This window comes from Emydura macquarii, unplaced genomic scaffold, assembly GCF_026122565.2.
Source record: "Emydura macquarii macquarii isolate MOO-44397 ecotype Brisbane River unplaced genomic scaffold, CSIRO-AGI_Emac_v2 contig_1790, whole genome shotgun sequence".
NCBI lineage: Eukaryota > Metazoa > Chordata > Testudines > Chelidae > Emydura > Emydura macquarii.
In genome coordinates this window covers 6,797,800-6,869,888 of record NW_027131927.1, presented here as the reverse complement: position 1 = coordinate 6,869,888, position 72,089 = coordinate 6,797,800, and the positions used below count along the sequence as shown (strand labels likewise).

The window sequence follows — 72,089 nt, the reverse complement described above, 5'->3', positions numbered from 1 at the left end:
AGCAGAACATTCAAAGACCTACATGCCAGAAGGGCTGCAAACACTCTGTTATGACTCCAACAGCAATTACAATTCAGCCCCCTTTACTTTCTCTTGCCCTTCCCAGACTGTGGTGAGAAAATTCCACCAGCTGCCTGTCACCCACTATTAATTCTCATGCCGCCAAAACAATTTTGGTAACAGGAAAACTGAAGTTTGCTGTCCACACGGCAATAAATGAAAAGCCAATTTTAAGCAATACTGTAGATCATACCTGTAATGTTTGGCCTTGAGCCAACAGGCTCCCCCAGGAGCTTGCGGGGAGGAGGAAAGAGGAGGGTTACAGACACCATTACTTCTCACAAGCCTGCTTTTTTCACTGATGGCACAGAAATTAACTGCAAGTAGCTCATGAAAAACATTCATAAAAGATGTACTGCAGGGAGACTGAAATTTAAGCAAGCAAGCACTATGGCATTAATGTCCCATGGGCCCATTCCTAATTCCCTAAGAAGTCACTTGACAGTAATCTGCACTTACAAGGGGAACAAGCATGCTGTTTATGGTGTGCTAAATGACAGTGATAACATGGTTTCTGGTACTGTAGAAGGGGGGAACCTGCTACTGCCTTTCTTCCAACAACCCCTTTTCTTCCCAGACATGGTTCTCCATCATTGGATTTGACAAGTCTTAGGTAGTACTTCCCCCTCCCGCCCCCCGCCTGTTCATATGGCTATCAAAGATTTATTGCCTTGTTTAAAGAGAGAAGGGATGCACTGGAAGTAGGCATTAATAGTTTCTTCAGTTTTCATCTTTGTGGCAATGATGTGTAGTCCTGTTTATTTACCTAAGGTCCTGCTCCCACTGAAATGGCAACACTCCCCACTGACCTCAGTGGCAGCAGGACTGGACCCTTAATCAGGGTTAGATTTTCAGCTGGTGCCAACTGTCATAGTTCCGTTATAGTCAACTGGGCTACATCAAATTACACCAACTGAGAATCTGGTTCATGCTCTGCATAGTTCCACCTTCTGGGTCCTCAATAAGATTAAGCTCAGCAAACCAAATAGTATGCTTTAGAAAGTTTTTTAAAAGTCAAGTTTAGAGGGTCCTACAGTAAAGTTCTTTTCATACAATCTGACAAACCATCATGACAAGGCGGGATTGCCTCTAAATTTAGTACAAGTCAATTGGCCTGATTCTTCTCCTCAATCACACTAGTGAGTATCAGGAGTAATTCCACTCAGGTTAATAGAGCTACACTGTTGTGACACATGCTGAAGTCTTTGAATCTTCTTCCATTGATTCTAGGGGGTTTGGATCCAGCCCTAAGTGAGAGGAGAATCAGGTCCAAATATTCAATACAAATAAATATCATTGTCTTTGTCTGCACAGATTGCAAGATATCAAAGACTACATTTCAAAAACCTATGTACACTTGTTTATATTGATAAAACAGCCAACGTTTTCACTTGAACACAACAGGCCAATAGTAATTCACAGAGCAAAGTCTATGTTTGATTAATCCAAACATATGTAGAACAATATACAGTTAAAATAATGCCCTTAGAACCATGGGTTCTACTGCGGCTATATATGAGCAATATAACAGATTCATAGACAGAACTAACTTGGTGCCAAATGATGCCCAATCCAGTGCACTAGTGTAAAGGGAGGTAGGGACACCCTTTCTCCCAACATAGATAAGATAAGGCTGCCAATGCTGCAAGTTGTATTACTGCCTCAAATGGGGCATAAATGGATGGAGTGCTATAGTGTCATGGCCCACACCCTGGCAGCACTGGAGGTCTATACTTGGACAATGGGAGTTGCTATGCCTGTGCAGTATGATTACACAGACACCATTACTTACACAGAAACAAGTTCCATTTACCGAAATCAGAGTCTTCTTTAGTAGAATTTAATATTTCAGTACGATAGATATACAGCATGTGTGCTCTTTCCCAGAATTTCACCCGTAGTTCAAATTAGAATTTCCCAATAAAACTCCAGTAATGTTTTTCTTTTACTAGTGACACTTAACTAAATAATTAGGCAATTAATTACTAACTCCACAAGGAGCAGCAATAATTTTTTTTTTCTTAAAAAAAGAGTAAAAAGCAATCACATTTATTGATAAAAAGTTGAATAATATTCCATGGCAGAACAGCCCCTTTGAGAAGCTACTCTATATGCTGGGAATGCATTTTGAGAATAATAACTCAAACACAGCTAAATCTTAAATGGGCTCGTTCCTGCATTTAAACAAATGATATTCATTATTTATATAATGCAAGTGATGTTCATGACACAGTACAGGCAAGTAATAACGACATGGTGCCTGCCCCAAGGATGATGCAAAGCCCCTGATTTGCCAATGTGTAAGCACCTGAGTAACTTTAGTCACGTGAGCCTTGATTAGACCAAGCAAATGATCATGCACCTAACTTTAAGAATGTGAGCAGTCTCACTGAAGTTATAACTTCATGTTAGGCACGTGCTGAATCAGGGCCCTAAGCAGTGCCTACACCCCAACCCCGCAAGTACTCTTTCAAACACAGAGGGGACAATCCTCCTAAAGACACCATTAGGAATCATGTTTCTGGCTGAGATTTTCAGAGGCGTCTAAAGGAGGGAGGTGCCTAACTCTCAATACTCAAAGGCCATTGAAATCAGTGGGAGTTAGGTGCCTAACTACCTCTGAGGATCTGGGTCTAGATGGCCAACTCCTATATGGCTCCCTAGAAAATCCCAGGATGCCCTTATTTGTTTCTGCTAGCCTCATCTGTTGCCTTGTCAGATGTTCTGCCACCCTTTAACCTAGCCTTGAAATAGCAGCGAAGACGTGAACTCACCCCTTCCCCCACTCTCATCACCTCAGTTGTGACTATTCCCTGGCACCCCATTCATCTAATGAGATGGAAGCATCATTTCTTGCCTAGGCCAAGCACAGAATTTCTTTTTCTCCTTTAAAAAAGTTAGGACAGATAAATGCAAAAACCCAGGTATGCAGTGTTACCATTACTGTCTGAAACTCACCAAATCCAGGGAATGGGTAGATTACGCTTATTTTAGTAACATTTGTTTGCCAAGTTGCATGTTGTATATTTAATTGCTAGTTTGGCTGGTACGAGTATCCCCATCCCACCCCCCAGCCTCTCTGACACAGCAGTCTGCCCCTTACGGCCAGTACTTGCCTGCTGGTTAGTCCTCTCTGTCATGTGATGTGGTCATTAAGAGTTTGGGGTGGTCTTTCCCACAAGGCCTGAGAAGACAGGGGCAGAGAGGAAAAAGGACCAGGGAAGAACCAGCAGTTAAAATGAATCCTGTCAGAGGCGACGCATGGGAGGGGCATCCCCCACCCCCAGATTTCTGCCAGAGTGGGAGTTGGGCTGAGCACGGCTGAGGGAGAACATGCCTGGGAAATGCATCAGCACCCAGCACTCCCACTGAACCCCACCTGGAGCAGGGAAGAGACGGCAACACAGCCCTGCCAGAGGGGGCATGGGGGGAAGCCCGCTGAGTCCAGTCCCTTCCTCACCTGCAGCCAGCTACCACTACTCTGCAGTAGGTGTCTGGAGCTCACTCCGGCCCGTGCCACACCTGCAGCAGGGAGGTGATGGGAAGTAGTAAGCAGGAAAGGAGTTGAGGGAATGGGAGCAATGGGGTGCTGGCCTGGAGCAAGGGAGGGAGGCACAGGGGGAGAGGGAAAGGGGCCAGAGACAACATATAGGGTGGTAACATGCCCCCCCATCAACAGTTACAGATCCTCTCTGAAGCCTGTTAGTGTATCTTTAAGGGTCTGGGACCTAGAGCCTTGTGGAGAGGGTGGAGCAGACGCTCCTCACCCAGTCCATAAGGAACGAGCTGGGAGCCAGGGCCGGCATAAAAGCTGCTGCTTTCTCCTCCTCCATAGCAAAGCAGATACCTGTAGATACTCCCTGCACTAAGAAGGTTCCTGCAGTACCCTGAATTATCAGGGGGACGAAAGCAGTGAGGCGAGGTCTGCTCACTAGCCCTCCCAGCCTGAGGGCAGAAAGACTGATTGGTAACAAGGCCTAGCTGGAGGAGAAGCTGGCTAAAGCCCCGCAGCTGGCCTGAACCACAGTCCCAGCTCCACAGAGCAAAGCCATGGGAAACTCCCACCTGAAAAAAGCCTGTAAGGACCGCCGCTGAGGATGGTGTGGAAGATTGCCTGGTATGTGCTGGAGAAGCTAAGGGAAAGGCCTATTTGTGTAACGTCCTGCCTTTGGGGTTGAAGGAACCAGACCTCTGAAGGAATGCTGTTCAATAGACAAGCCTTGTTGGCCTTAAAACCCTCACTCAGGGAAAATGAGGCAGAGATGCAAGGTCAGTGTGGCATTGGGATGCCAGGGAGCATCCTGGGGAGGGGGCCCCTGCTACAGTCACAGATTTGGTTGGTGTTTTGTCTTCTCTTTATAAAAGCTCCTATCTTTAGGCACTTAGAAGCCTAAGTCCCATTAACAAGGAGGGGATTTAGGCTCCTAAATCACTTGTGAAAATGACATTTAGGCTCCTAAATCAGCTAGGTGTTGATGCTGAGCACACCACCACTTAAATGCCTTTAAAAATCTGTAGCTGAGGACCTAAAAGATAATACAATACAAAAACACTTATTTCATATTTGTCTATAATACCACAGGTGTGCAGGGAACTTTACATGGCGAGTAAATATACTGCCCTGGTGCCAAGCGGTTTACAACCTGGCAAACTGATTCTGCAAAGGGCTCTGTACTGTTGGACCCTTGATCCCATGCAGATTCCCATTAAAATCAATTAAACGCCATACAGGGCGTGAGGTTCCACTCACGTGGATGGCTCCCTTTGCAGAATTAGGGTTCAAGTTTACTGACGAATACAGCACATTTGGAGACGTCGTCTCAAGAAGGAGACCAAGGAAGACAGAGCACTGACAGCAGATTACAGAGCTGCTAAGGTGACACTCTGTGCCTCATGCGAGTTCTGAGCGTTGTTTTAATTCTAGCTACAGGGGATATAAAATCTCAAACTCCTGGCTAATACACAATCTAAAAACACACCAATGAATACGCTAGCTCTACCTAGCAGGACTGCTGGGAGAAGCATCCATGGACCCCTGTTCCATCAGAATACGCAGTATTGTCCAGATGCTGGAAGTAAGGCTGCTCCTGCACCCCCTGGCGTGAAGTGATTTCCATCCTATGCAAGGTTTACAGTTTAGTTCAATGGCTTTCAGTGCCCGCCCCCAATCAAAATTGTTCTAGAACCGCTGGTTTTGTCAAATCAAAATGCTGCATGAAATCCAGTCAGCTTTACCACAGCGTCATTTCAGAAGAAAACTGGGGGGGAGGGAGTTCCAACAATGACAAAACATATCATTGACATTTTTGGAACAAAACATTTGGATTTTTCATTTTGAAATCACTTTTTGGTCTGATTCTTTATACAAAAAAAATTGATCCTTAATGTTATTTTACCAAAACAAACCATTTCAATCAGCTCAACCCAAAATGGAAAAAAAAAATAGGGATTTTCCTTCAGGAAGAATTTCAAAATTTTGTTTCTGTTGGGATCAAAGCTAAATTCCAAAATCCTTCAGGAACTGGAACTTCTGCCCTCTACACAGCTCTAATAGATATTCCTTTTCTTTTCCATGGACCCTGGGCATAAAAGTGTTTTATTTTAAGTGTTGGTTTTTAAATGCCTGAGAAAATGGGGCAGTCACAGACCCATGGCTTTAAACAAACTTTATTTGGGCGCTTGACTGACTGGCAATTGTGGGCAATCATTTTAGCTGTCATAAGGCCCGGAGAAATGTGTGAGAGCTCTTCCATGAAATGTTTATATTTCATAAACAAAATGATGTGCTTAACAGTCAGAGCGATGGGAGGGTTCCGGCTAATGCATTTTCCAATGTGTGAGGCAGATTATTAATGCGCTCCAGTAGCTGTTAATTTCAGTTTGCTGGAATGATTTATGGGGAGGTAAAGGAGAGAGACATAATCTAATTGAGATCAGAATCACTGTTCTAGTAGAGGAGCACCAGCATGGACCTCCGCCACAGCAGAATGATTAATATCTAATAAGCAAGTAATCCATTAAATTATTATAAACATCACTTTTGACAATTCTTTTGTTGGCAAAGGGAAAAAAGCAAACAAACAAACCTGTGTGAAATTCAGATTTTTCTAATGCATTATATCAGGATAAATGTTTGCTTGAGAGGAGCAAGAGGATATCCTATTAAAATTGATCAGGGCACATGATTCCTCCGGAGTAAGCAGTGGAAGCATTTATGCTATAATATGAATAATTGAACAATCAGAACCAAATCAATCTAGAGAGAAATAATCCCTCCTCTCTGGAAGCTGCATGGCTCAGTTCTCGGTCTGCAGTTCACTGCTCATTACTGCTCTAGTTAGTAAGTCATTCCTATATCTCTTATGCAGTGCTCTTTGTCTGAACTAGAGGGATGGGGATGTTAGTTTCTCTTTATTGCAGACCCTGGTAAACAGTTGGTGGCTGTGCCTAGTCTCACTTCTCTTCAATATGCTGCCATAAATGACTGTGCACGTATTCCTGCAAACAAACAGTTCAGATCCTGTTAAAAAATAATTAATTAGATCCCACTGTAGCTAAGGAAATGCAATCGTGCTTTGGACCAAATCCTTTTTGCCTTATCCTCTGGAATGTCAGGATTATTCACATTAATAAAGATTGCAGGACTGCCCCCTTCTTCAGGAACTCCAAACATATTATGTCCACTTCGGTCTCTTCACTGGGGTTCACCTCCTTTCTATACTAAGTCTGGGCCTGATCCTCCCTTGGCATAACTCAGCATAGCTCCAATTAAGTCAATGAAGCTAAACCAGTTTACTCCAGCTGAAGATCTGGCCCTCCGTCCCCCCACCCCTCACTAACAGATAGTTGGGTTACAGTGACACAGAAGGCTCTATCATAGAGAAAGTCCATGTGTGTCCCTGATTTTATTTCCCCATCTCTCTATACAGTTCCCTTGTGACTCCTATAGCTGACAATTCAGCTACAAAGTTTGACACTGCTCAGTAAGGGCCTGATCCAAAGCCAATTGACGTCAATGGGAATCTATATTTCCTACTCCACCTGTTCTGCTTTCCCATGGCCTGAGCGAGGACCTCAACAACTTGCTCTGTGTTGTTAGTCTATTTAAAGGGAGCACTTTCATAGTTGTGTTTTTGTTTTTCATTCTTTGACCACTAGGTAAAAAGGTGAGTGTCTATATCCTACTACAAAAAACAAAACAAAACAGCTCGAGAGAAGAAAGGGGACAGAATAAGCAGACAATTTATTGTGTGAAATTCAGTTCCCTCAATGTCTCACTAGTCACTTTTGAAAATTCAGACTTCTAGGTTAATAGACTAGTTTCTATAGAACCCTGCTCAGTTACTATAGAACTCAATTAATTGCATCCAGATAAAAGGATCTAGGACTTTTCCAAAAGTGGAAGCAGGCCCAATGGAGAAGAACATGATGCTGGTGACTAATACATTTGGGAAAAACTGCTTAAGAACAGTTTGTGTGAAAACATGATCCTTGTAATGCTGCCAAGATCAGGGAGTCCTAGGGGGTGATCACTCAGTTGCTTAAGTATTGGTCATGAAATTAAAAAATTTTTCACATCCACTTTTTATAAGAGAACCAATACTGAAGGGGGGGGGGGTAACTTGCTGTTTTCCCTCTCTTATATCCCCTTGCCTTACACCCTAACTATGTGTATCTGATGAATTTCTAGGGGCAGAGACTCAGCGGATATAAATAGTCATAGCTCCAATGTTACAGTTTATGCCAACTGAGGAACTATCCCACAAAACCACATACACTGTGTTAGAAAGGAGACTATCAACACTAGTCAACTTGAACAAGAGAGCTGACTCATACCAAGTTTTTCTTTTAAATCATGCATAAACCCAAAAGATGTAGGGTAGAAATAAGATCAGTAAAGAGCCTAAGACAATCAACCAGAGATAGGTAGCCTAATTCCAAACACAAAAGTGTCCTAGTCCCCAGATATAGCATAACAAGATGGACCAATAAACAGCAAAATTTTGGCTAAGTGTCTGGTCTGCTTTATACTAGCTGGATGAAGACAGTGAAAGAATGAGACAGGCTTTGGACTAGGGATCAGGAATTCTTGTTTCAAGCCGATATAATTTCATTTGCAAGAAACTTCCTTTCCCTTGCTCCTCACTAAAAAAGTAGGTAGTAATAAAATTCACACACCTCCTTTCCACCTTTGAAGATAGAACTCTTCTGCCACCTTATCTTGTGTTCAAAGAGATCAGTCTTTGAGAGGAATGGACGGTAAGGCCTGATTTAAAATTCATTGGAGTCAATGGAATGCCTCCCATTAACTTCAGTGGACTTTGGACCAAGTCTAGAGTCACCTTGTAGAGCAAGCACCTTCTTCAAAGAGCAGAAGTGGAAGGAGAAGGAAGGGAGGCTTTTTTATGTTCTACTTACTATCTTAGAGCAGGCCAAGGATTATGTTTTTCAGGGCCATACATGAAGAAAGAAATATGGGGGCCATCAAAGGCAATTTGTGATCCTGAAGGAGGTGTTCGTACTAGCACACATGTTTCATAGCCCAAGTGGAATGATAGCAGGGCAGCTGTCTGCTTTAAAATACAGCTAGATGTATAAAGAAGGTAGGAAAGTTCTGAAATAGCTTCCATTTAGAGCGCCAATGAAAACTGGTTGTAAACGTTCCATAATAGTGAAGTTTCCTAAAAAGGGAGACTATGCACATAGAGTAGCTAGGTTAGGACCAATCGGTGATACCCTGACTCCACAAATAATCCCATTGAAGTCAATGGGAGCTGCTGGGTGCTCAAGTACTTGGAAAAAGGTTACTAAGTAAGGTGCCTAAGGAGAGGTTACTTACCTTTCAGTAACTTGAGTTACTCAGGATATTTTGTCCCTATGGGTGCACCAACGTATGATCTGCACCTGCCCGCACACCCTCAGAGATTTGAATTAGCAGTATCTTCAGGTCTGCATCTGTGCACCATGCAGCCTCGTGCCGTAAAGTGAGGGCACAGAGGGAGGAGTGGACCCACCATCACTCCAGTTACTTCCCCACTACAGAGCCTCAGACTCCACAGCCGAGGGGAAGGAGAGCAGGAGGTGGAGCACCCCTAGGGACAAAACATCTCAAGGAACTCAAATTATTGAAAGATAAGTAATCTTTCCTTCATCAAGTATACATCCCTATGGGTAGGGCCCTACCAAATTCATGGTCCATTTTGATCAATTTCACAGTCATAGATTTTTTAAAATAGTCAATTTCACAGATATTTACATCTGAAATTTCACAGTATTATAAGGGGGGATCCTGACCCAGAAGTGGGGCATGGGCAGGGGTCACAAGGTTGTTGTAGAGGTGTCACAGTATTGCCAAACTTCCTTCAATTAGCAGCAGCACAGAAGTGCTGCCTTCAGAGCTGGGCAGCCAGAGGAGCAGTGGCTGCTGGCTGGTCACCCAGCTCTGAAAGCAGCATTGCAGAAGTAAAAGTGGCAAGGCATGGTATTGCCACCCTTACTTCTGCGCTGCTACTGCTGGAGGTGGTGCAGCCTTCAGAGCTGGGTTCCCAGCCAGCAGCTGCAGAGCTTTCTGCAGCTAGGGGAGGTTCCTGGAGGTGGGTCTGACCCAGCCCTGGGACCAGCCTATGCAGGGGAAGAGGAAGTCCCACCTTATCCCTCCCCAGTCTTGCTGAGACTAGCAGATAGAGCCCAATACACACAGAAGCCTTCAGCCAAAGCACCCCCAGCCCTGCCCCACCCCGCTCCACCCCTCCTCTCCAATAGCCAGATTTCACAGCAATGAATTTTTTAGGGCCCTACCTATGGGCTCTCCACTGTAGGAGACTCCCAAGTAGCAACTCAATGTGGAGATGGTTGTTGAGGAAGCAGATCCTGGGCTACTTCCTAACTTGTCTTCTCAATGGCCACCCATACATCCTCAGGGTTCTGGGCTCCCTCAGATGGGGTGACTCCCACTGGGTCCATCCAGTCCCAAGCATCCCACATGGTCCTGAGGTCCACCAGGGTCTTGGGGCTTCCACAGCCTGGAGGTTTGGTGGCTGGAGCAGACAACCTGCTTTCTCCCCCTTCAGCAGTCAGCCCAGGTGAGCTGTGTCACTCCCTCTTATAACTGGTCTCCAGCTGGAGCATGCCCAGTAGAGTTGAGGGGGCCTGGCTGCCTCAGCCCACAAAGTAGAGTTAACCCTTGGTGAACCAGTGCAGGGCAAGCAGACCCTGCCACAGTCTCCATGGAGATGAGAGGAGATGAGGGAACAAATTAGATAAACCCTTAAGTAATCTGTGCATGGTGGAGTGGGTAAAAACTGAAAGTCCCTCAATAGGCAAATGAAAGACCAGAATAACTGCTAGGTGTACTTTGACTGAACTCATCGATAATCCACTTGTTTTGAATTCCAGCAGGTAATAGAGGATTCTAAAGCGAGAAGCTTCCGGAGTGGCTATAGAGTGATGTGAACACAAGAAAAGAAAGTGCATCTACTTCTGCAGGTAAGTTTTAGGTGTGGAGGGCTTCCTACTATTGAGAAGTGAAGACTGGACATCTATGAAGCAGTCCAACTATAAAGTCGGGAGGAGCCAGGCCTTGAGGTTCAGGGATGGGAATCAGGGGGGTTCATGAATCTGAATTCTGTGTCTGGAGATCTGATAGGAGGGGGAGTCTCCAGATCTCCACAGAGAGGTGAAGTAGCTCCTAATACCACACCTGTCTGATCCAAGGAGATACTCTCAGGATGCCCCGCACCTTCTCTTGTTGTAATTTGATCAGAGTCTTGAGAATTAATGGAATTGGAGGGAAGGCAGAGAGGAGGGTGTGGGGCCAGGAGACTAGAAGGGCATCCCCTAAGGAGCTGTGGTTAAGTCCCGCAAGAAGCAGAAGATTTACCATTTTGTACTATCCAGGATTGCAAAGAAATCTGCTATGGGGCTGCCCCAAACTTTGCAGATGTTGTGAAAAACGAGGTTGTTGAGCTCTGACTCATGCTCCTGATGGAAATGTCTGCTACTGTGTTCTGGAGGCCTGGTAAACCACGAAGATCTCTATGCAATAGGTAATACATTAATCAATGAAGGATTTGCACTGCTGTGGGTAGGGAAAAGGTGAGATATTTTATTTATTCGTCTAAATGATCATTTCTTGATTCAGTCTGATGTATGAATTTCCAGAGAGAGATTCTGCCATTTCTTGACCAGTTTTTGTGATAAGAGATGGATTCAAAAGGGAAGGAAAGTTTGTATCTGAAGCTTGTGTCTATCTGTATAAGGATTTTAAACAAGAATCCTGAATCCAGTCACTCCTGAAACTTGAAAAAACCTGAGATCAAGATCTGAACCGCATGACTCAGGTCTGTCTGTCATATAAAAGGTGGAAATAGAAAGACAGTGGCCTGTCACTGTAAGAATTCTGAGTGCTTGGAAACTCTGAAAGTCAGGCAACTTACTTGGAGCCTAACTTTAGATACTTAAATCTGAAAATTTGGCAATACAGTAACACATGAGGTTTTAGGAGGAATGATCCTTATTGTCTGGAAAAGGGTTACTTCTCTGTCTCTGCAGTCAGTTCATGTGTTGCATAGCCAACAGAATGGAATTTTGAAAATAAATGAAGAAGGAGAATGGGCTTGTTGTACTAGATCTCCAATGTCAGCGTACGGACGATTGTTCTCTCTTGACATACAGGGCATTATTTAGGTGTACGAAGTGTATTTTGATGTGCGTGGAGCATTGTTTGGCAAACATGTTAATTCTTCCATTTTCTGTTTCAGTATTTGAAGCATCCTGTTGTTTGAAGCTCCTGAATGATGAGACATGGGGTGTGAGCAGCACAGGGCTTCTTCTCCCGCCCGAAACACCTGACGGACTCCTTCCCATTAGTCAAGATGTTTATTAGCATGTTGGTTTTACAATCTTTGCTGTTAGAGATGTGTAAATTGGGCCTGTCTAAACTTGGAAAAAAGCTGAATAGATTTAGGAATTGTTTTTGTTTTGGGATAAGAATTCAAACATCCATCCATAGCTTCGAGGTGTATGAAAGAGTGCAGAGCCTGTAGGAAGGCACTTATCCTGGAGATGGGTCCTCTTCCAAGTTATTCAGAATTAAACTAAATTAACCACTCCATCAAGTAATTACAATAGCTCTCGTGGAACTGCCCCGGTATGCTCCTCAGCTCCATTGTTTGCCACCTTCTAGCTGCTTTTTAATCAAGGCTCCTCTACCACTTTCTGGAATCCACAATTTGGTCAAGAGGAAGCACCAACCACGCTGCAAGCGATAGCACATAACTGGAGTGAGATACTCAGAGACTTCCACTGAAACAAATGTCTTCTCAGATTACACCTTTATCAGGTGAAGAGAGCAATGCCTTTGTTAGCATGGGTTTCCCATTAAACCTGTGTTGACCTTCTGTTAATGTAACATTTCATTAAATGTATGAAACTAGTTTTCTAATCGCTTTTTGCTTTGCCTATCCTCTAGTGATCTCGCCTGCAAACTTTGTGTAAATGTATCAGGATCAAAAGTAAAGTTAATTCAATCTTTTCCCCTCCTTAACAGGTGGCAAGGGCATGAATATTAATTACCACAATAAGATAAATTCTCACATAAGCATATTGATCAGTGGGCTGCTGTCTGCTCTCCCCTCATCTTATCAGCCCACTGACAACCCCTGATCTAGAAAAGTAGACAGGATTTACTGAGAGGATTTACTGACAGCTTGCTTCTGTCAAGGTGTACTGACCCGACTGTAGGCTGACAATCTGCTCAGCAGCGCCACATCGTCTTGCCGGTTGACATAATGCTACTGTTCTCTCTCAGAATATGGAGTTCTACATCTAGTCTCTGGTTTCAGGTGTAACCTCCTCCCTGCCCCCCAACCTCTGTGACCTAATCTGTCCTTCCTGTATAGATTATACCCAGGTCTGATGAGATCCATTGATCAGTGTGATCCCACCATATTTCAGCAATGCATGTTTATAAAGCCATAGTCATAGAAATGGAGGGTTGGAAGGGACCTCCGTAGGTCATCTAGTCCAGCCCTCTGAGCCAAGACAGGTTGTCAGGGTGGGGGGCAGGCCCTTTGCTCTCCAGCCAGGGGGCTGAGCATCTCCAGTGACCCTTTTCCCCACTTAGCCTCCCAAGAAGCGAGCCATGGTGGGGTTGAAAGCTGCTCGGCTCTGGCCCTTTTCTGTCATGCGACAGTGGACTCTGTCTGAGACCCTGGGGAATTATCTCTGGTGGTTGAGCACTTGCTTTATGTGTGAGTGGCAGCAAGCTCAAGGCAGTCTCCAGCCTGCTCTGTTGCAATGGGGGCAGCCAGCCCTTTCTGGTTCCTCTGTTCTGCTTTGCTCAAGACCCCAGAGCACTCTCTCTATCATCCTGGCACAGAGCACTCAAGGAGGAGCAGGGGGGGCAGGAATTAGCTCATGCAGTGAAGTACAAGTGCTTTACAGGTGAGAAATAGATGGATTGATGCCTGTGCTGTCCAGATAGTGGGGCAAGGACTTTCCCCCAGTCCCTGCAAGGGGACCAGTGCACAGCCTTCCCTGCTTTTTGCCCCTACTCCCTGTAGCTGTCGGGCAAAAGAGCAAAAGCCACCCTCCCAAGGCCTGTAGTCACCAGGTGATCACCCTCAGGGATCAAACCCACAATGCTGGCATTATTAGCACCACGTTCCAAGCAGCCCCCAGGAAGCATGCCACCCATGGACGTTTGGGAAAGGAGCAACAGGCTGACCAGGGAACTGTGTGGTCTATGGCATGGCATGGGGGGAAGGGTAGAGTAGGCGGGACAGTCTCTGGTCAGGAGTATGAGCCCAAATGATAGAGCCATTGCTTCTCATGCAAAAAGTAGTGCGAGTGATGCCAGCGTTCTTCAGTCACTGCTACAAGGGCTTACAGGTCTCCCTGTGTCCTGCCTCCTTTTTTGCCCCTCCCCCCCCCGGCTATGACAGTCAGGCAAAAGATCAAGTCCTTTACAAAGCCTGCACAAAGGAAATCAAATGTGCCTGCTCAGAAGCTGCAGCAGGCACTAATCATTGGGTTGCCTCACTCCCCTGTTTTTGGTGAGGACGCATGGGTAACGAGGGCCGGTCTGGAGCAATGCAGTTATGTAGGAGTAAGGGCAGATGAATCTGGAGGCAATGGGGGCCATAGACGAGTCAGTGCGGGTGAGTCTGGAGTTAGTTGTATCATGCAGGGGACATTCGGAGACTGTGAGGGTCACACACCAGTCAATGAGGTCACATTTGGAGAGCAAGGCTGGAGGTTGAGGGCTGACGCAGAGGATGATCACGATGAATTTGGATGCAATCACTGTTAGGAAGGGGTAAATGAGGGCACGTATCAAGGCAGCAGGGTCATGGAGGGGGACACAGAGACGCTACAGGTAGTGAGGGTAATGGGGAGGTCGAGGATAAATTGGGAGACACTGCGCTCATACTGGGTCACAGCAAGGATGGAGGAAGGGGGGTCATGCAGGGGGGGGGTCAAACAGCATCTAGTTGGAGTCAGACAGGGTCAGGATGTGAATGCTGGAGGTAGTGGGGGGTCACAGAGAGCAATGAGAATAAATGTAAAGGCAGTGGGGGGTCACACGGCTCATGGGGGGGGGTCAATCAGAGATCAATAAAAATCAGTTTGGAAGCAGAGAGCGCAGTGAACACGGATGGGGTAGTTGTGGCTTAGGCAGAGGATAAATGTACCTGCAGTGAAGTCACACGGTATCACAGATAGCAGGACTAGCTGGGGACAGTCATGCAGAGCTCAAAGAGGATAAATTTGAAGGCAGAGGGATCACACAAGGTCACAGAGCCAAGGGCTGTTGGTGGTAAGGCAGGTCATGCAGGGGTCAAAAAGGAGCAATTTGGAGGCAGTGGGGGTCATACGAGGTCACAGCGATCAAGTCTTCAGACTGTGGTGGGTCATGACGAAGTCAATGAGGCTCACTTTGGAGGCAGTGGGTGGGACACAGCAGGGGGCATCATTCTGGGAGGTCACATAGAGGAGGGCTACTGGTTGTATGGGGTTATGCAGCAGTCATGAGTACCAATTTGGAGGCAGTGAGGTCACAGAGATCAAGTCTTCTGGCTGTTGGGGGTCATGACGCGGAGACTGAGGCTCAACTAGGAGGATGTGGGGGGCGTACAGGGACACAGACAGCAGGGCACATGGTTCTGGAGGTCACATAAGGTCACTCAATATCAATTTGGAGGCAGTGGGGTCATACTAGGTCACAGAGCTCAATTCTTTAGGCTGTGGGGGGGGGGGTTCATGTGATGCCAATGCTGATCACTTTGGAGATGGGGGGGTCACATCACAGAAGGTCACAGAGATCAATTCTTCAGGCTGTTGGGGGACATGTGAGGTCAATGAGGCTCAATGGGGGGGGGGGGAGGTCAATGATGATCACTTTGGAGATCACCCAGAGGTCACAGAAAGGAGGACTACTGGTTGTATGGGGTCATGCAGTGGTCAATAAGGAGCAATTTGGAGGCAGTGGGGAATCATACAAGGTCACAGAAATCAGTTATTCAGGCTGTATCAGGTCATGACGAGGAGACTGAGGATCAACTTGGAGGCAGTGGGGTCATACTAGGTCACAGAGCTCAATTCTTTAGGCTGTGGGGGGGTCATGTGAGGTCAATGATGATCACTTTGGAGATGGGGGGGTCACATAAGGTCACAGAGAGGAGGGATTGTGGTATGGCGGGGTCATGTGAGGTCACTGAGTATCCAGTTGGAGGCAGTTGGGGGGTCACATAAGGTCACAGAGATCAATTCTTTAGGCTGTTGGGGGGGGGGTCATGTGAGGTCAATGATGATCACTTTGGAGATGTGGGGGGTCACATAAGGTCACAGAGAGGAGGGATTGTGGTATGGCGGGGTCATGTGAGGTCACTGAGTATCCAGTTGGGGGTCACAGAGATCAATTCTTTAGGCTGTGGGGGGGGGGGGGGTCATGTGAGGTCAATGATGATCACTTTGGAGATTGGGGGGGGGGGGGTCACATAAGGTCACAGAGAGGAGGGATTGTGGTATGGCGGGGTCATGTGAGGTCACTGAGTATCCAGTTGGAGGCAGTTGGGGGTCACGTGAGGTCACAGAGATCAATTCTTCAGGCTGTAGGGGGGGGGGGGGGTTCATGTGATGTAAATACTGATCACTTTGGAGATGGGGGCGGGTCACATAAGGTCACAGAGATCAATTCTTCAGGCTGTTGGGGGACATGTGAGGTCAATGAGGATCAATTGGGGGGGGGGGCAGACGGGTCACCCGAGGTCACAGAAAGGAGGACTACTGGTTGTATGGGGTCATGCAGTGGTCAATAAGGAGCAATTTGGAGGCAGTGGGGAATCATACAAGGTCACAGAAATCAGTTATTCAGGCTGTATCAGGTCATGACGAGGAGACTGAGGATCAACTTGGAGGAAGTGGGGGTCGTACGGGGACACAGACAGCAGGGCACATGGTTCCGGAGGTCACTGAATATCAATTTGGAGGCAGTGGGGTCATACTAGATCACAGAGCTCAATTCCTTAGGCTGTGGGGGGGGGGTCATGTGAGGTCAATGATGATCACTTTGGAGATGGGGGGGGTCACATAAGGTCACAGAGAGGAGGGATTGTGGTATGGCGGGGTCATGTGAGGTCACTGAGTATCCAGTTGGAGGCAGTTGGGGTCACATGAGGTCACAGAGATCAATTCTTCAGGCTGTAGGGGGTCATGTGAGGTCAATGAGGATCAATTAGGGGGCAGAAAGGTCACCCAAGGTCACAGAGAGGAGGGCTACTGGTTGTATCGGGTCATGCAGAGGTCAATAAGGAGCAATTTGGAGGAAGTGGGGGTCATATGAGGGCACAGAGATCAGGTCTTCAGGCTCTGGCAGGTCATGGCGCGGTCCATGAGGAGCACTTTGGAGGCATAGGGGTCATATGGGGACACAGCAAGCAGGGATTGTGGTACAGGGAGGTCACGCGAGGTCACTGAATATCAATTAGTAGGAAATGGGGGTCGTATGGGGACACATACAGCAGGTCGCGTGGTTCTGGGGGGGTCACGTGAGGTCACTGAGTACCAATTTGGAGGCAGTGGGGTCATACGAGGTCACAGAGATCAATTTTTTAGGCTGTGGGGGGGTCAAGTGAGGTCAATGAGGATCACTTTGGCGGCATATGGGGACACAGAGAGCAGGGATTGTGGTATGGAGGGGCCATGTGAGGTCACTGAGTATCAATTTGGAGACAGTGGGGGGGGGGGTCACACGAGGTCACAGAGAGGAGGGCTTCTAGTTGTATGGGTTCATGTGGAGGTCAATTAATAGCAATTTGAAGATTGAGGGGTCATATGAGGTCACAAAGTGCAGGGCTCAATGTAGTGGGGGGGTCATTGAGATGTCAATAAGCATCAGTGTGTAGACAGCATGATCAAACAAGGGCCATAAGAAGCAATTTGGAGGCAGTGAGGGCATATGGAGGTCACAGAGATCAATTTTTCGGGCTATGGGGGGGTCCCGCAGAGATCAAATAATATCAAGTTGAAGACAGAGGGGGTCATATGAGGTCACAGAGAGCAGGGCTGCAGTTACTGGGTGTTCATAGCAAGGTCACTGAGTATCAATGTGGAGGCAGCGGGGGCGGGTCATACAAGGTCACAGAGAGCAAGGCTCTTGGTCCTATTCGGGTTCTGCTAAAGGCCCCTCCCACAGCCTATGGGGAGGAGTCACTGGTCCCGGAACTCAACTGATTTTGGGGGAGAACAAATGAGAAAACAGGAATGGGCGTGGGGGGTCAAAGGGTCATACGGAAAGACCCAGAAGAGGACACTGAGCAGAGAACCCCAGACAGCGTCCACTGCTCCTGAAAGGTGTCTAGGGAGCCAGCAGACGCTGCCCAAAGTAACTCTGCCCGGATACATGAACGGATGGAGGAACGGAAATGGGCCCCATAGTCGCAGAGCACCCCCTCAGCCAACCACCTCTCCCTGGTGTTGTAGATAGCCACTTTGGCCAGGGCTAGGAGGAGGTCCTACAAATTTGTGGAGCCCCGGATGGGGTGTGCGTAGAGGAACAGGTGCAGGGAAAAGTGCAGCCAGAACCTCAGCAAGAAGTTCTGAAAGAGCGGGAACAGGAGCTGCAGCCTGGTACACGCTAGATAAACGTGCGCCAGGGTCTCCCTCACACCACAGAAGGGACAGGTCCTATTTGTAACCTAGGAACGCCCACCCACTACTAATGGCCCCTCCCTCAGCCTAAGGGGAGGAGTCACTGGACCCGGGATACAACTAATGTTGGGAAACAACTAATGAAAAAAGCAGGGAGGGATGTGGGGGTCACAGGGTCAAACAAAGGAAACCGGAACGGGACACCAAGCAGAGAACCCCAGACAGCGCCCACTGCTCCCAGAAGGTGTGAAGGGAGCCAGTGGACGCTGCCCAGAGAAACTCTGCCCAGATGCGTGATCACATGAGGGAATGGAAGTAGGCCCCACAGTCACAGAGTGCCCCCCCAGCCAACCTCCTCTCCCTGGTCTTGTAGATAGCCAGTTTGGCCAGGGCTAGGAGGAGGTTGACCAGGCGGTCCCGCGACTTTGTGGGGCCATGGATAGGGTGTGCATAAAGGAACAGGTGCGGGGAGAAGTGTAGCCAGAACCTCACCAGTAGGTTCTGGAGGAGCCGGAAGAGGGGCTACAGCCTGGCACACTCAAGATAAATGTGTGCCAGCGTCTCCCTCACGCCACAATGGGGCAGGTGTCGGGGAGAGAGGTGAACTGCACCAAGTACATGCCCATGCTCAGGGCTCCATGAAGGAGCCTCCAGCTGATGTCCTCAGCAGGCTGTGGGGTCAGGGTGGAATAGGGGTCAGGGTGGGGTCCTTGCCCTCCACAGGTGGCATAAAGTCCCGCCACTTGGTGTCGGGTGGGACATGAGGGTGAGGAAATGAAGGGTGTGGTGCATGAGCATGTACAGATGGTCCCGTGGCATGGTTCAAAAACGAACTAGCTGCAAGTCTCGCCACTGACTCAGTGTGCGGGGAGGGGGCGGGCAGGGAGAGCTCACAGGGCCAGGGCCCAATGAAAATAGCTGAAGGGCTGGGAGTGAGGACCAGGCGGGGAGCGCCCTCCTGCAGGACCCACTGAAGGTAAGCCCGATCAGCGGGGGGCAAGGCTGCCCTCACCTCCTGGAGTATGCGCCGGGGGATTCAAGGAGTGGAGAGTCCCATGCGCCGGGCCAGCACTTGGGTATCTACCCAGTCCCCCCGATAGTAGTCCAGGAGGTCTCCGATCCTGGTAACTTCTGCCAGGACCAACCTCCATGGCACTGAGGGGGTCTCTGCTACCTGCATACGGAGTTGGGGGTTGTGTAGCAGGGGCTCCGCGAGGAGATCCTCCCCCTCAGCAGTTGCCACAGACTTGGAGGCCAAGACCAGCCTCCAGGCCCAGAGGAGGTCCTGGTAGAAGACGAGCAGCTTGGAGAGGTCTTGCGGAAGACCTCTCAGGTGGAGATAAAAGAGCTGCTGGTCGTATCGGAGCCCTTGGAGGCAGTGGAGGAAGGTGTACACCAGCATGCTCCATGCCAGACTACCTGCACCATAAAGGAGTCTCTGCAGGGTCTGGAGGCGGAAGGTGTGGACCTGGCTGTGGAGACCGCACAAGCCCTGCCTTCCTTCCTCCAGAGAGAAACTCAGGATCCCTGCAGAGACCTAGTGCAGGCCTGGCCAAAAGAACTCCAGAATCATCTTCTGGAGGTAGGCCAGGAACCTCGGGGGTGGGACTATGGTGTTTAGCTGGTGTCAGAGCATGGACTGGACTAGCTGGTTGAGCACCAGTGCCTTCTCCCAAAGGGAAAGGCACCGGAGCAGTCTTGTCCACCTCCGCAGCCGGTCAGACATCCTGCCCTCTAAATCATGCCAGTTCTCTGCCGGGAGGAATGGGTGGCAGAAAGGTAAATGCCCAGATAGAGCAGTGAACCCATGCTCCACCAGATGGCCTGAAGCACGGGTGGGAGGGAGCTCACCTGCCATCCAGCTCCTATCATCAGGCCAGAGCTCTTGACCCAGTTGACCTGGGCAGAGGAGGCTGCTGCGTAGATGGCCAGGCAGGCCTCCAACCGCACCAGGTCACCCGGGTCCTGGACTGCGAGTAGTACGTTGTCGTCATACGCTGACAGGACCGGCCTCAGCTCTGACTCGCGGAGCACCAACCTGGTCATCCTCCTACGCAGGAGACAGAAGAAGGGCTCCATGGCCAGAGTGTACAGCTGGCCTGACAGCGGACAGCCCTGATGCACTCCTCGCCTGAAGCTGACCAGTTCGGACAGGGTCCAAGCCTGACCAGGCACTTCGTGGAGGCATACAGCACCGAGAGAAACCCTCAAAGCGGGCCCCGAAGCCAAACGCCTGCAGGGTGCCTAGGAGATACCCGTGGTGCATCGTGTCAAACAGCACGGACCTCAGTCGCAGCAAGATGGCCTCGGCTACGATTTTATAGTCTATGCTGAAGAGCGAGATGGAACGGCAGTTCCGAAAGTCACAGAGGTCCCCCTTCATCGGCAGCAAGACAAGTACGGCCTGCCTGCAAGAGAAGGGGAGTACTCTGCTTCCATTCGACTCAGCCCAGGCAATGGCAAGGTCCGGGCCAAGGACGTCCCAGAATACACAGTGCCCAATGGGGGCTGCCAGTGCTCCTGCCCGTAAGGCTCCTCTCCAGCCCTCATCATGGCCCTAATCATCTTTGCCATGCTGAACACCTGGGGCTGTAGGACGGGTCTCCACAGGTGCCAGGTGCTCGCCTTCCTTTGGGAAGGAGGGCACTCTGTGGCATCTTATGTAAATGCAAAATGACATTATCAATGGTTCATCCAGGTACTTCCACTCCACAAATTTGCTAATACTGTCCTGCATCTCCTGCATTTCTGTATTTATATTAGGATAATGAAGTAAACTAATGATAGATATTGCCTCTTGAAAAGACAGTTCACATAACGCTTTCATGTGAGATTTTAAATAATGCCTATAAGTAATTTACATATTAACTTACAATGAGGCTGAGGCTCTTAAGTCATTTATTTTCTTTTGAAAACTTTACTCTGTGATTTTGTGTAAGAAGTTGCTCTTAAGCTACCTAGATGCTTTTAAAAATCCTTTTTCTCTCTGAATTCTACAGCAAGTAAAAAGTTAAAAATAAAAGGTTTTTAATTAAAAAAATACCTTTGGAACAGTGTGACCCGACGTGCCTAGGGTAGCTCACACTGAAAATGAGAAGGTCAGAGCAGGCTGCAAAAAGGAGAGCAGAGTCTCCCAAAACTAGTGGCTAACACTGAAGTGAGATTCACCAACCAGTCACAACCATGTTCCTGATTCCCCACACTGGTTATCAAGAAGCCCAGAAAGAAATCACAGAGCTCCTTGTATTGCATTTGAGTCTCAGACCTCCAATCAGCAACTAGTTCCAGTAAAGAGAGAGGTTATTTAAAATGCTATTCCCTTTACAAAATGTTCTTCTGGCCCCTAAGGATCAGCCTCATCACCAAATTATTATAGCTTTGGAACTTACCCAAAATCCCAGTGCCAGCCAATCCTTTAGTATCTGCATCTAAAGGTTTATTATAAAAGAAAAGAAACAAACAAGAAGAGCGATGTTAAATGAACAAAGCAATCAGACACATACATATGATTTTACAGTCCATATATCAGGTTCTTAGCAGTATGGATGAATTTGCTGGCTTGTAAATTTCCTCTGGAGCACCTCCAGTACCTGGATGGATCTGTCAGTCCTTTGTTCAAAGCTTCAGATGTAGAGAAGTTGATCCAGAGGTAAGAAGCAGGCATGAAGACAAGATGGAGATGTTGCAGCTGCCTTTTATATTTTTTGCCATGTGGTTTGTCCTAAACACACATTCACATAGCACATGGACATGGAAAAGCATTTGGCGTCCCCTGTCCACAGGCATGTCCCTACATGTCCTGCTGACTCATAGGCGTAGCCCCTGACGTTGCTCTCTGGGCCATTGTATAGCTGATTGCCCTTGATGGGCCTTCAAGCAGGCTGGATAGTGCTGATGCTAATCAGTCTGGGGGTTTCACCCAGTAGCACAGCACAGGTTTTAGTTACAGATCTATCACACATATTCATAACTTACAATACAAAGATGATACACACACAAACAATATTATCATACTTTGCAAAGTATAACTTTTCCATTGATATCTTACATTGCATATCTTGTAAGATTCTTTGCAATCTTGCAATATTGGGATCAGTAATATTATGAATGGTCACCCATACTTCATACAACATCACAAACAGTTGAACCTATTAAAAGACTACAGCTTTGGAGTTTGGGGTGTTTCCATCGATCAGATTTCCATTGTACTCACAAAGGACCTCCAGTTGAGGAAAGCACTTAAGCATGATCTTAACTTCAAGTATGTGATCAAGTCCCATTGTCTGCAATAGGATTTAAGCATATAGTAAGCGTTTTCATGAAGAGTGACACTTTCCTGATTTGTGGCCAAAGACATTTTTTAATTGATCTTGGAAATAAAACATGGATTCAGAAATTCACACACTAGAACTTCTGATTGATTTGACATGGGAAAGATAATCCATCCTTACTCTCGGAATCCCACACACTATTTTTTTAAATAACCCCATTCTCAGATTAGCATGTACATCTCCCTAGTGCATACACACTGCACCAGGAAGTAACACCATTTTCAATCAATTGGAATCTCTAACTACGTTCATGAAAGTTGAATTTGACCTTTCAAATATTAAAACTACAGTTGCTACTAGTATAATTCTTCTTATTCTTAAAATAAACTGAGCCCATTGTAAATTATGGGGCTAACAGCTGGCTTCCAGTGAAGTCAACTATTAATTGTATGTTCACTACCCTCATGTAAATCAATATGAAAAACGAGCCGTCTCCTTCCACTATACAGCACAGATACCCTACAGTGTGAAGTAATTTAAGGGTGGCTGTCAGATCACTTGGATTAGGCATCAATCCATCGCTTCTTTACTATAGATATAGTGAAAACAAGAGACTGAAAAAACTTTAACCTAGAGAAAGCTTTCTGTAGTCTCTATAAATTAAAACAGGAAACTCTTGCAGCTGTGTGACCATGAAACAAAAGCAAGGGCTATTTACACAAATAGCTGTGTCATCCCTTGTCTGCAAACATGCCATTCTATGTCTGCTGGATTTGTTGCCATATATATATACCAGGCACATGTGAAGAGATCCAAATCGATTGAATCCCTGTGGCAAGAAGAAAAGTGTTTTGAAGTTAAATGATATGGGGGTCTGTTGAAGTTAATGGAGTTACTCCAGGCTTACAGCTGTGTGTGTGAGATCAGAATCAGGCCAATGGTGGCCTATGTGTTCTGCCTCTATTTCATGCTCATGGTTGAATATGTTTTATAAGGTTGTTGTTGTTGGTATTGTGGTAGCACCTAAGGGACCCAATCACGGGTCAGGCCCCATGGCTCATAGCTGCTGTAACAGATGGAGAATCCGACCCACAGTGCTCTGTAATATTTCTATCCTGCACTGGCAAGGAAGTGGTTATAGGCTAATTATATTACATCCAGTATATTGCAGGCTTTGTCTAAAATGGGCCAAAGGCTGAGTTTATAACTCACTTTTCATTCATTCTTTTCATTGGAAGTTTTGCCTGGAGCAAGAGGGAGGCAGGAACCAGAGTGTGGCTCTCAGAGTTAAAATCTGGCTCCTGCCCTGGCCCTAAGACCAGTGTGGCTACATGCTGCTGCTTCCTCAGGTTACAATCCAGCCATCTCTTTTTCCTAAATTTAATTCAGTGCCCTGTGCGAAGCATCACAGAAGTGTTGCTACTGAGTCGACATAGTTATTTTCATCAGCCAGGAGCTGCCTGGCCCACCTTCTCAGTTCAAAGAGAAACAAAATATGAGAACACTACCAAGTTTCAAGTGAACCATTGTAATGTAGCAGAGCTGAACTGCACAAACCATGTTTCCGGCAGAAGATTGGATTACCTGTATATTGTACAATCAATGGGTTAGGAATCCAAGCAGTAGGTGCACTGATCTTTTTTTTTTTTTTTTTTTCTTTTTCTTTTTTGTGAAATTCATATGTCAAGAAGTCTTTGACAAACGTTATTTCCATACTTAAATTGAGCAATGAATTGAAACTGGCAAAGAGAAAGGGAGGGAGAATATATTCTATAGCTGTATCTTTTAAATTGCTTTATCTATTGATAGTTTTGTCCCATGCTAAAAGCAATTTCAACAGTATAGAAAGCATAGCCTGAAAAACTGAGCTCTAATTAAATCAGTAATGTTTTATTATTTTGTGTGAACAATGTGAGTCTAAAATGATCATTCCATGGAAAATTAAATCAAGTTTTATGTGAAAGTCTGCCATTTCATATGTATTTCATATCCTATGTTCATCACAGCTCTGTGCTGTACAGAACAGCATCTTTGCTACAAAAATATCCCTAGAAATAGAAATCCAGAATCCCATTCTGACACCCTATTTGGAATTTAATTTCTGTTGTGAGCTTCTTAATCTTTCCAGTACAGTACTAGACTCTACAAAAGGGTGGTTCGCCTATAAGAGATTCAATTAAGGCATCTGCTAAATTACCAAATAGCCTTTTCTTGGTATTTAATTACAGTGGAACCCACTTGAGCGATACTCAGTTATAGTATTATTTTACTTAGGGTTAGTCTGCACTGGGGAACTACATAGTATGAGAATGCTTATTGACTAATATTATCTTAACATGACTTGAAGTCATCCACTAACCAGCAGATTCTGTGCCCGATCCACAGAGGACGTAGGCCTGTTACAGTCCCCAGCTACAGAGTCTGACTTTTTACCTCAAACTGTAGTGACTCCTGCTTTCAGCTCTGGAGGTCCCTGGTGTGTTGGCCAATATGATTGACATTGTATTTAGTTTGAATCCCAGATGAGTCCCCACTTATGTGTCAGTCCCCATTTGAGTGGAGATTGAAGGGGAGACCTACTGAGTTGGAAAGCATGAGCCTCTACAGTTTAACATAGAGAGTCAGGCTGTTGAGCTGAGATCTTGTAACAGAGTCCTATCTTCTGTGCATTGGGCTCAGAGGGAGATGTGTAATAACACACACTGATTAGGGGTCCCATAAGCACTCACTATAGACAAGAACTGTTCTGTTTAACTGGAGGGTGACACAAAGGTCCTTGTCCACACTAAGTGTTTAACATATGTGTCAGTTATTGTGCTCTTACACAATGTCATTTTCGAATTGTAGACCCTGCCCTTAGAGTGAAATGGAGTGAAATTTCAATATGTTTCAAAGCACTTTTGCTCATTTTAAGTCTTATCTACGCTGGGGATTCCAGCCATCAGTGATCAGCCATTGGTATATTGGCACTGGTGCATACCCCTGTGTGATAGGGTTTACAGACCACACACTAAGGCTAAAGGAGTGATGGAGCAGTACTGGGCCAAGAAAATCCCACCCCTCAGCAGCTGCAAAGCATGCACCACGTGGGACCTGCTTAGAAAGGGACAGAGTCAGGCAGGAGGAGAGAGGAGGAGACATTGTCTGCAGGAAGGAAGGCCTAGACCCTGGTTTTGAGGTACTTATTCTCAGTGAAGTGAGATTTTTTTTTAAATAAATAATACCTTGTGTTATTTATCACCTTTCAACCAAGAATTTCAAATTTCTGTACACACTTCATTTAGTCCTCTTGGTGTGTTTGTTAGGCAAGTAATTAACAGTACTTCAATTTTATCTACAGAGAAACTTGAGGCTATGAAGGTTTAGCAACGTGCTCAAAGTAAAGGAGCAGACAGTAGCATTGCTAGGAATATAATCTAGGTGTCCTGCCTCCTACTTTACCAGCTAGAGCACAGTGCATATACATAAATGCAATAAGGAAGAAAAATTTATAATGAAAAATAGAGACACTAACAAACTTCTGTATTCAGTGTCCCGAAGTAGCCCAAGACAACTTGGTTTGCTAATCCTCCATTTATGATTCCATAGAAAGAGAAGAAGGGGGAGTTCACAATTCACAAACCAATTTGTGTTGTTTCTGCAACACTGCAAAAGTGCGACTCATGAATATGCTAATGAAATTGCAATGAGAGTTTTGGCACCATTTCATCACCTCATGTAGATTAGAGAATAATAACACCATGGGTTTACAGGTCTTCAGAACGTGCTGTGGTGGTGCAAAAAAATTTGATCTGCAATATTTATAATTCAACAAAAATTATACTGGTGCTACCATAAATTAATAATAATTTTACATGTAAGGATGGCTTCTGGGTTGACTAAAGGGTTAAAAAAAGAGCTCACATTAAAACCACATTCCATACCACTGCCACAAAATCAGTACAAACAGCTAGATTCTTATTTGAACTTTGTACTTGCTCAAGGGAGTAAGAACTTCCCTTGCACTCCTGTGCTGACTACTTGAATTTTAGGTCTAGCTGCACAGAATGAAGTGGACCTACTCAATTGTTATGCTCCCCCTGGAGTAAATGAATGGAGAAAGGATAAGGAGGGGGTGGAGAATGGCCAGAGTATTGGTTCCAACCCTGCTACTTACTGGCAAGGGTAACTAAACCAGAACAGGCTAACTGAGTATTTACCGCTGGGATAGGCCTGCAGAAAATGATTACACAAACACATATCTGGGGAAAGGAGGAAGCCAAGGCTGAACTGTGACTCAGTGGAATGGCACAGAGATGCAATGCCATATATTTCACAAAAATGTGCTCACTGCAGCAACTTAAAGGCACCCGTCAGGAGCGACAGAGACCCGTGTCTCAAACTTACCCTTATGGAGAAGTCTCTGCGACTGGCATCCGATCCCGGCCAGCAGATCTCCTCTGGACAATGCTTCAGCAACTTCACCCTCTGCTCAGGGAAAGGCTCATTCCTCCAAAAAGGCCAGAAAAGAAGAAAAGAGCAGCAACTTCTCCTCCCAAAGAACCACTGAAAAGAAATGGTCCACAGCGAGTTTTCTATCCTCAGTACCAAACACCCTGCAGCTGAGTATGTACGAGGCATTGGGATCTTCTGGCTCCGCCCGTGCCATGGCATCTGACAATCCCAAATGAGCAGGCTTGGAGTCGAGAGGCAAGCAAAACCCTATCTCCTCTGTTGCGGCACTGCCTAGAGACATGGCACTGACACAAACTATGCTGCTACCATTGACTCTGACTCACATACCAGCACCGACGGCCATAACCACAATGGCAATATCCACACCAACCTCTTTGGCACCAAAACCATTGGTACCAACCACTTCAGCACCGAAATCATTGACAATGGTCACTTCTGCACTGAAACCATAGGTACCACATCACTTCCTTCAGTGTGTAGACCTAGTGTATCATTGACACCAGAATCCCCATGCTTCGGCACTGATGTGTCTCTGGTACACGTGGTACTAGACCAACCTGCTTCGCCATTAGCCCCTTCATTGTCCAGAAAGGAGGAAGATAATGAGGAGTGTGTTTTCTCATTACAACTCCTCTCCTGTCCAACCGTTGGCAATTCTAGAACATGTGAGACAAAAGACCTCTACACAGACATGACACCCAGCCATGGTATGGTCACCCATGGATGCCCCCCATGGATGCCTTTCCCCACACAGTGGCCTTATTGGGACCCCTGGACTCCACACAGGAGCCTATACAGCAGGCCCTTCAGTCCCTACAGGTCAAGGATTAGATCTCCAGCACCACCTTCAGTGTCTGCACCATCAGAGCACTCTGAGGAGATTGGCAAAGAACAAGAAGAGGTCCTGCAACAGGACACTACACCGTCTACCAACAATTCCTCCTCTTTCCCTTATGAGGTCATAATGCCTTTGCCACCCACAACCATGGATAACATTAAACAGTTTCAGGAACTGTTCAAATGTGTGGCAGACTGCCTAGAGATTCCCCTTGAGGAAGTCCGAGAGTCCCAACATAAGCTGTTAGACATTCTGCAATCTTCCTCAGCATCAAAAATAGCACTCCCAATAAACGATGAGCTCATGGAACCAGCCAAAAACATATGGCACACCCTGGCAACAACAACACCTACCTGTGAGAGGGCTGATAAAAAGTATTATGTCCCCTCGAAAGGGATGGACTTTTTATTCTCGCACCCTACACTGAACACCTTGGTCGTTGACGCTGTCAACCAGCACGGTAGGCAGCATCAGTATAGGTCCACTACGTACAACAAAGAGTGGAAATGCATGCCTCTGTTCAGCCACAAGGCCTATTCATCAGCAACTCTACAGTTTAGAATTGCCAACTATGAGGCATTATTGGCTAAATAGGACTACGTCAACTACTGTAAGCTTGTAAACTTTATTAATGATCTCCTGCAGTAAAAGAGGGATCAGTTCAAGTCTATTTTTACTGAGGGCCAACTCATAGCCAGAACCGCCTTACAGTCATCCCTAGATGTGGCAGACATGGTGGCTCACTCCACAGCCACAGCTATTGTTATGCACCGAACATCCCAGCTTCACTCCTCTGGGTTTCCCTGAGAAATTCAGTCCACTGCAGAGGGCTTTCCTTTCGATGGAGAGAAATGATTTGCCTTGAAGATGGATGAAATACTTCACACCCTGAAGTACTCTCATGCCACCCTCTGCACATTAGGCATATACACACCTACAACCAAAGAAAATAGAACAGATATCATCCCTATCAGCACACAAGATCCATCTCATATACTCAAAAATACAGCCATTGAGATGAAGAGACAGAGACCCCAGAGACATCAGCCACCTCTGTCTCAATCATCAGCATCTCAACCATCCTCCACAAAACAACAGTTTTGAGGCTTTGGCCGAGGGTCTAAGCGACCACCCACATCCACCAGTGCTGAAACATCAACCATCCTCCATTTTGGGCACTGTATAACCCCTTTCTATTTGGTGTGGGTTTCCATCACCATGGAAAAATGGGCCCTAGAAATAATCCACATGGGCTACCTGATCCTAGGTACTAGTGGCTTTCCTCAGGGATCGTTTTGGGACCGATCTTATTTCACCTTTTTATTACTGACCTTGGCACAAAAAGTGGGAGTGAGCTAATAAAGTTGGCAGTTGACACTAAGTTGGGAAGTATCTAATACAGAGAAAGATCGAGATATCATACAAGATCTGGATGACCTTGTAAACTGGAGAACCAAAAATTGGATGAAATTTAATACTGGAAAATGCAAGGTCATGCACTTAGGGACTAATAACAAGAATTTTTGCTATAAGCTGGGTAGGCATCAGTCAGAAAAGACAGAAAAGGAGAAGGACCTGGGCGTATTGGTTGATCACAGGACGATTATGAGCTGCCAATGTGATGTAGCCATGAAAAAAGTTAATGCAGTCTTAGGATGCATCAGGTGAGGTATTTCCACTAGAGGTAGGGAGATGTTAGTACCATTATACAAGGTGTTGGTCAGACCTCATTTGGAATATTGTGTGCAGTTCTGGTCTCCTGTGTTTAAGAAAGATTAATTCAAACTGGAACAGGTGCAGAGAAGTGCTACTAAGATGATCCAAGGAGTGGAAAACCTGCCTTATGAAAGGAGACTCAAAGAGCTTGGCTTGTTTAGCCTAACCAAAAGAAGGTTGAGGGGAGATATGATTGCTCTCTATAAATACATCAGAGGAATAAATACTAGGGAGGGAGAGGAGTTATTTAAGTTCAGCACCAATGTGGACACAAGAACAAATGGATATAAACTGGCCATCAGAAAGTTGATGAAGTTAGATGAAGGTTTCTAACCATCAGGGGAGTGAAGTTGTGGAACAGCCTTCCAAGGGGACCAGTGGGGGCAAGAAACCTAGCTGGCTTCAAGACTGAGCCTGATAAGTTTATGGCAGGGATGGTATGATGGGACGGCCTAATTTGGTAATTGACTGATCTTAGATTACTAACAGTAAATACGCCCAATGGCCTTGATGGGATGTTAGATGGGGTGGGTTCTGAGTTACTACAGGGAATTCTTTCTGGGTGTCTGTCTGGTGAGTCTTGCCTACATGCTCAGAGTTTAACTGATCACGATATTTGGGGTCAGGAGGGTATTCCCCTCCCCGGGCAGATTGGCATAAGCCCTGGGGGCTTTTCTCCTTCTTCTATAACATGGGTCACTTGCTGGTGGATTCTCTGTACCTTGAAGTCTTTGAATCATTATTTGAGGACTTCAGTAACTCAGTCAGAGGTTAGGGGTCTATTACAGGAGTGGGTGGGTGAAGTTCGGTGGCCTGCGTTGTGCAGGAGGTCAGACTAGATGATCATAATGGTCCCTTCTGACCTTATAGTCTATGAGTCTATGATCCCATTTACCTCTGGCCTCCCTACCCACTCTCCCTCCCCATCCTTCTTCAGGGACCCTTCTTTCAATTACTTTCTACAGCAAGAAGCCACCTTCTATATCTGGATGCTGTGGTATAGGTACCACTACAACAAAGAGGGAAGAGTTTTTATTCCTACTACTCCTTAACCCAGAAAAAGAATGGAGGCCTCTTCTAGATCTCAGAAAGCCCAACAAATTTGTAAGGGTCCAATTATTCAGGATAGTCATACTAGTAACCATAATACCAGTACTGGAACAAGGGGACTGATTCTCAACCCTCAGCCTCCAAGATGCCTATTTTCACATAATATACATCCCGCCCACAGGAGGTTTCTCAGATATACTCTGGGAACAGAACATTCCCAATACAAAGTCTTGCCTTCCATCTCTCAACAGTGCCATGAGTGTTCTCCAAAATCCTCGCAGTGGTAGCAGTGCAGCTTTCCAAACAAGGGGTAATAATATTCTCCCAGATGGACTATTGTCTACTAACTGCTCCCACTAGGGCAGATGCCCTCGACGTTACTCACAGGACACTTACTTACCCTCTTCCTGAGACTGGACTTACAAATAAACATACAAAAATCAACTATATGCCCTGTACAGAAGTTGGATATCATTGGGCCCAGCTCGACTTCCTGGAAGTCAAAACATCACTACCAATTAAAAGATTTACTACCATGACCAACCTCATCTCCTCAGTACTGAACAGTCCACATATATCAGCATGAACCTGTCTCTAACTGTTAGACCACATGGTGGCAACCACATACTTGTCTTCATATGCACTGTCTTCAGGGCTGGCTAAGAACTGTCTACATACCACACAAACACAGCCTAAACAGACATCTCGCAATGCTGATCAAAGTCAAAGACTCTCTACACTGGGGGACACAACCCAACAACGTGTGCATGGGAGTACCTTTCACCCAGACTCCACCTTCAATGATACTCACAACCAATGCCTCCTTGACAGGCTGGGGAGCCCATCTACAGCACCACACAATTCAGGGCAGGTGGTCGAAGATGCGGTTTCATGTAAAATCTCTTAGAACTATAAGCAGTTCGCAATGCTTGCTTCCACTTCCTGCCATTGATCAGAAGCCACACTATACGAGTTATGGCCGACAACACTGCATACATGTTTTACATAAATCGACTGGGCAGAGCCTGATCATAGTTTCATGGCTTCGGTGTATAGGGACTATGGAACTGGTGTATCCAACACAATGTCAGCATCTCAGCCTCCTACCTCTCAGGATGCCATAATACTATAGCAGACACACTCAACAGAGCATTTTCTCAGGATCACGAATGGGAACTAAACAACAAGATCCTAGAGACCATATTCAAACAATGGGGTCATCCATCCATTAACCCCGTTGCGACAGCCCAGAAGTACAAATGTCCACAATTCTGCTTGAGAGCAGGTGTGAGGACTCAATCCCTGGAGGATGCCTTCCTCCTCAAATGGGATGTGTCTCTGCTATACGCATTTCCTCCAATCCCTCTGTTATCAAGGGTGATACAGAAAATATGTACCGACAAGGCTAGGGTCATATTGATAGCCCCAACTTGGCCCAGACAAACTTGAGACTCTTACCTATTGTGGATGACAGTGTGCACATCGTGCTTTCTCCCTCTTCTATCAGACCTTCTATCACAGGATGCCAGACAGTTTCGCCCACCCAAGCGTGGAGAGACTTCTCATGAAAGCATGGCTCCTACATAGTTCCATCAGGACAAACTAATCTGTTCAGAACAGGTTAAAAACATATTACTAAACAGTAGACAATCAACCACGTGCAATACTTCAGAAATGGAAGAGGTCCATATATGGTGCCAGAACAAACAAATTAGTGCAGTTTCTGCACCCACTACCAGTCATATTGGACTATATCTGTGGACTTAAGATATCCAGACTTTCCAATAGCTCAGTCAAGGTACACCTCACGACTGTTACCACCATCCATTATAAGACTGAAGGGACATCGATATTTGCCCATCCGATTACCAAACATTTCCTTACGGGCATCCCGGAATGTTTACCTGGAAGTATGCTCACCTACTCCACCTAGTGACTCAAGACTTGAACCTAGTGCTCCACTGCCTCACCAGAACCCATTTGAACCCTTGGTGACATGTTCTCTGACACACCTTTCTATGAAAGTAGCATTTTTAGTGGCTATCACATCGGCCCTTGACATCTTTTTCAAGGATAAGTTCACTCTAAGACCTCATCCAAAATTTCTACCTAAAGTACCTTCCTTCTTCCATATCAACCAACCAATCCATCTTCCCTCATTCTTCCCCAAATCACACACCCATACACAAGACTCGGTATTACATACTTTAGACATCAGACGCACACTAGCATTCTACCTTGATAGAACAAGATTTTTCAGAAAATCCCCAAGGCTATTCATTTCCACTGCAGAATGCACCAAAGGTTCCCCTATATATAGACAGAGGCTATCTAAAAGGATCTCGGGATGCATCAACCTATGCTATCAACAAAAGAACATACAATCCCTATCAGGGATCAGAACTCACTCAACCAGATCTCTCTCAACTTTCTAAACAACAATCATGGACATACGTAGAGCAGCCATTTGGGCCTCTGTGCATACGTTTACAAAATACCATGCAATCAATCAGAGCTCAAGATCGGATTCAGTGCTATGTCTAACAGTGCTATCATCACTTACCGAAGCCCCTTACATCCAGTGGGGGGCACTGTTCTACAGTCATCTGAAACGGAGCACCCACAGGAACATCACCCGAAGAAGAAGGGAAGGTTACTCATACTGTGCAGTGATTGAGGTTCTTCGAGATGGGTGTCCCCACGGGTGCTTCACTACCCATCCTCCTCCCCTCCACTTCTGAATACAATTTCTGGACCCTACGATAGAGAAAGAACTGAGGAGGATGGTATATGCATGACCTGAACTGTCACTGCTGTTGAAACTCTCTGATCGAAGGTGCAGGGACACACCATCACCTGAAGTGGAGCATCCACAGGGAGACGTATCTCAAAGAACCTCAGTTACTGCATAGGGAGAGTAACCTTCCCTTCCCACAGCAACATTCACTTGGCACATAAAGGCATGGAATTTTTTCCTAGCCTCCCTTTTTACACCTTCAATTTGCAGCTGTAAACTCCTAATGAGTAATATCTATGCTGTGTTTAACCCCTTTATTTCAGTGGTGCTGCTCCCATGAGTAAGGGAGACAGGAGCTGGGTCTCAGAGACAGATTTTTATAGCTTGGCCTCCATTTTTGACTCCACAACGTATGTGTGTGTGTGCACATGTGTACACACGCGTGTACAATGGAGCAGGAGCAATTTATACCAGATGGGGATCTGGCCCAAATATGTCTACACCAACATTTTCAAAAGTGATCACTGATTTTGAAGGCACTCCAGAAATTAAGGCATCCAAAATCACTAGCCCCTTTTGAAAATGTGGGCCTAATTTTTAGTGCTATTAATCTATTACTTTGTTCCAAGTCAAACATGCATGCACGCACACAATACTTAGCATTACACTATTGTAAGATTACATGTCATTATATCTAATGTGCGATTGTCATATCATGGGAGAGGAAAGGAGTCGTAGGCTGAATTCAGAAGTCAGGTGCAAGGGAATGTAAGTGTGAGCAGGAAAAGCAACTAACTGGAGGATGTAAGAAGCTGTAGGTCAAAGCTGTAGCCCCCTCTACTTTAACTTGCATCTTCTTCCTACCTTTTAACATGTGAGGTGCACCAGCTTAGACTGTGGGTCTGTTTCAGACATGTTGAGCACCTATACATCAATGGAAGCTGCAGGTGCTCAGTATCTCTGATTCTGATGTCATTTACTTTGGCGTAGAAGCCAATGTAGTTACACTGGGGTAAAACGAAGTATAAGAGGAGAATCAGCCTAAGAAACCCTTAAACATACCTAAGACCTACTTACCAATGTATAATTTACTTCACCTTACACAGCACTTCTGCATTTGGCCCAAGGTATGCTCTAGCTGCACTTCTGATCTGAGTAAATGTTTTATTGGCCAAGCAAAATTAACATATTCAGGGTGAAGTGCTGTGTTCAGCTGTTATTGCACACAGTTTGTGAGGGTTAGCGAATATACCTTGCCTGTTCATTACTGGGGGTATTTGGGGCATCTAAAAGAATCATCCTTGGTGGTTTATTTACTAACCAACGTAGTTATTCTTTTCATTACCTCCACAATGTAATGGTTGTTTTATGGAAGCTCATTAAATTTAATGAGACGCCACCAGATTTTATTGCCTTCTAATAAAATGCATAGGGGGAGTTGTTTTCTTCCTGATTCATGCAGCTCTAGAGTACTTTAAAAAAAAAAGTCAGGTATTCAGCTGTATTATGAGCAGGGCCCCTGGAATTCACTCTGGTGGTCTCAGTGGAACTTTAACAATTAACAACCATTCAAATAAAGTAGTATAGAAGGATATGCCTTATATATTTTACTGAAATCCCTCCATATTAACAGCAACATAAGCATTTCACTTTAGCCTGGGGATCATTTCAAGCCAATGGAACAAACAGTTCTGCCAACACTGGAACCAAGTTATATGGGTGTATGGGAGACATGCAGTAAGGTGAAACTTATCAACCGGAGGGGAAAAAAGGTCACAGACCAGAATCCTCAGCTGGGGTAAATCATCATGGTTCCATTGACTTACAATGGCCTTTTTCAGGTATTTACTTTCAACTTTTCCAACAGTACTGAACAACTCTTGTTAGTGAGATTGTAGAGAACTTGAGCTTTAAAAAATGCAGAAAACAAAGAAATCCAGAGAAAAAGCCTTCTAAAAGCACACCCTTCAGAGGCTAGGCAACAAAACGGGCATGCATGCTACTCTGTCATCCTACTGGAAAGTGCTACCACCCAGCAAGATGATTCTATTTAAAACCTACTAGAGGAACAAATACATGTTTTCAGTATACCTGGAAGTTCTTTGCAATACTGCAGGGTGACAAGTAGCATGTAAATGTAAAACCATTATCATTGTTGTGAATAATACATCTGATGCAAATAGTCCAATAGTTACTGCAAAACCTTACTACAGTTGTAACAAAAAACAAATGCCCAATTTTTTAAAATCTGAGTGTCTAAAATTAGGCATCTAAGTCCACAATTGGACACAGAAATTAAAATGAGCTGATCTTCAGAGATGTAAACACATCAGCTCCCATTGATTTCAGTGAGCTGCTTAGCACTTCTGAATATCATTTATTTAGATGCCTAAATATGGATTTAGATGCCAAACTTTAGGCACACAAGTTTGAAAATGTTGGCTTGTGTTTTCATATCTGATCATAACACCTTGTAATTCATTATAACTGTAAAAGCGAAAGAACAATGTGTGACAGAAATTATTATGAACCGAAACACCAGGAGGAAACTGACGTGAAAAAGTACTTTTAGCTTCATTGTTCTGTGTATTGTTAGACAAGGAAAATTAAGAACAGTTTTAACAGAAGCATCATTAAGACAAAAAAATAAGAAAATGGGCCAAATGCTGCATTCACTGATATCAGTGTAAATCCCGAGTAACTCCAGAAACTTCATTCATTAACCGAGAACAAGATTTTGCCCAATATCAATACTTCATCCTTATCATAAAGGGGTAAGTTAAGAGTTATATAAGACAAACCTGTCCATCCTCATTAGAGTAAAGTTGAGTATAGTCTATTCCTGTTTTAATGCAGTGATCTAATTAACCTTTAGCCAGAATTCAAATGACCTTGATTTGGCCTTGTGACCTCAACTGCTTAATGTAGTTAACTTTAAGCAAGCTTTTTGGGACAGTCATGAGTAGCATCTGTTAAAATGGGCAAAAGGTTGAATCAATAATACTTACATTGCTGGTGCATGTGCTGCTTATGTTTTTTAAAGAGGATATAATCTGTAGTTTCATTTTAAACATGACAGGAGGACTGAGTTCAAGAAATTATTTATGAAATAGGAAAGAAGGAAAAATCATTGCTTCGGAATTGTTTGTATTTTCTCTTCTTTTGCCTTCTTAGCAATAAGCCTATTTTCTTTTTAATCTTAAATTCTTCTTTATAACGAATAATTTCCGTGTATTCTGCATATTCTCTTTGCCTGATTTAAGAGAAACACATAAGGCCAATTCTACTTTCATTTGCACCAGCACAGCCCCAGTGAGGTCCTGATTTTGGCAAGCATCCATATTTAGGAAGGGCACTTAAGCATGTACTTAATTTTAATTTTAAGCACATGCTTAAGTCCCATTGCAGTGGATGCAATTTATGCATGTGCATAAAGTTAAGCACATACTTAAGTGTCTTCCTGAATTAGACCCTTAATGTAGTAGAATTATGGTGAAAGTGAGCAGAAATTAATCAATACATTGTCTATCTGGGGAAAAGCTTAATTGAAAGAAAAATGATATTCCAGTTGTTTTCCCAATGTTTTCCCAATTTGGTATTTAAGCATTCAGATTTAACACACAAAGATCATTTTTAAGCCACTAATGAGCAGCATAAGCCACATTTATGTTGGGATATTACCATAGCTAGGGATTGATAACCTTCCACGAACATATGTATGATTTCAATATTTTTCCAGTCAATAAAAATATGGAAGGTGATTGCATACTAAGGTGAGGGCGAGTCTGTAGCAGTGAGGGTAATTAACCATTGGAACAATTTATCAAGAGTCACGATGGATTCTCCATCACTGACAAGTTTTAAACCAAGATTGGATGGGCTTTTTTCACTGAAAGATCTGCTCTAGGAATTATTTTGGGGAAGTGCTATGGCCTGTGCTATACAAGAGGTCAGACTAGATGATCACAATGGTCCGTTCTGGCCTTGGAATCTATGAAAAGTAGAAGTACAGCCAAACTTTTCTAACACACAATTAGCATATTAAGAGAATGGGATTTCTGAAGGAGGAAGGACTGTGGGATTGAGTCCAAAGGATGAAATTCATGGATGCTCTGAAGGGCTAGAGCACAACCTGCTGCTGTACTTAAACCCTGTAGTATAAGCGCACAGCAGAAGCACTGTGAATAGAGCAGCCTCTCAGTGGTGCCCCCTACAGGCTGCAGAAGGGATTTCAGTGCTAGCCCCAGCTGGGCAGTGCAGAAGGCTATATAATAGGCACAGGCCAAATAATCTATGTTCATGCGCAGATCCAGCAGCCACAACACCCCATGTTGCTGGTGTGGAGGGGCTGCAGCTCCAATTCCAGACTGCGAGTTGATATTGCGGTCCTTGAGGGTCAGGGGGCTCCTACGATCCACACGCACAAAGGCTGGACACGCCCACTTTATGTACAATTTCATCCTAATGTTCTGTCCGTACAAGGCTTGTTTCTAAAAAGATTCCCATGTTGATACTGACCGTGCAGCTCCACCAGCAGGTACAATAGGGAAAGTACTAGTGTAGACAGGGTTCCAGGGGTGCCCAGCGTTTTAATTATCAGTGCATCTAAGCACCTCTTTACGACATGTTGGTAAAAATGCCAGCAGATGCCTAGATCCGTGTCAGCACTGCTCTGCACCAGTGCTCGCACCACTGGTTCCATCAGTGGGGCTGCAGCTGTGTTAGCAATGCGGGGAGAGGAGGAAGGAGCTTTTCCTCAGAGAGCTGAGGGTAGATGAGGCCTAAGCAAGCCTCAAACACACTTAGTAGAGACATCAAGCCATGGCACCACAACATGTATTTTATTCAAGACTGGGACAAGTGTAGTTTAGTTTTAATTACTTATGAGACTATCCTGCTATGTACTGTAGTGTGGCTAAGAGCTAAATCCGGCTTTGCATTACTCAGTGAGCAATCCCATCAGACAGCATGCTGCAGAACCTCCCCATGAAGAATTCCCATTGCCTTCAGTGGGAGTTATATGTCAGAGACTTTGCTGCATCAGGCCCATTGATTTAAGTGGAATTATCTCAGTGAGTAAGGAGAGTAGTCAGCCATAGGAGAACTTAATACAACACAGGGGCTAGTATTAAATGCTGAGAAGTGGAATGAAAACACTAGTTTTTGGTGTAAATGGTTGAGTTAATGGATTAGTGAAGGTAGAAATTGTTATACACAGCACAGACCTGCATACAGAGCAGTATATCTCAAAAGAGAAATATTTGTGAAGTACTATAATTTCTCTCTATATAAATTAGTTTTTGGGCCCAATCCTGTTATCTTTGCACTAAGTAGTACTTCACTTGTGTATTTGAGTAAGGTGCTAGCTACACTAGCCTAACCCTGAATTCACATACACTGTTTTTATAACACCAAAACTTCCTTGTGTCACTTCAGTGGAGCTACTTTTGGTTAATATCTGTTTTTGTGGGATCAGCATTAAGCACACTATGTGTAACAGTAGCAAAAATCTGACCCAGTGATTTGCAAGTAAAGACCATACTAGTCTTATGTCCCGAGAACTAGTACCATGACTTTGTGAATTCCTGCTGTTCACCGTTCAGAATGGAACATTGCCTGGGCAACACTTACCAAGTTGCTTAAACAGGTTTATCAAATGTCTGAGGACCTAATCCTGCTTCCGTTGAAGCCAATGGCAAAACCCTCATTGACCTCAATGGAGCAAGATGCGCTTGTGTGCATGCGAGCTGCCAGGTGAGTTTCTTTCAATGGCACTCTGTGTAGTAATCACATGAAGATGCATTAAACAACCACCTACCCATGAATCCTGCAGTCTTTACTCCACCTAGAGCCCCATGATTTAATCCTCCATTTAAAAATTCTGTTCATGGACTACATACCCACTTCATTTAAACACACACACACACACATGCCAATGAAATGAGCTCACGAAAAAAAAAATCCCCATATGCTGTTCATACGTGTGTAGTCAAGAGTCTTTATTTGACAAAATGTCATCTGATGCTTACATATGATGCATAGTTAAGAGTTATAAAGGGCCCGATCCTGCTCCTACTGAAGTCACTAGGAGTTCTGTCATTGTCTGCAATGGAAGCAGTCTCTTGACCAAAGCATCAGAATTGCTTATTGGAAACATATCCAGATTCTTCCTCTCCTCTGTAATAATTGTTAAGCTATTTAGTCAATATTTGGCCTGTGTGTACTTGCCCACATTACACAACACCACTTAAGCCTACAATAATCATCTCAGGCCATCACACTGGCTTCCTGCTTATCTTAGCTAAAATGTTTACATAATTATCTACATTAGCTTTATTTGGGGATCATTTATATCAGTTATTACTTATAGACTGAAAATTTCACTCCATTTTGGTGGCGCTCCCTCTACCCCTCCCTTTTCCCCTCCAGTTCCAGAACCATTTTTCAAGACTATACCCTCTGATCCTTTTTTTTTCTCTGCACAAACTCAGACCATAAACATCAGCTGTTTGTAGTATATTAACATAGTACATTAACATTTGTAATGTAGCAATTATTTTACATAATCGATACCATCAAGTCCCTTTTCCTGAGGACCCTCCTGTTTATTTACATTTATTCCACACACGTCAGTTTCCATCAGAGGCAAAACTGATTTTCTTGTCCTACATCTGCTCTCAGGACAACCTTAATTCACCATAAATCTCTTTGTGTTCTCTACATAGTTAGCCCCCACCCCAGTTTGTTATGATGCTGTAATCTCAGGATGCTCTGGGCCTTCTCTGTAAAACAAGTCTTTAGTGCACTGAAGTGTGAAAGAACAGGATGGTTATGATATTAATTGTTGTTATTATTTATTATTATTTATTTTGCAGCAGTTTCTGTTTATGATGTGATGCATTTGAGCCCAAGCAGATTAGGTGCATTATTCATTGGGTACATTTGTCAGAACATGCATGTGTATAAAGAACTAATGATCCATATTAAATTAATGACGCTATAAAAAAGAAAAATACCCCATACATGCAGCTTATGATGGCAACTCCAGACTTTGATAAACCATAGAAAAGACCTAATCAGATGAAGCATTGGACTGTTCTGTCTCCAAAATTACATTTCTTGAAATGTGCTTGTACACAATGTTGGTTTTATTAAAACAAATTAATTCAGTCATTAAGGAATCATACGGCAAGTGTCTCATAAGTCAGGACCTCCAGTGTAACAAATTGATTAAATGACTGTGTAATAGTCTCTTTAAACAAATCTAGTGTAACAAGTTAATAGATCTGCTCAATTACCATGCTGGGGTGATGAGGGTGTGGGCAACTCTCTCATTAAATCTGGGAGATTGTTCTTGGGTTTGTGTGTGTGTTGGTTTCTTGTTTATTACCCTTGGAAAATTGATTGCTGGTCTGGCAATTAAAATAAAAAAGCAGATTTGATGGCGCTGACCTGACAATGTGGGATATTCAGGGTTTGGGGATGTGGGGGGTCTGAGAAATTTTTTCTTCTCATTCTTGGTGGGGAGGGGGAACCGAGAGGGAAGAACAGCAGATCAGAATCCGGGGAGGGATACATTCGGAAAAGAGATACGTTGTTATAAACTTCCCTGAGAACTTCAACCCTTTGGGTTTTGCATGTGGGCCTTTCTTGTAAAGCCAAAAATCTCCACAGCGGCTCTTCCTGTGCAATCCATTGAGGCAGATGTGCAGATTTCTACCTTCCTTACGCCTGTACTAACACACACGATCTCTCTTTCTTCCAAGTATATAAACTGGAGAGGTTCATGTGACTGAAACAATTCGCCTGCGGCATGAAATAACAGGTTTGCTGGATAGGTTAGGGGAGAACGTCCCTAAAACAGCATAAAGATCGCTAGCCTTCCTTCGCTGGTGTTTGTGACCGTGTAATAAACATAAAAGCTACCGCCCGCCTTAGTTTATTTATGATTTGCTATCCACGTGTCTTATTTTTAACTCACTTCAGGACTTTCCCAGAAGGTGGTAGGTCTAAAAGCAGATAACGTTTGTTTAGGTTCTTTAGTCGTGTTAATTGCATTCAGGAGACAGAAGATAGATAAATAGATAGATTGATTCCATTGTTCCCACAGCAAACGCATTTGGCTTTCCTCCCACAATCAATACAAGCTGAAATTGACGTTTCTAAAGCTGTTTTTACTAAAAATGTAACGACGACTCTTTATGAATGCTGAAATAATGAGCGGGGACCACGAAACCCTCTAATGGCCCTGGCGAAAACCAGCCGGTCATCTCCATGGTTCATGATATACTAATCGATTCATTAACAATATCTGACTGAGTTCTGGGGAACTCTTTTTCACACCATCCCTGCAGAATACAGAGAGACACAGGGCGGAATCAGAAGGGAAGGTCCCATTGATAAATCGATGGCAGGATCTGGCATAGTTTGGTATTTAGGCAATTTAGGTATTTTGCCAATAATGCCGCTTTGATTCCTATGACACCCAATCTCCAAAGCACTGAAATAAAATCTATTACCCCACTACCATTTTGTTAAGTGTTTGCTCCCTCTTTTGACCCTGCCACTTTATCTGTTGATTTTTATTTTCTGAGTGCATGTTGCCCATATGTTACTCTAATAGTTGCTATAATTCTTGAGCAATAGGGCTCGTATTTTACTGAGCTGAATTAAAAAGAATGCACTTTAATAACAACCTGGGCAATACACTAATGGCTTGACATTGATGTATTTGCATAAAGATGAATTATATGGGTTTGCTTGACACGACTTTTAATAAATGATTGAGGAGGTTATTATAGGGATGCACTATGGTGTGTGTTAACAGGTTATTTTAGTACAGCCCGTGCCAAAACCCTGAGCAATATAGTCTGGTGATATAGATCTTTACAGTCTGTGGGGTCTTTTTTTTTTTTTTTTAAACTCTCTTGTGACATTTATGGGGATAGCTATGCCCCTATATCACATTCCCAAACTGCATTTTATTAACCATTGAGAACATTAACTATGGGTAGAATAGAGAAAAAGAAAAGTACTGTGTTTTAGAATAGTGTAGATACTGTACATATATATGTGCAGATACACACGTCATATATGTACAGGTGCATCTTGTATATAACTACTGATGTATACAGAGAGAGTTGTATAAACTCCAGATAAATAGATAGAGAGAGAAAAAAAACAGAGAATTTTACAGCTATGAATAAATAACCCAAGTTGGTGCATACGTTCAGGTCATAGCTATTTCAAGCGCCAACCAGTGGTTGAAAAAAAACCCTTTATGCAGCTTTGTCTTCCTTATAAAAACTTTGCTCGGTAAATGAGGTAGGTGAATACAAAATCTTTTAATGCAGAACGTTCAAACTTCTCCATAAAATTGTTGGTTTTAAATACACTCTTAACACACGTGTTCGAAATTGTCATTCAGCTCAGCACATCAGACCTATTCTCCTTGGCTAGATAAACCCTCTTGAGAATAACGATCAGCAAAGTAGTAATACAAGGCACGATTTCACGGAACATTTTGCAGTGTATTTTCCTCTTCACTTGCATTAGATAGCAATGCGAAAATGCTCTTTGCTCAGGCGAATCTCACACTGAAAGCAGTGGGAATTTTGCCTAAGAATTGCAGGATCGGGTCCAGAAATCGTCACATGCCATGTCTGGGTGTTTGTTTCTTTGTTTGTCGTGACGGACGCAGAATTTTCTTTGCGGTGTTTTGGTTTTTTTTTAAACTTTCAAAAGTGCCACACACCCAACCCACTGCAAGTTAGCTCGCCTCTGTCATTTTGTTTTTTCCCATGGTCGCTGGGCAAGAGATAACATAAAGAAGGGTATGAATCAATGTCTACATTTTCAGGATGCCTCACTATATCGTTCTGATCCAAATAACCTTGTTCTCATAAATAATATTTGATTGACTGAGGAACCTCTCCCCTGACGCTTCCTCTATGATTGTGCTTGATCCCAGTAGCTCTGTACCAGCAACACATCCACTCAGACTCTGCTACTGAACAGATGTTTGTGTCCCTCCCAGAGATTTGTAACTGATGTTCCAGACACCTGGCCTACGCTGCCAGAAACATGTCTCTAGAAAACACCGATCTGTGCAGAAGTTAGATGCTGTACTGAAATTAGATTAGAAGAAGGAGTGTCCGTGGCTCCTTAAAAACTAACATTTCTTTGGGCATGAACTTTCCTGGGCAGAAACCCGCTTGGTCAGATGCTGGCGAATAGAACAGAACAGAACAGTCAATCTTAGTGTTGAATTCGTTTTAAACAAGGCTGGCTATTAACACTGGAGTATTCTGCATCTCGATTTTTCTTTTCTCCATTGGCCTAAATATGGAAAACAGGGAGGGAGGGAGGGAGGGCGGGGGGCGTGTGGCCAAAAGCTCCAAATGTGCATTTTTTAAACTCAGTTTTCTCTGGGCAACTTTTGACACGATGCGGTTATTAAAAAGCGAGCAAGCGGCGGACTGGCAGGGGGTATAACGAATGCCTTTAATGAAATGACATCACCAGCGCAAACGTGGGAGCCCTGCCATGAACGTGGAGTGCGTTTAATATGTAAGAGTTACAAATTAATATAATAGAAAAGTGATAAATGATAATGGGATTTCAGGAGTTCATAAAAGGCGAACGGGCATAAGGAAAGGGCAAATGAGGCCAGCACTCACTGAAATAGTCAGATCTGTCCTACCTTAGTTGTCAGTCTGGTCATGTCTTTGGATATCAGCACGCTTTACATATGCATTCATTTTATATATGCTAAAGGGTATTTGCGAGAGTTGCAATTAGGATAAATGAATTCGAAGGCCTTGTCCTTGGGATTAGGAATATTCTGATTTAAGACTTTGAGATAACACAAGGACGGGCGGTTTAAAAGAGATGTATGGCTAATTGATTGTTCCACTGTGTGTATTGAACAATTCCGATATTGTGCGGAAAGCGACAGCGGTAAATGTGACTCTGCCATCCATTTCATCTGACTGGGTTATTTCGCTGTTTTGTTATTCTGGCTGACGCCATGACTGTCCAGATTGTTCATGTTATGTTTCTGCAGGGGTATATTGAAAAGTTCGTATAATGTACAGAGGAGGAATTATAGCAGAGTTTCCAGGCATAAATCACTTCTGGGAGGCTACCTTGATTCAGCAAGAAGAAGGGAAATTTTGGTCGTCTAGATTCGCCTTTAATTTTTGCATAATCAAATACCTTCATAAAATCTATTCAACACAACAATGTAACTGCACTGAAAAGTTCTATCAACCATGTTGATGTTAAAAATTCTGTCGAGGACCGGCGTGTTCTGTATCCCATTTACAATGGGCGTGAAAAGGGCTACCACAGGAGAGGGGGGAAAAGGTCTAATCCAGCTCAGGCATACGAATTTCAAATGGGCCAAAGAGTGAACTCGAAATGGTGGGTCGGATTTGGCTCCATCTAGATTTCCTCGGGTTTAGGAAAGTAAGATTTTAATTACTTTCTTTGCTGGGATTAGCAGTTTGCCCGTTACCCTTTACTTCAGGGCAGACAGATTTACCTTTTCATTATTCACCTGCAAAAAAAATTGGCTTTCTAGCAAAAGAAAGACAGAAGCCGATTGTGGAGGCTCTTTCTAATGTCTTTTCTAGATTCCAATTCACTTGTCCAGCCTCCGGGATGCAAGAAGCCGCCCCTTCCGGGTGGAATCAACCTGTCTGGACCTCCCAGATAGCAGGCGCTGGGCGGGTGGGTGTAGTGCATCCCCACCAGGGGTGCGTGTAGGACAGAGCGTGTCCAAAGAATGCGGAGCCTGGATTGTCAGTGTAAAGACTCCGCTCCTGCCTTCCTTGGACTCACGGAGAACTTGGGGGCTCGGAAAGAAGGCAGGTGCCAGCCCCATAGTGGGTCAATTCTTCTCTTCTCCTCTCCTCTGTGTGCTGTCCTCTCGAATTGGAGCTGTGCCCTCCCTGGTCAGTCCTTTAGTGTCTGCATCGCAACTGCTGTATCTACAAGGTCCGCGTAAGGTACTCAGTACATAAAACGCCATCTTCACACTCATATTTTGTTCCTCTTTTTAAACGGCTCTTCCTGGGATTTGCCCATAAAACCACGTTTTATGCAGCAGCAGCGAGCAGTCGTCTTGGGGAGTGTCCCCTTGCAACTCCGCAATTGAGGGTCTAATAGAGACCAACACAGGCATGGTATAAAAACACCGATGTCAACATTATTTACAGGGCTGGCTGCGTGGAGAGTACAGCGCTTGGATTTTATAGACAGCCTTCCAATGTGCGACAGCTCCACCTTATCTGCCCAGAAAGGGACCCACTAAGGACTGAATTCAAGTGAGCATTATTTATTATTGCCAGCAAAGCCACCCGTGATCCGATCTGGAGAGCGATCGCTTTCTTTTTTGACAGCTGTTCGCTTTCTCTCCTGGATTTCCAATGTAAACGCCCCCACCACCACCACCACCACCACCTCTTAGGGGCGCGGGGAATCCCAGAGATAGTTATCCACGTTGCCCCAGGTGAGCAGACATGCTGGCTGGTATTTCACGGCTTCATGTCAGGATAGGCTGATACGTTACCGGGTTCAACACATCCGAGTTTGGTAATGAAAGTAAATTCAGTCTGGGCGATGCTGGAGCCGGCTGCTGATGTAAGGCGGTATGATAGAGAGAGTATTAAGAAAGAAATTGAAAGTCGAGGCTGTTAAAATCACAAGTGGCAGATCATATTGACCTCAGTGCAGCCTGATGCTAGCCCTGGAGGTGGGAAAGTGGGGAGGGGGGAGGACGCTCTTTTGTGAAGAGGGTGACATGACACCGTTACACATCACTCCAGCCTCCACTCCTTCCACCGAGAGTGGCTACAGCGGGGCTCAATGTCATAATAATGGAGTGGCTGGTCATCTCGCCCATTTTTTTGTCGGGGAGGAAATGCATTCAGTGTCAAAGCAGCCGGTTGGAATTCAGCTAACGGGTCTTGGCAGCTGGCTGGTTGAGAGAGGAAATTGAACCACTATTAATTGGCCCATAGCTTTGATGAGGCACAATTATCTTCCCAGGTAGGGAGGGGTGAAAAAAAAGCGATCCTTGAACTATTCTTGCAGATTGTTAAAAGTAAAAAGGACGTTGTGCAATTCATTTTCTGTGTGTGTATATAAATATATATATATATATATATATATATATATACACACACACACACACACGACAATCTCCATCCTTGGACTAGACAAGTATATCTGAAGACCAAAAATTTAACATCCTTACTTTTTTTAAATGGACTTGTTGTGTATAAAAAAGAAGTTAATCTTTCGTTTTTCTTGATTTTTTTTTTCCAAAAGAAAACAAAAATATCTCTCCCCCCTCCCACTGAAATTAATGGAGGTGGATCGTCTGGTGGGGGGGGGGGAGGAGCAAGGAAATCTCTCTAAACTTACCCAGTTCTAAAGCTTTTCAATGCTGAGTTGCTCCCAGCATGTATCATTATACATTAAAACCGGCGGGAGCGCTGTGCATTAATTACTACAAACAGCAATTAGGTTAAAGATTTTATTTTAAATGAACCGTTTTATGGGCTGGAAAAAAAAATCTCTGTATCTTGCCTTCCGTTTCACCCAGAGAAAACCACAGCCCTCAAAGTTTAGCAGGGGGCTATTTTTAATTTTCTATTACAAAAGACGGAATTGGAGAGTTAGGGGAAGTAATTCTTTTATATATCTTTTTTGTTTGTGTCTTTTAACTTATTTTCCATGGGCCTGCTCACGTTGAACTCAAGTGCAAAAAAAAAAAAACCGCATAGGAGCAGAGTCGAATATTATATGAGGGGTGCATCGTCTATAGGGACTATTCACCCCTTGCAGAGGGCCGATATAGACTACAGGCACACATTAACTGGAGGCGCTACACCAGAATGACTCTGGCTAAGTCTACACTGACGGCGGATTTTCATTCGGTTCCAAAGGTTACACGACCAATAGTTGCGTCCCAGGGACTGTCATGGGGCAGTCGCTGGTTTCCCCTCTAGTAACCGCTTCGGTGCTTTTATCCTCCACTACTCCCAGGACTAGATTAGGCGGGGAGGTTTAGGGGGCTGCCGTCTGTCCCGGTGGAAAACGCATCCTCCTCGAGCAGCTGTACCACAGAGCAGAGCCGTACCTGGAGCTTCCAAAGACCCTGGATGGGGACATCTCCTCCTCGGCTTTGCCGGGACACGGAAGGCGTTTGCTGCAGCAACAGGGAGACGGGAGGGCCCCGGTGCCCGCTGACCTCAATTAGCGCCTCCTGAAAGAGCTAAGCCACGCGGGCCTTGTCTCTAATCGACACGCAGCTGCCTTGATTTAGGGGCAGCTTTTCTTCTGGAGCCACTCCGACGTCAACAGCAGCCTCAGATGGTCCCGCCCCATACCCCCCTGCGGAAAAGACGCTTACGGCCCGTTCTCCAATGCCCCAGGAAGCGGGGGGAATCGGGGGTGGCTGCGCTTTGGGGAGCCGCCCGTTGGGGCAGATCCTCGGGTTTCTGAGTAAGCGATCGGGCTGGTTTGAATGCCGCCGCTGTTTTCACCATGCAAAGACCACCCATCTCCCCAGGGCTCGCTGGGCTGTGCCGCCCGTCGGCAATAGTGTGACATCGGCCCTGTGCAGGCCAGGAGCGGCGTTTCTGTGGGTGACGGGGTGAAACTGCCAAGAACAAAACATTCTCGCAGCCCTTGGCACAGTAATCTGCAGCGATCAATCCCCTGGCTCATGGCTGCCCGATTCAGACTGATCTGGTGGCCGGTACAGTATCACAGACCGTCTAGCACAGGATGTATAACAGAAGGATGTACCATGTACATATCTAAAGTACTCTTTGGCACTTCATCCACCAAGATTTCACCATTATTTTGCAAATGGGGGGGGGGGGGCACTGTCAGATGTTTCTCTTTGTTTGAGAGGATTAAGTATAAGAAAAGGAAGCACCTCATTTTCCCTTTAGCCATGGTCTCCTCCTCCAAAAGCACTGTTTAATGCTCCCCAGCCATTTATCAGAGAAAGACTGGATAAAGTTTAACCAAGTGGCTGAACTTTTATTAACTCCAACAGCCTATCAATTGATCAAATGTGGGTCCAGATTCCAATTACCCATTACTCAGGATGAGTAACACTACTTCAGGTGTAAACCCATGGAACTGAATGAGACTGCCTCTGGAGTAAAGTGCTATACAAGTTGGGTAAGGGTGTCCGATCCTGCTCCTGGATGTCCAGTGAGCCCCATGCCCTGTGAAATCAGTGGTCTCCTGTGTCTCCTGATGCCATGAAAACCATGAGCTAAGAGTTCCTAGACTTTATTCACTCAATCCAGGCCCTGCCGGTGAACAGCTGGGCCTACCAGGAGAGAACCCCCTGGTCTTTATTTCACCCCAAATATAAATGTTAGGTCCTTCAATCCTGCTCTGTACCTATGATTTAGGGAATCAAAGGCTAAGGTTCCCCTCTCCTGTGCTGCTAAGAACTCATGCCATGTGAATTGTGACAATTAAATTCCTAAGTGAAACCATCTTTATGTACACCAGGTCCTGAAAGTGTCAAGCCAATATAAGTATCCCCTGCCATCCAGCTCACAAAAGATAACCTGGCAGGGAAGGCATCTGTCCCATCCCACAAGGACCGTACAATTTAGCATGGGGTACAACGTCTTACTCTGCTCCTGGGGCAAAGACTAGGACACAAGCCCACTCCCTGTGTAGTCCTGACTAGTCACAACACCAATCAACCAGCGAGCTAGACTGACCCGATCTGCAGAAGGAGTGGGAAAGAGAGACATGGGAGGATAGACCTGGGAGGACCACAGACAAAGCAGCCCACCCTGCCCATTGCCCTTCCCACGCTGGCCAACAAATGTCCAGGGATCTGCCAATCCCAGGGGCAAATTCTGGTGCACCCTGGCTGGCTCGCTGTAAAATGGGAAATCTCATGTGTTGAATGGGACAAAGACAACCCTCGTGGGGGTGCCAGTGGCCAAACCTCCACTGACTCGAGTTGGACGAGCATGTGTCCTCATTGTGATATGGGCGCGATGATGAAGTCAATACCAAATAACTCCTGGCAGCTGAATATGTCTCAGCTTTTCTGATCTTCCGTTTTTATTTCTTTTCCCTAACCTCCCCGCTTGGCACTCAGCTCGATATAAATATGTGTGTCTCCACTGGGGGCAACTGCCTCACACCGGGCTGAGTCCTAAGGCAGCGGGGTCACAAAAATGGGTAGCATCTGTCCAGCCTGGCACAGCCCACAGAGTAGCTTAGACTAGAGAGAGATCAAAGCAAAGAGGCCGCTCCAGGGGCAAACCGCTTTACAGAGCAGCGTCTTTGCGTGCCTGAGACAGGTTCTGCCCAAGTCCCTGTCAGAGCACGGAGCTAAATGCCCTGAGGGGGAAGAGCCAGGTTTTCTCCTTTTGAATTCCCCGGGTCACTGGGGCGTTTGCTCTGAGCGGTCACTGCCAGTCATCAGAGGGTTATAGTTGACAGACAATGTGCCAAGAACGGGTGTTGGTGTTTGCCACGGAACACTTCCCGGGGTCCAGGCAGCTGGCTTCACACCTCATCTGCAATGGAAAAGACAGGGCCAAATCCTGATCCGGCATCTACGCACTCCAGCGTCCCCCAGCGAAATCAGTGAAAAGGAGTCAAGCCAGCAGCGTTTGGCCCGCAGTTTAAATTATGAGCCCTGATTTGCATTTACTCCGGCAGACTTCCCATTGACTTCAGTGGGAGCTTTGCCTGAGACAAGAATGCAGGATTGGGCCCTTATACGGGACTCTTTAGCTAATATTCTGTATTATTCTAATGTATCCCTTTATCTGTGCATCTATATGTAGCTACTTTTACAGACATAGGGACAGAGACGTACTTATTCAGGTGCATGGTAATAGATTCGTTCTAGTTTGACAAATATTATATGACCACAGAATGAAATAAGGACTTTGCTAACCACACTTTTTAACTAGCCTCGCCAATCTATTTCTGAAATAATCTCCATTACGGCAGATAGACCTGGTTGTTGTATACATATTATTTGCGTTTGTCAGTTCTTAGGGCCCAGGGTATTTTCCATACAGCGGAGAAAGGTAGCCAAATTATAAACCTACTGTAGGATTTTAACACTTAGGATCGAAATAATCCGTTCTTCCTGCAGTTCTCCTTGTTATCAGGGAGGAGATGAAGAACAGACACTTGCCTTATATACGACCCAACAGCTGCAGAAGACGGAATATTGTTATGAAAGGGATTTTATTTCCTTCGCATCAGAATATTGTCTGTGGGTTATGGTTGTTTGATCAAAATAATGCTGATTTCTTCTAACTCAAAGAGGAATTGGAACTGAAAGAATGGGCTTTTCGCTGCGACTTCTCTGGCGGGATGTGTGAAACGATGTCAGGTTAAAAAGCACGAAGGATCCCATCAAAATCCTCCTGTTCAGCAGTTCGGCAGTGTGTCTCGCAGTATCTTACTCGCCTGCTCTCAGGAGGGTACACATGTCAAAGAAGAAGGCAGGGTAAACACTGAAATAACAGATTTTATTTCCCTCAGTCAAAAAAACACACAAAATAGAGGATCCGGGTTTACATCAAAGATCGCATTAAAAAAAAAAAAAAAGGCTTGCTGTAGACAAAGCTGTTGAGATTAGCCTGAAGTAGAGAGTATAGATGAAATCTGCTACTTATCTCGGTTATTATTACACAGTGCTATTGTCAATGATTAACAAAAGAATTACTGTCTCTTGAAACTGCCGAGGGCTAGAGTCCCCAAGTGGAATTTCACTCCTTTAGTGTTTGGGAGGATGACAAATTCAATGGACAAGAAGATGTTGATCTCCCCTAAATGGATACTGTTTTAATGTACTCATCTACATAGGATTTCGGATGAACAGTTAGACCCCATTACACAACGCTACTTGTCAGGGGCGCTATGCGAGACGGCCATATTAACACACTGTGTTCATTTATTTACGTTCTGCTGGGGTTGGTTTCAATACAATAAATAGATTTATCTATATAATGCACAGCTAACATTTCAAGGAAAGGGCATAGAGTGGGAAAACAAATGGCAACCGACATATTCATCTGCTTTCCCTGTTTGCTGCGTCCAGATACCATGAGAGGGGGGAAATATATCTAACCGGGCAAATCGTGACCTCCGTTAATCTGTAGGGGAGATTTCCTTAAACCTCACATGTTACTGGCTTTAAATGAGCTAAAATTAAACTCTCTTTTAATGGAGACTATTCCTGTGAGTCCAACCAGCAGGATTTGCCCCATTGGTGGACAGCGAATTGACACACTGGCACGTGATGTAGGGGTGATTTCTGCACGATTCTGGCTAGTTTAATTAAGCAACATCCTAACTTGATTGTTCAATTGCTCTCTGGTGTGTGCAAAACGAAGGTCTCTGTTCTGTTTTACTGAGGTCCAGTGACCATCACAGATTTTAAAATTTCAGCAGGTGAACTTTAAAACCTTGTAAAAACCACTGACATTTTATCCCCAGTTGTTAGCTAGGATATTTGTAACAATGATCGTGACATTATTTATTAGCTTTCTTCATAAAAGTCCTATACTCGATGTGAAGGATGCTTTGCCTCCCGCTCTAAGCTCCATTTTGTTTTCAAAGCCTTAACCACAAAGAAAAAAAGTGAGATCATATGAATAAACTGTTCTTTTCTCAAATACATAGACAAAACCAAACTAACCAAGCGATCAGAATTGGGCTTTTTTCCCTGTAATTCTAGTTTTATAGTGCCAACTGCAACTGGTGGCCAGCTGGGTCTCTGTGTAGAAGTAAATTAACTGGAAAGCCAAAGTCAGTGCTGCAGTCAACTGGAAAAAGGGGGGGGGGGAGGAGGAAAGAAAGAAAGAAACCAGTACAACATGGCTGGCTGTATACAAACCATTGCTCAGTGACACACAAAGTGTGGTATCAAGAGATGTACAAAAGAAGTGTTTTCTGTCTGATATAGAATTTTTCCTCGAGGCATATAGGACTAAAGCAACTCTGGCTTTTGAGAGAGAAATGTCTTGGAAAATAAAATCATATATTTACAAAATAAAATCAAATAAATCATGGTCTGGGAGTGAATAAACACTATCGCCAAAGCAGTGATCTGAGAAAGAAGCTGCTTTATTGAAGCTAGTCAAGACTAAGTAAAGGAAACAGGGCTTAAGACATTGGTGAGGGGTTTTTAAAAAGTTTTGAAATGGTCACACATTTTTGTCTTCCGGATCTGCTGGCTCGGGGGTGTGGCTTGCCTCGATTCCTAAGAGAAATTCCTATTTACATCTGTAAAAAGTGAGAGACACGTTGACAACGGTGGCTGGGTTGTTTGCTTTTAAATCACCCTGTTTTAAGAATAACTGCAAAACCAGAAGCATTTTGACTTGATGCCTTGTAAACAGCTCAGCGTCTCAGAGTCGGGTTTTGTATCTGTCATAAAGGTTTTAAGAAGAAGTAAAGATCTGAGACTGGCACGTTTATGCTGCAGATAGTGAACCTGAAATTTTGAAATATTCTGCTTTATCAAAGGGATATGCGCTCCATCGCCTCCTTCGGAGGCTCAGAATGCAACGTAGATGCTATACCGTGGTACCTTATATGCTGGGAAAAACTATGCTGGGGAAATATCGAAATAAATCCACCATATCTTGTATAGTTGCAGAAACTTGCAGGTACATAAATCTCTCTGGACCAGATCCTGAACGCCTTACTCAGACAAAACGCCCACTCAATATTCAGAGTCAAGCCCTCTCTCGTTTAAGACGTCGCTTCAGCAAAGTGCTGTTTCGCCTGCTTTTGTTTAAGAATAAAACACGTCACACAAACTGACACAAGACTAATATTTTTCTAAATTTCAGAGTAACTGATTCCTTCGCTCAACTCCCAGGGTTTATGTTTGCTTGGGTTCAGCCATAAAAGCCATAACAATAGTTATCCGCTGTTTAAATATGGAAATGATCATGGCTAAATAAGGCGTTTCAATTTAAAACTGTCGTTCCTGTATTGAGTCTAATTATTTACTTTAGACCTCTGGCTAGACTCTTATTCATCGCTTTCTTTCTGGAAAATAGTCTCTTTCCCATAATCATGTTAGCATGTTATTCCTGATAATAGCTTGTGTTGCTTGCTGCTTAAAAAGTTAATACAACCTATATTCGCCTGAGATTAACCTATCTGGGATATATATGGAAATTCTGACTTCCTGAATTCCCCAGGGAGGTTCCACAAAAGGAAAAGAGCTCTCAGAAAAATGATACAGCAGGAATAGCAACTTTATATTTTCCAATGAACCCTCTCTTATTTGGTTTGCATTTACTCTTGAACCTTTTGAATTCAGTGACATTTTACTACTTTTAAAAAATGCTCCTGAAAATGAACAAAAGAATCCAAATGATCTCTTTTCGTGCCATCAGTTTTATTATTTAATCTCTGTTGAGATCAGATTATCTGTACCTTTCAGCCGAGGCAACAAACGTCTTTAAACTGGTTTTAATTGATTTATCTTTTTTTAAAACAGAAAGTGCATTTCATTGAACTGGTCTTGCAAAGGGCTCTTCTCTTTACAAACCGAATTATTTTAATATAAATTAATAAATGTTAAGAGGCTAATATATCATCATTATTAGCTTTAAAAAGAAAACAATTTACATTCTATAGTATTCTTTATGATACAAAAGAAAACACACTTTAAATTCAATGACATCATCTAAATGAATTTTATATTTCGACTGAAAGTGGTTGTAACAATTCCCACCTGCTACTTTAACACGCATTTTATTGGAAACCGGTTAAATTAAAGCAAACTATTTAAATCTGCCCTCCTCCCTCCTCCCCCCACAAGTATTTTTAAAATACTAATAAATAGCATTAAGGACGTGTGCAATTTCAGCCTGGGAAGGAGCGTTCCCAGCCAAGACTTCCTCATACTTGGCAAAACGTCCGTAGAGACTGTTTCAAATCTATTATGAGGTGCCCTTAATGGTGGGCCGCAGTTCAAATCAGGAGGGAATCAAGGTCTGTCTGCAGGAGAAAGTTCAGAAGAAGCACCCAAGGTGGGGGAAGAGACCACAAACAAATCTCGTCGTTTATATTCCACAACTCACTATTCAAAAGAACAGATCTTTAAAAAAGCCAGACCAGGGGGTGGAGGACTGGTGGTGGTGGGGAGGATCCAACTCAGCCCTTTCTCATTTTTTTTTAAAGTATTTTACATTTTAAATATTCACAGTAAAGTAACTTCTATAGTCAGTGTGACTCACGATTTATTTACAAAGAGCCTTCAACAGGTCGCTTTAGTCCGCCCAGCAGGTGCCGTGGGGTGAGAGTAGGTCCCTCCCTCTTTCTCCCCAGCGACTCTGGAGTCTGCAAAAGAAGGGGGAGCAGGCAGCCAGCCCCCCCCTCCCCTCCCCGGCCCCCCTACAGCGCCCAGGGGCCACAGGCGAGAAGCGGAAGAGAGCGCTGCGCTGCGCTGCGCTGGGCTGGTTCTTTACTCGCGTCTTTCCTCCCCGGCCGCCGATCGAGTCTAGAAAAATAGATATGTACACATCTCAGAAAGCGGCCCGAGTCCTGCCCCGGTGCGCGGGGCCCGGGGCTGGAGCGCCTTACGAGGAGCTCTCGGTCTCCGACGTGTGCAGGAGCAGGCTGCTGCTGCTGCTCGACTTGTGTTTCTTCAGCAGCTGGGTGATCTTCTCGTCGTCCGAGTTGGGGTCCAGCGGCTTGTTGTAGTCATCGTCCTCCTCCTCGTTCTCCGAGGCCCCCTTCAGCCGCTCGGTCTCCGAGTCCTGCTTCTTCTTCGCCGTGGCCATCTCGGCCGCGTGCTTCTTCCGCCACTTGGTGCGCCGGTTCTGGAACCACACCTGCAGCGCGGGCCCAGCCGCAGCAAAGAGCCGGAGAGAGAGAGGGCGGGGGGGAGAGAGAGAGATTACTGACCCGGGCCAGGGCAAGCCGGAAAGCACCTCCACACCCCGCTCCTGACCCTCCGCGAGCCGGAGCAGGCCACCGCCCCGGCCAGGCGCCGCTCTTCGCCCCAGACAGGCCTCTGGATTCCTGCCAGGGCTCTGCTTCTTACTAGCATCCCGGCCACTGCCGCTACTCCACAGAGGTACCAGTCTCCTTACCCCACCGCTGTGGTTACCGGGCCTGCCACCCCGTTACTCCTAGTCATGCCATGCCAACAGGGATGAGTCCGTGTACCGTTGTTCACGTCATGACTACCATAGGGTTATAGCCACTGCAGAGGCCTTAATAGTCATTACTAGTGTTGTTTTATTATTGCCATAGTGTTCATCCCATATGTATCATTGCTACCAGAGTTCTTTATATTCATTCCATAATTACTATACTAGAATTAGTATTAAACATACTGTATTATTACTGCTATTCTAGAGTTAGTGTTCCTATCCTAGTTAGTAATAGTATGAACTTACTGCTACTAGAGAAGGATTCATATCCATGCAATCGTTATTACTATTAATATTGCCGGAGAGCTATTAGTATCCATGGCATAGTTATTACTACTATACTTTATAATTATTATTGTTATTATTATACCACAAGGCATTCTTAAATAATTATTTTATTACCACGGACACTTAAGTATTCCCATCATAGTTATTATCCAAAATTACTGTAATTATCACCATACAGCTATGATTATTATTATCAGATAATGATTGATATGTGTGCTATACTTTTATTATTACTATTACTATAGATTAGTTAATATTCAGACCATATCTATAATTATGAACATAAAGTTATCAGTATGCATATCATACTTATTATTATTGCTACCATGAAATGCTTAGTATTCATTTTGTAGTTATTATCATAGTTACTATTATTCTAAGTTATTACAATTATTACTATATTGTTGTTATTATCACCATAGAATTATTGATTTTGCTACTGCAGAGTTATTATTGATAGTTAAAGAATTTTTCAGGGCCCAGCATATTTAAGTTGCTTTTTCTCCTGATAAAGAAGCATTTTGTGCCTTTTGGGTTCACTTGCTTTTTATTTTGTTTTGTTTTAAGAGGAGTTTCAAAGCAAGCCTTGAATACTTTTAAATAAAACTTTGCATATTAATGGAGGGAGGGAACAATTTTACCCCTCTTAATTTCCTATTAAACTCTACATTTATTATTCTCTGCCTCCTCTCTCTTGTATGTTTCTGCCTATTCAGTTTATTTAATCAAAACTCAACTAACATGTATCAAACTTGGTGGGATGCCATCTCCCATGAAAATATATGCCTCTTTATTTGTGTTATCTCTAGTCCTAAATGCAATTCAAAGTGAAAAGCATGTGTTTCTAACATACCAAAATAGTCAAACAGTTAGAGGTAAAACTAATTGGTCACATAAACTTATTCTGTGCTGCCTCACCAGGTTAAAAATGCAAATTTTTTTTATTCCTTTGATTTTTTAAGATTAAATTACATTTCTACAATAAATGAAAAAATAGATTCCAAAAAGTTGTTGTTAAATATATATATGCCCAGAAAGGAACAATTTACAGGGGATTTTCCCTCTAAAATCCAAGTCAGGAATCCTATGATTCAAAATATAATTTCAGTGTTGCAGAACGATTCCTACACATGGAATTAAAGTATTCATTTGAAAGAAAAAATTTAGCTACATGCCTAGTGCACTCACTGAATACACAATACTTTAATCCCGCTCATATGTGACAATAAACATTTTAAATTGAATGATTCTCTAATGTCCCCTCTTCTGTTATATATTTTATCTTAGAAAGGGCAGTGTAAGAGGAGAGGTTGTTATTTTCATTGTAAGGGCTGTAACAATTTATTCACAGCCATTTAGACATATTTACAGTGACAAATGAGGGTCTCCAGATAGCTCTGGGAGAATGAGAATACATAAAGAAGACCCTTAACACAGAAACTGTTAAATTCTCTAAGCCGCTTTTTATCTTTAGATACAAATTCCTGTACAAGAAAAACATTGTAGCTTGCACTGGCATTTTAACTTCTCAAAGCCCTACCTCTGACATATTTCAATATTTAACTAAAATAAACAAATTCGGGGTGGGAATGTGTAAACCATTCCATCCCTTTTAGGCTTTTTAGCTCAATTCCTTTCCCAATCAAGGAAAGGTCTCTGAAGTTTGAACCATTTAAGTACATTTGCAAACTGGTGTTTTGCCCTTAGCCAGGAGAAGGATATAATATTTTAACTATTTGTCCTAATCATTTCAATGACCAAAACATTGCATGGCTGCTGTCTCAGAAAATGTATTGCACAAGTATTAGCCTTCCAACACAAACTACACTTCTTTGTATTTAAGTGTCCACCCACAATATTATACCTTAACTCTCCCAATGTTATGGCATATTCAACATAACATTTTGGGGTCATTTTACAAGCATTCCTAATTTTAAATTATTTCTAAATACATTAATATTTTTTAAATGGTTCCCTAGTCTCATAAATAACGTCATTAATTATAAACTGCAAATAATTATCAAGCGAAGTGCGTTTTTTAAGGAGCTATTTATGCCAAGGATTCAGTTAGCAATAATATTTTGCAATGGCTTTGTTCTGGCACTAATGGTGTATGTGCAGAGCATATGTATCCATTTAAGATGAACCTGATTTCAAAGGCATGCGTCTGATTCCTTTTGTTCGTCAATATCTTATATCAGGGCTCCTTTGTATATGTATTTTTCACACTCCGCCCAGTCTCAGCAATGTATGGGCTTGAGTCTCTTATCTAGTGTTTGACATGATCATCTCACCTTGACTTGACTCTCTGTCATCCCCAGTGAATAGGCTAGCCTGGCTCTCTCTGGTCCTGCTAAATATTTGGTCTGCTCAAAAGTCTTTTCCAGGGCGAAAATCTGCTGGCCAGAAAAAGTGGGTCTTGTATGTTTTCTCTTTCCGTCTTTATCCAGCAAAATTGAACCCTGATCTGGAAAAGAATGAATGCACAGACCGTTATGTTAATCTGTTTATTTGGGAAAGTGCTTAGCTATCACATTTAGTCAAGGGAAAGAGGATTTTTCTATATATGGGGAGAACGAATCCACTCTTAAAATGTTTGCCAGATTCAAAGCGATGCGAATCTTTTGCCGCCCCTTAATTTTGAGGGTCTAAATTTTGAACTGGCAAAAATGATCATCCTGCAAAAACGGTAATCGATAAAAGTAGGTAACTACAAAGGGTTCTTCTTGGGGAAAGTTTGTGTATGAACCAAACTCAAAAAAGGGGGCGGGGGAAGGAGTAGTTGAACTGGAGATATTTCACCTAGAAGTCCTTTTAGGAAAATAAAATGAGAAAACTTTTTTGTAAAAACTTCCCATTATTTGTAAGCAATAACTTGATATTTTAAATGCTTTCACGCCAGCTGGGAGCGCCAAATTGCCAGGAAGTCAAATAATGCATACAGTCTAATATATTTGAAGCATTTAATATACTCTTTCAGGAGTTCAGACAGCGAATGTTACTGTAAGAATTCGATTTATAGCGATCAAAACGGTTTTAGTAACGTCAACCCTTTAAAGTGTCTGATAGCAGCAAATCTAAGCTAGGAACATCACTGTGCTTAGGAAACCGCTACAGGCACTTGGAAGTGTCGTCAGCATCAAAACAACGAGAGAGAAAACAGATGAGGCATAAAGATCCCGAGTTTATAAAAGCCTCTGCCTGAAAGAGAGCGGGAAATCGCATTTGGTCCTTAAAACTTTTATCCAGGACAAATCTGGGACATTTTCCTTTGCCCTGACAAACAAACACATCTCCTAACCGACCCTTCTAAATTGTTACCAAACGAGTTTGCAACTAAAGTGAGGAGCGAATGCCGGCCGGTGCACGCCACAGGGATTCAGACAGCCGGAAGCAGAGGTAAGTATAACGTGAGAGATGGAGGGTTGGCCGGAGAAAAAGTAAAGGCAGCGAAAGCAGCACCGGGAGAGTTCAGAGGAATGGTGTGCGCGAGTAAACGAGAAGCACTTTCAATCGATTCACACCGCTGAGCATCCTACCGCGTAAACAAACTCACCCTGAGCAGCGTTTCCCCCCCCCTCAATAAAAGTGGGATTGGGGGGGGGGGGTACAGCCAGAGCTAAACAAGTGACTTGTCTCTGCCTCCAACTAACTCCCAGCGCCCTGCAACAGCAGCCCAGCGGCCGCGGTACTGTGCGCTCAGATGCAACAGGGCTGAGGAGGAGGCAAGAAACAGGGGCTGGGGGCGACCCTGGTCAGGGCCGGAGCTGCCCCCAGGGCAGGATTCCTGGGGGAGAGGGGCAGATTTCACCCATTGACCTGGGGGCAATTGTCTGTGCTAGGAAAGCCGCCCACTCTCCCCCTCCCCACCCCCCCAGCGACAGCTGGGGCTGGTACTCACGGGGGGTGCAGGCGAGGCGAGCGTCTCTCCAGGGGGGGCTCTGCATCACCCCCGGCCAGAAGAGCGGGGTCCTGCCGGGCAGCTCGGCCAGGGGCTTGGGGTAGCGGCCCACCGCGACGGCGGCCGCGCCCGGGCTGAAGTAGAGCCCCGGGGGCGGCGGCGGGGGGCTGAGGCTGCTGAAGCGGGGCAGGCCGGCCAGGAGGCCGGCGGAGGACGAGGAGGAGCCGGAGGGCGACTGGGAGGCCAGGGCGGCCCCGGTCAGGGGCATAGAGGGCCGGCTCAGGATGTCGTTGATGCCGTGCGGGGTGGCGGCCGAGAGCTGCTGCGGGGGGCTGGCCAGGGCCGGCGGCTTGAGGCCGGCCGGGTTGGGGGAGCCCAGCGGCGGGGACGGGGAGGCCGAGGAGGAGGCCGAGGAGGAGGCGGAGGAGGAACCGGGCCCGGCCCCGGCGGGCAGGGGGTACGCGGGGTACAGCGGCGTCTTCATCTCGGCCATGCTGTGCAGGGCGGCCAGGGGCGGGCTGCCGAGCAGGAAGGCGCTTTGCCGGGGGCTGCCGTCCATCTGCCCCACCGCCAGCATTGCCGCCCGCCGCCCGCCGCCGGGGAGAGGTGCGGGGGGAGATCTGGGGGGGGGGGGCAGCGGGAGAGAGGGTGCGGGGGGGCCGGGGAGAGCTGCGGGGGCGGCTAAAGGGGTGCGGGGGGGAGGCGCTGCTAGAGGGGTGCGGGGTGCGGGGGTGAGAAGGGGGTGGGCTGCTAAGGGGGTATGTCCCGCTCGGCGGGCGCTGCAAGAAAGGGGCGAGGTCCTGTTCGAGGCAGGGCTGGGGGCGCGGAAGGGGAGGGCAGGCACCCTGCTGCGGGTGCAGAGGAAAGGGGGAGCCGCAGAAGGTCGGGGGGGCACTAGGATCGCGCGGGGGGGGAGGGGATCTGTCAAGGCCAAGGCGAGGACTGCACTGAAGCACCAGCAGCAGCAGCAGAGAAACTCTCTCCAAGTTGCCGAGTCTCTCCCAGGAAATGTTGGCCCGCGGCGCAGGCGGGGCGGGGGAGAAAGTCCCAGTCTCTGTCAGACCCCAAGTCCTGTCCCAGCCTCCCGCACACACGGGCCGGGTGGGGCGCAGGGTCCCTCCAGCCCCCCCAGATAATGTAAAAGCCGAGCCCCCCTGGCAGGCAGGGAACGCGGGGCCCCGGGGCCCGTTTGTTTGAAGGGGCGCGCTCAGGACTCTCTCCGCTGGAGCGCCCTCTGCGGCCCCCTGCCCTCGCCTCTCCGCGCCTCTCGCGGCGATGCCGGGCGGTGGCTGCCTCCCGCCGAAGAACACATCAAGTCCGAAGGGGTCTCCTCCTCCGCGGCTCCGCTCCCGGCTCCGGGCGCTGCATGCGGGAGAGGTGCGCGCTGTGCGCCGGAGACATCAATGCTTTGCCAGGGCTTCTCTTCTCCCCCGCCCGGCTCCCGACGAGCAAAGTCCGGGGGCTGTACGGAGAGAGAGTCCGGCTCGGTTTGCTGCTCTTCTCTTCTCTGTCCCAAGCAGCACTTCTGTGCCGGCGGCTGGTTTGCTTTCCCAGCTGGATCCGCCTTGATTTTCTTCTCACCTTCCTCTCGTTTTCCCCCCACACCCTCTCGGCTTCTTTGGCTCGGTTATTTTGGTGTCCTCCTCCCCTGCCAGCTAAAGTCTCCCCCCATCGCTCCCTCTCCCTCTGTCTGTCTCTCTGTGGCTGCTTCTGACAGTTCCGATGAAGCTCTCAAAGGTAATAAAACATGTTCATCACTCCCTGCCTCCTTTAGCTAAGGGGGAAGGCAGGAACTTGGAGAGGCGTCAGTCAGCCGCCGCAACCAGAGGAGGGGCCGCGCCTGACACCTCCCATAGGACCCGGCCCCTTGTGATGCCTGGTGGGAGACAGAACCACAGCCGAACCCGGATCGGGGCTGATGGGCTGCAGCGAAGGGGGGCCGGGCTGGCCGGGCCTGCGAGGCTCATCTGCATACGGAACGCGGCCCCAGCAATCACTGCACGGGGGGCTGCGAGGAAAAGATGCTTGTGATGATCTGCTGGGGGCGATAGGAGCTGGCAAACAAAACGAAAGGAGTCAATTTGTACTAAACAAATGGAGGGGGGAACCCGGCACCAGCCATTTCATTTCGAAGATTCCCCCTTTCTTTCTCTCTTCCTTTGACAGACTGCCTGGTGAATAAGGCAAACAGACCCGATGGCAGCAGCAGGCACATCACAGGGCATAGATCTCTCTGAAAGGATTAATTAAGTGCCATATGGGGTCCCCCAAATCGTGCAAATTAATTTGTTGCTCGTTAAACAAACCTATAGACCTGAAGCTGCCTCTCTGAATGAACTGTGTAAAGCCAGAGTCAGCCCCTCACCCCGCTGTCAATCGCTTTCATTCAGGGTCACTCTTTCTTTCCCTTTTGCATTTTCACCCTCTCCTTTAAATAGAGGGACCCTCATCGTCATCATTAATGTGTTTATCAAATAGTAACGGGTTAGGAACTCAGCCCCTGTGTGTGTGTGTGTGTGTGTGTGTGTGTGGGAGAAGTTTGGCTTCTCTTCATGAACCCGTTGGTCAGACTTTCTTTTCTGATTATTTGTGTATACTTCGGCGAGCAAAATAATACTAGAATCAGGTTCTAAAACAAACCAGCAACAATGCAACACACACAACAACAAACTTTCAAAAAAATAATCTGAGCCAAGCAGCAATAAATGAATGAATGGATACATCAGACGTGATGTTGGCGATGATCTTGTCTCTTTCTTATTAGGGTTTCTCTTAGCTGTGGCTGTTTTCCGTCGAGTCTAAAGACGCTTTATTATTTATTATTAATTCAGTTTAACAATTATCGAATGCACACCAAGGTTTTGTGATTTCAGGCAGCCATTCTGTTAGAGTCTGCCGAGAAATCGTTACGTCGATACAAAGCAAATCATCGTGAAAACAAACAAACAAACACACAAACGTATCTAATGATGAGCCCAAAAGTTATTCTAAAGAATCAGGCGAGGTTAGACCTTGTTTCTCCTGCACCTCCTAAATAACAAAGTGCAGGTTTCCTGGGGGAAACTCCTTCGACCTCACGAACATTTGGAAAGGTCTTATTAATCATGCCATGCCAGAACAGTTTCGATGGTCTTTTTTGTTTCTGTACCTTTGTGTCGTGCTCTGTACATCAGCACGAGTCTAGTTTTTGCTCGATCTCTTTCCAGTCTGTAACACCTGCTCAGTTTTCCAGATGATCATTTATTTGGTCTCTTGAGGAGTGGAGGTCCAAATATTTCTCTCCAGCCCTCCCCACTCCCCCCCACCTCCCGGGATCACCCCTTGCACTCCAATGATAGTAAGGAAGAGAAAAGACAAGGCTCCCAAAGACCGCTAGCTAGCTCGAACAGTTCCGATGACCAGTGTGTGTGTGTGTGTTGAGGTGGGAATTGCTAACTATGCTCTACAACCGGACAGTTTCATCAAGCAAAGACATTTCAGTTACCAGGTCTGCAGCGCTGGAGCTTTCTGAAACTTTCCGATTTAAAAACTAATCAAACAATCTCTGCATGGCCTGCGCTTTCTTCTTTTTTGTCACAAACACCGATTGTCCCCTCCGAACCTCTGCTACATGGGCCGGGGAGAGAAATTCAGAAGAGCGCCGTATTTTTAAACGTCCTTCTCCCACCGCCACACAAATAACAATAAACCCAGTGGAAACTTGTCAGTGAGAGATCCCAGGTTGTTCTAATTTCACCGAACAACATCAATATTTTGTTGTTCTGCTCAGTCATCTGGGTCTGAAGCGAGACATTCCCCATTTGCAAACTTTGCCTCTGAACAGAGTCCCCTACAGAGACCAACAATAACACATGATCATCCTAAACCCTCTGAAAACAAAATTAGCTTCCGTGGCTAATATCCCAGGGATGAAGGAGGAAATGGCGTTTTTATTGCAGCGCTTGAAGAAGGGGGGGGGGGATTGTTCCACTGAGTGTGAATATATTCCCTTCTAGTTCTGAATATCCACTATTGTTCAGAATGAATCTGGATTTATTTTCAAACGGGGGAGGGGAGGGAAAGGGGGAGGGATAGAAATCAAAATAATACTTCATCCTCAGGAAGATAAGGGGTTCCTTTATTGCCAGCGCTGGTGTCAGCCAAACACTCATCTTTCCCCAGTTTAATTAAAGCAACCACAATAACGTCAAGTCTGAACAGTATCAGATTTAAACCTTGTTTTTGTCTCTGTATCACTATAAGGGGGGGAAAGCACTTTTCAGACATCAGAAATTGTCTTTTAGAGTCCTCAAGAACAGACGATTAGGACATCTGAGAAGGGTAAACATTACAGAAACACAGCTATTCGTGCCAGGTTTGTATTAAGGTTATATATAAATGCTGCCTCCTCCCCACAATACACACTTCATTTAACATCTACAAAGTTCAAAAGGAAATCGTAAGGAGTTTACAATGCAACATGCGGTCAGGTCAACCATTTTTAAGGGATCTTATACTTTAACTGATTTGCACGTTATTTGAAAAAGAAATTAAGGCAGTTTTAGAAATTCAGACTGTCAAGTGAGTGAAGGAATAAAAGGCCTGGTCACTTGCAAATCTTCCTTTGAATCGAAAGGTGCTGGATTTGCAAACCAGGTATTTTTTAGAAAGCCTCGCTGAAATCTTTCTACCCACTCACTTCTTCATTCAACGCGTTTGATTTTCATGCAAGAAGGCTGACGAAGTCAGGAGCGGAGGGGAAGCATTGAATGAAGAGGTGACTTATACCTGAGCTTCTGTAAGAAATGGAAACACAAAATGCATCTTATGTTTATTCAAAGCAGCTAAACTTTTTGCTTTACCAAAGTAGCTCCTATAGTTGCAGATATAAGTTTTCATTTTGAGATGAGAAATACAAATGTTATTAAGGACCCTATGAATGAAATGAAGGCACAGGTCTAGAAATTCTTCTAGCGACTGACACCCCCCCTGCCCTCTCTCCAGGGTGATTGCTTTGACTCAGAACATCTTTGGGGAACGTTTAATTTATTGCTCTTTGTAAACAATGTTAATGATCTGTTTCTGAAGAAGGTGGCTATGTGGTAGGAGCCGTTTCTAGGAAGAAACACACACTCACATACACGCTAGCATATGTAAACGAGTAGAAATCTGCAAAGACATCTGCAAAGAAATCTGCAAAGACACTGTAGGCATAACGGCTTCGTAACCGCCAGATATGGATGTATCACTTTTTAAATTATTTTTACCCTTTTGATAGCAGCGTTTTGTGACAGAGGCTGAGCAAAAGCATTTCACTTATTTAATGACTACAACGCAAAAAAGTAGGGAGAAATATTCATGGAGTAATCACATCATCTTCTAAACAGCATCAAAAACCGTCCTTAAACTTCTTAAAACCATACATTATTAAGCTGACTTTAATATAGCCTCTTGTATTATATGTTAGAGAAACGGGCGGAGGGGAAGTGGACATCTTGGAACAAAAAGTGTGGCGTCTCACCAAACTGGGAACACAGGAGTTCAAGAAGCTATGGAAATCAGGTACTGTAGCCCACAACAAGTGAAGTAAATGACCTGAAAAGGAGCTCTGTGTAGCTGGAAAGTTTGTCTCTCTCACCCACAGAAGTTGGTCCAATAAAAAATATCACCGCATCCTCCTTGTTTCTCTGTTAAAGAAAATTTATTTCGAGTTTCAGATCATTCTCTCGAAGTTGTCATCTTGCTTAGGCATTCCCTACAGATACAGTCATATACATTTGCTCACAAGGGTCTGCACTGAAGCATTTCAATAAATACGTTTGGAAAATACAATCCCCCATGAAATCGGTCTTTAGAAACAGGTAACCTGGACTCCAATAAACAAAGGTTCAGTCTAATAGTTCAGGGTCTATATTGTCTTCCTTTGAAAGCAAGTAAATACTTTTAATTGTAAATCGAGATCAAATCTGTATCTTTATTATTTAAATGTTTTTATTGTCCCCCTCCTTTGCTGGGGAAGGGGTAGGCACTAAACTCAGGAAGTCAACTAACTTCAATTGTTGCCACGGTTTTTAGTTATAAACATACATTCTACTAATAGCCAAATCTTTTTTTGTTTGAAGAGAAAAGCTGGTTTATGCCTGAGCATACAGTACTTGTGTGTTTCTGACAAGTCTCAATAGGAACCGGAATTGAAGCCTGAACTGCTGAGTCCCCCTTGTGGGGAAGCAAAGGAAAATAGTAAGGAAGCAGTAACAGGGTTTAATGCCTTACAGTTTCAAAGTGTTTACAGACATTAACTAATGAAATCCTCACAATATTCCTGTGAAGAAGACTGGTAAATGTTATCATTCTCCATTCACGAAGGATGAAATGGAGACAGACAGGTTTAAGTTAGTCAACAATTGCAAAAGTGTCTACTAACTTTGAGTGCCAAAGTTCAAATGCCCAGGAGCTGGTTTTCAGAGGTGCTAAGCATCCACAGAGTCCACCAAGCTACTGTTGGTGTTGTGGGTGCTCAGCACCTCTGAAAAGCAGACCCAAGGTGCCTCAAAGTGGGCATACAGAAACTGAGGCTAAAATTTAGTGAACACTTGAAAATCTGAGCTCAAGTGATTTGCCCAAGGTCACAGAGCACTTGATTGTCAAAGCGAAGACTAGAATATAGGAGTTCCTAGGTTGCAGGCCTGTTTTCCTTTTTTCTAGATCATCTTCCAGTAGGAAACTTACTAGATTTCCTGCTTACAAAATAAAGGTGTTATTTCTGTATCTCTAAAAGGTTTGTATTTCATGTAAACATGTTATCTTCCTTCTGAAGGACTATGGTTTGTTAAACTGCATTTTTTCCAAATGTTATTCAATGTCCAGAGTCTAAACCAGGAAACCAAATATGTAATTTTTTTCCCCAGGCTTTGCCATCACCATGTTCTTTCTTGCACGGAAGTAGTCAGTTACTTTTTTTAAGTGACAGCTACCTTTTTGTAGTAGGAGAACTGTAAAGCCTGTGAATTATTTGTTGCCTATCCTAGATACTGAAGACAGCAATGCAAGAGGAACCAAGCCAGGAAATCCTAATGTTCTACTGGGTGCTATTCCAACTCTTAATCAAGATCTGATTACCAAAAAGGAAGACAGAACATAAAAATGCTATAAAGATATAAAAATGTTCACTCTTGTCTATAATTCACACTGTAAATGTGTCCATTATGACAGTCACTATAGCAAGAAAATTGTGATGTTGTTGCAAGATTCCCTACAGCAGAACTCCTGCCAAGTATGATGAATAATCTAGATCCATATGCTAGCTGTATAATGCCCTATAATATCAAGGTACTCTAATTCTTCCCCTGCTTCCTCAAAAACACAGAAGATCTGAAGAACACTAAAAGGTAATTAAAAATAGTTAATAGGTTAATCACACTTGGTCTTATATTTATCTAATACAGAATACTGATTCTTTAGTGATGTACCTCTAAAGCATTAACACCAGCCAAGAAAATGAATCCGACATTTAATGGAGATGTGGAAACGGAAATTTTCTTGTAACATTACAAAATTGTAAGCCAATAATACACTAAAATATAATAAAGTGGTCATTAACATTCCATGCATGAACTGCTATCCTCTGTGTCCTTTTTCACTGTGTGGATGACGTTGATGGAAAGTTCTTATATGGGCTGAAAATTCTTCAGATGAAGAAACAAAGGACCAGATTTACCAATATGCTCTGTCTGCTTTATGCCACTCTGGCTTCAGAGCATTGGCCCCCAATTTTTGTTAATAGCTAAATTTAGCAGCACCACTTTGTTGGTAAATTCACTTGCAAATCCATGCATCTGTCACTCGGAGTCAAATCCCACAGTACTCATTAAAGGCTGGGAACCAGGGCTAGTTTAGCCAACGCTAGGCCCCCATTTGATTGGGCTCCCTTGTCTGCTAAGCCCAGGTTTTGCAACAGAGTCTTTTCTTCAGCTCCAAATTCCTACTCCATCCATGCCAGGAGGAGGGGTCACTCAGTCCCACTGGGGTGGGTGACTTGGTATTTTGTCCTGAACTGGAATACACTTGTTGGTGCAGGAAGGTATAGGAATAGTAGGTGAAGTTTTCTGTATGCAAGAAGGAGGAAACTTACCTGTGATGTGCCCTAGCCCAGATGTTCAAAAGTGTCCAAAATGTTGGATGCCCATCTTGAGAGACCTAGGGTCTGAGTCAAGAGATGCTAAGAACCTGCAACTTACAAAGTTCCAGAACTGGCCCCATGGTTACACATTTTATCCACTAGAACAATACATACATTTTTCAATTTTTAAAAGGTCGACTTGGTTTTTAAAAAAAATCTAACACTGTTACCATGGTTATAATTTAGAATTGTCAGTAATTAGTGATTGGGTGAATCCATTAATTTTGAAATCACCAAACATCCAAATCATTTGCCTTTGGCATTTGGGGAATACAGAATTCAGTTAGCATGGAGAGGAGCGTGAACAAGCAAAATATTGGAAAAATGGAAGCGGGGAGTAAAATTGATTTCTTACTTTACAGGGTGAAAGCTAGCTTGTGACATTTAGCCATTAGCTTTACATAGGCGGTAGTGCAGAGACATGCCACCCCTTGTAGACCCTCTGCCCCTGCACATCCAACCAAGGACAGCACGCAGCCTGACCCTTAAAGTCAAGTATTATTGCTCATGGTGATATTCTCTTCTTTCATACGTCTCATGGGAATGAAATACTGCTGACACTTGAAACTAGGGGTTTACTGGAGATGTCGACCTGAATATGATATTATCATTTTTATGTTACTTATTTATTCTGAAAATGCATGAGTGATTTCAAATTATAACTGTACATTTCCAGTCAGTGAGCCAGATCCTGCAGCCATTCATTTCCATGGGAATTTGATGCCTAGCAGGTTCAGGATTAGGATCAATTTTGAAATCTCTTATGTTATGTAAAGATTAAAATTAACAGTTCATTTTACAACATCAAATAATTGTGTATAAACCAATATCTAAGTTATTCTAGATGGGGCAGGTAGTACTGTCTTTTATTAAGGTTGCTTGACACTTCCCATTATAAGACCCTGTTTTCAGTTGCTTATAACTTTGCCAAACGTTAAGCGTTCAAGCTGAAATTTTCTATGCTGGGTGTCTGTTTTCAGCCATAATGGTTCAGCTATTTCTGAGAATAAGGCCAGGGGAAAATATGTTGTTTTGACATGTTAAAAAAGAAATAATCCAGCACCCTTTTCTTTGAGACTCATTAGTGCCTGCGTGCTTTGGCACTGGGCCTTGAAATTTGTCAGGCAGATTGTCTTTGTATCAGGAATGTGCTTTTTCCTGTTCCTATGAAAATCTGCCCAAATTTGGCCAAGGTATAGGACTTTGCAAAATCTCAGTTGGCACATGCTCAATCGAGACTTCTTAGAGTTTAGCAGCTAAAATCTCTGAAGATTGTGTCGGCAGTGCACATGCTCCATCCCTTCACAGATCTCAGGGCTCATGAAACTGTGTATGTGCCATTCCCTTACAGTGACTGAGCATGCTTCAGGCCCAGCAGGACCACAGCAGCAAAGCCAATTACAAGGAAAGTCTGCTGCTCTGGGCTGAGGGGAGGCCGGGCACCAGAACTGTGAGTAGAGAGCCTGTCTCTCTCATGTTCTTGGTTGGGGGGGAGGGTCCCGGACCCCATGCTCCAGTCCAAGCGCAAGTGTCTCCACTGCAATTTTACAGCTCCACAGCTGAAGCCCCGTGAGCCTAAGTCAGCCAGCTGACACAGGCCAGCCGTGGGTGTTTAACTGCTGTGTAGACATACCCGCCATGTCTCAGTCCCCTATCTGTAAAATGGGAAGAATACACTTCATATGGGTGTTGTGAAGATAAATTAATGTTTGTGAAGCACTCAGATATGATAGTGACGAGCACCATAGAAACACCCATGAGGAAATTAATATTTCTGTCTTCAGACCAAGGTTTGAATTGTGTGCAGTAAATAAGGCCATAGGCGGAGTTTGACTGCTTAATTTGGAGGGGAAAGAGGTAGGGAGGTTAGATATATATGTCTAACTAGTCAGCTTATTCTGCTGCCAATGCTCTGCTTAAGCTACCTTTGCAACTGGAGTGTCAGGCAGTTTAATTTCACGGACGGTCACTTTCCTGAACTTCCGGCTTCCGGTCACTTGACCAGAAGCCAGAAGTGCTTTTTTTTCCACCAGACCCACCTAAGACAGTTGCAGGCCCTGCCAAAAGATAAGTCATAAAAAATCATCATAAGTCCTGGAGGGGCAATGCCCCCCCGCATACCTCCCTAAATTCTGCCCATGAATAAGGCCTATGGCTACACATTGAATAACAAGGAGAAAACAAAATATAAAATGGCTGCTCATTAAGTGAGCACCATCCATCCTGTGCACTGAAGTAGGCAGGCGTTTTTATGTGACAATTTAATTAAAAACTGTGATCATGTAAGTAAAGATTGTATATGAGTGTAATAAGATTGCACAAGCAACTTTTTCTAAATTGTAAAACATTGGACAAATAAATAGCTCTAGCTCTCCCTTCCCTCCCTCCCCCATTGTTTTTACTTTTTTACAAGACAGCTGAGGTCTAAATAATGCATCTTGAATTCTGTATGTTAGTCTAATGTGATAGAGTTAAGCATGGAACAAAGTAGATTTAAAAAGCAAAAGTGTAAAAAAAATGTAATATAGGCACAGAAAAGTTAGTACTTTGTATACAACAATCAAATAATGTATTTTTGTAAAGAGTGTTTTTCCTTCATTTTTGAACAGTGAAATACATTTGAAACATTTTAATCTGTAAATATAGCTATTCTAACACCTTGATTGGGATTTTCAAAGCAATCTAATTAATTAAACAAATAAAATTAATGGAAGATGTGAGTCTAGATTGCTTTGAAAATCTCAGACCTTGAACATTGTTTGTGCACACTGTCATCCTTTATTTTTAAAAATAATCTGCTAAATTTAGATTTCCTTTATTTTATTGTTTCATTATTTATGGGCCTGAGTCTGTATTCCTTGAGGATTCAAACCTCGAGGATTAGGTCCTCAAGGAATCCAGGACTGGGCCCAGAGTGGCTGTTTAAAGTACTCTTCTGAGAGCACATTGATGGCAATTTACTGTTGTAATTCCATAGTTTTATACACAAGATTTAAACTAGGGATTTAATGGCGCCTCACCCTGTGACTTACACTATGTTCTCATTTATGCTGACATTGACTTCCGAGTAAATCCAATTAAATCAGTGACGGTGTCTGGATTTACATCAGGGTAAACAAGAGTATAATTTGGCCCACTCTAAAAAAGAAGGGACATTTTATCAGCATATCACTTTCATTTTTATATGCTGTAGTTTAAATACTTCCTTCACTTTCCCTCAAATGGGATAACTACATTAGGCAGTACAAATATTTTACACACCTTCAGTCATACAGGTTGTTTTTTTCCATGTCTGATGCTTTTAAATCTTCACATAGCTCATAAATTCTTACTTAGAATAATTACTTTCCCCCTCTTTCTTTAATCACTGATCCTGATCGCACCCTCCTGAGGGAAAACCAGAAGTAGGGGACTAAAAGGGAAGAAATCACTGAGGTTCTCCTTGCAGTTTCTCTCCAGTTAGCTTGTAGGGGGGAAGGCAGAGTTTGTTACCCACATAGAATAAGCTGTGGGGCCTCCCACAAATTCTGTTGATCCCTCAGAATCTGCTGGGTTCATGGGAGATCTGCAAGAGGCCAAGGCCATCCATATGGAGGTCCTTCTCCTTCATACTGCTCTGGGACTCCAGTGCTTCATGTGCCACTCCTTGGCAGTGCTTACCATGCTGTCAGGGCTTCTGCGATTGACAGCTGCATCCATAATCTTTTTAAAGGAGGGGATCCTCTGCAAGAGTGTGGGTGGGGGAGAGTGGAGCAGTGATACAGCCTCAGGCCATTTTAGTGGGATGTACTGGTCTGTGGACATTCTAGGCCCAATTCTGCCCTCACTGTGCACACAACTCCCATTGGTTTCAGTGGCAGCTGCAACTTAGCGGAATGTAAAATTGGGCCCTTCAGTCTGCTTTATAGTATTGTATTATTTTTTTATTTTATTTTATTTTCAACATATGTTATGTTTTCCATATGCAAAGCACAAAAGATGCACACTCAGTCTAGGTGACTTTTATTTCAGAATAGGGATGATGAAGTAAGAACAAATATAAGCTCTCCAGAACACAGAAAGCTGGCTGGGCCTTTCATGTTCCATCTTCTTTCTTTCTTTTACCATAGTGTGTTGGAGCCCTAATTATGGACCAGGACCCTACTGTGCTAGGTGCTGTACAAATTCAGAACAAAAAAAGCCTGTCCTTTTCTCAAAGGACTTGCAATCTAAGTGCAAGAAACAACAGACCACCATTTCAGCAGCCAGGCAAATTTCTTACAT

At 44.5% G+C, this 72,089-nt stretch overlaps 1 protein-coding gene and 1 long non-coding RNA gene across 2 annotated transcripts; both read right to left on the bottom strand.

The window, feature by feature from the left end:
* Positions 1 to 44,523: 44,523 nt before the first annotated feature.
* Positions 44,524 to 47,574, bottom strand: LOC137159137 (uncharacterized). Its single transcript, XR_010921541.1, has 3 exons — positions 47,427 to 47,574; positions 45,852 to 45,917; positions 44,524 to 45,441 (listed from the first exon to the last, which is right to left on the bottom strand). It is a non-coding gene; the product is annotated as an uncharacterized lncRNA (long non-coding RNA).
* Positions 47,575 to 53,764: 6,190 nt separating this feature from the next.
* NKX6-1 (NK6 homeobox 1) lies at positions 53,765 to 60,245 on the bottom strand. The gene is made up of 3 exons (XM_067557347.1): positions 59,669 to 60,245; positions 58,062 to 58,234; positions 53,765 to 55,155 (listed from the first exon to the last, which is right to left on the bottom strand). The coding sequence occupies exons 1-3, from the start codon at positions 60,243 to 60,245 to the stop codon at positions 54,901 to 54,903; spliced, it is 1,005 nt and encodes a 334-aa protein (XP_067413448.1). The 3' UTR covers positions 53,765 to 54,900.
* Positions 60,246 to 72,089: the final 11,844 nt, after the last annotated feature.

Coding starts and splice junctions, on each gene's coding strand:
- NKX6-1 (XM_067557347.1), bottom strand. CDS start 60,245: ATGCTGGCGGTGGGGCAGATGGACGGCAGCCCCCGGCAAAGCGCCTTC. Junction 58,235..59,668: donor TCGCCTCGCCTGCACCCCCC/GTGAGTACCAGC, acceptor ATTCTTTTCCAG/ATCAGGGTTCAATTTTGCTG. Junction 55,156..58,061: donor TGACAGAGAGTCAAGTCAAG/GTGAGATGATCA, acceptor CCCGCGCTGCAG/GTGTGGTTCCAGAACCGGCG.